The following is a 72,089-nucleotide window of genomic DNA, read 5'->3' as shown; positions in this document are numbered from 1 at the left end:
TATTGGTCCCACCTCAAGATCAATCACTTGCTCGATCCCATGCATATCTTCAAGAATGTGGCATCTACCATTTGGGAGCATTTGAATGGGACATGAGATTCGGCAGGCATAAGGGAGGATCTACGTATCACAGGGAGGATGCGTGAAGCTTGGCCTCAAGAGAGACCAAATGGGCGTGTTTTTTTACCTCGTGCACCGTGGATGTTATCAAAGCTAGAGATGGTGACGGTGAAGCGCGCTATTACTACAATTCGTACTCCCACTGGATGCATGAGGTGTTTGAAGGGAGCCTTTACAAAGAGCAAGAAAAGAGGTGTAGAGCAATTATATGGCTTGAAATCTCATGATTGGCACAAGATGCTCCAAGTAAGTATTTTATATGCATAATATCTTTTTCCTTTCAAATTTGTGAGTGAATAGCTATAAGCAACTAATCAACCACCTCCTCGCGGGTTCAGTTCATACTACCTACTAGCATTTCACGTAGTGCATCAAAGGACGTGAAAGATTGTATTTATAAGATGGGCGAGCTTGTGAGGTATGTGAGCTCAAAGGAAATAGATCCCACCACGCTTGAGAATGCTCGAGTTATGTCAGTGGAGGCGGTTTGTTTAGTGGAGGAGACATTTCCACGTTCTATTCTCACAAGCCAACTACATCTCATAGTACATTTGGTGGATGAGATTGCTTTATGCGGTACTATACATGCACGATGGTTGTTCTTCCTCGAGCGCTTCATGAAGATGTTGAAGGGCTTCGTGAGACAAAATGCAAGACCCGAAGGTAGCATGGCCAAGGGTTGGTTGGTACAAGAGTCACTTGTATATATTTCTGAGTTTCTTGTTGATGTGGATAGCTCTCTCCCACGACTATGGAGAGATGATGAAGACCTAAGGATGACCTCTATTGTGCCTCAAGGAAAAGGACGCAACAAAGTAATAGACTCGGAGTTGCGTAATAGTATCAACCTCTTTTGCGTGCTTAATAGTGATGTGATGAAAAGATGGGTGACAAGATACGAGGATGCAAAGGCAAGAAGACAAGAAAGGGCCCTCTTTCGTACACACCACGGATCTCGTGTGCCATACCCTCAGCGTCTAAGAGCACTTCCAAAGGATATTCATGTGGATTGGCTACTTGATGAAATGGAGAAAGCAGAGAAAGACGAGGGGATGCATATCACAATGGAAGAATGGGAGTATGCTAGGGGATGCATGAGCAAGGTCGGTATATAGAATGTTATGCATAAGTTAGGAGGTTTCTATAATTTAGATTGCTTATTTAATTGATTTTTTCTTGGTGTAGTGCACTATGTTCAATGCTATATGGTGTGAGGGCAAGCATTTTCGAACACAACGGATTGATGATAAGAGAAACACACAAGATTGTGGCGTCATTGCTAGCTTTGAGGGAGCCAATGGAGCCATGGATGATTATTGTGGCATAATCCAAGATATCATTATGCTTGACTTTCGACGCTTCTTTGTGTATGTTTTGGATGTAAAGTGGTTTAAGGACGTGGTGGAAAGAGGCCCTAATGCAACAATCAAACGCCATGCAAGTGGCTTTGTAACTATTGACTCCACAAAGTTTTGGCAAAGTAGGAAGGACACACTAATACTACCGCAACAATGTGAACAGGTAGTATTGTGCACACACATAAAAATACTCGCTTTTAAATATTTGATGCAAGAAAAGTAACATGATTGTATTTGTGTTTGAATTAGGTTGTCTATCAACCAATGGTGGATAATAATAGGTGGTGGCATGTCATACCTATTATGCCACGTTCCAAAGTGATGTATAGTACATTTACTAATATGGAGCGTATGGAGGATGATCATGGCCATGGACGTGATGATGACCGTGATATAAGAGAGGAGGATGATCATGAGATAGGAGATATAGATATTGAGGCCGGCATTACCCATGAGGACGAGCCTACCATTGGAGATCTTGATTTCGATGAGCACATGAGTGGCACAAGTAGTAGTGGGTTGAATGTATTTGTAGATCTAAACACTTGTTTGGATTTTGAAGTAGATAGTTTGGCAAGGGTTGATCTCATTGAGGATGAGATTGAACCGTAGCCCCACAATTGATATTGGCAAAACTATTTTACATATTGTCTCATTCTCCTCATTTCCCTTAATTCTTGTATATGTGGGCTTGCAAAAAATTATGTGCTTTGGTAATCATGGGCAATGTTTGGAAAGCAATGATGTACACCAAAATCTCTTTCTGTATTCTCTGGAGCGCGTCTATTTACGCGTCTAAATGCGCGTCTGAGTCTCAGTGTAAACGTGCAAATACACGCGCAAATAGACGCGCTAATATGTTGGAGGTGCAAATCTCTCATGGACAAAGGGGATAAGAAGAAGGAGAAAGGGTTGAATTATCCCACATACAAAGGTGTGTGGAAGATGAAGGGACATAAATAGTCCAAGTTGCCCCTCCTATCTTCAATTCCCCCAAGCTTGCCTTTTGTGGAGGTTGGAGGGCTGGCTAGGCAAGGGTGCCTTATGGCAGGGGTGGGGACCTACCATACACACATGCCAGAGCCTCCGTAGTGGCCATGAAGGTTGTGCACTTCCGTGAGGTGCTAGCGGTCTTGGCGGGGGGCACGCTAGGCACATGCTCTTGGATTCTAACATGGTATCAGAGCCCGGGTCTGATCCCCGGCCACCTCTCTCCATGATCGATTGGAGGGGGGTGTTGGAGGTGCAAATCTCTCATGGACAAAGGGGATAAGAAGAAGGAGAAAGGGTTGAATTATCCCACATACAAAGGTGTGTGGAAGATGAAGGGACATAAATAGTCCAAGTTGCCCCTCCTATCTTCAATTCCCCCAAGCTTGCCTTTTGTGGAGGTTGGAGGGCTGGCTAGGCAAGGGTGCCTTATGGCAGGGGTGGGGACCTACCATACACACATGCCAGAGCCTCCGTAGTGGCCATGAAGGTTGTGCACTTCCGTGAGGTGCTAGCGGTCTTGGCGGGGGGCACGCTAGGCACATGCTCTTGGATTCTAACATGGTATCAGAGCCCGGGTCTGATCCCCGGCCACCTCTCTCCATGATCGATTGGAGGGGGGTGTTGGAGGTGCAAATCTCTCATGGACAAAGGGGATAAGAAGAAGGAGAAAGGGTTGAATTATCCCACATACAAAGGTGTGTGGAAGATGAAGGGACATAAATAGTCCAAGTTGCCCCTCCTATCTTCAATTCCCCCAAGCTTGCCTTTTGTGGAGGTTGGAGGGCTGGCTAGGCAAGGGTGCCTTATGGCAGGGGTGGGGACCTACCATACACACATGCCAGAGCCTCCGTAGTGGCCATGAAGGTTGTGCACTTCCGTGAGGTGCTAGCGGTCTTGGCGGGGGGCACGCTAGGCACATGCTCTTGGATTCTAACATAATAAACGGGATGTTAGACGGGCCCGTATTTTCTCAGGTCTAACGCGCAAATAAACGCGGTGATTTACACGCAAATAGATGAGCGTTTAGCCGCGCCTATAGACGCGCCCGTAATTTCTCTACTAGAGCTCAATGCCTATAGATGCGCCTGCTATTTTGCGCGTCTACCAAGCGCATCTATAGTTGCTTTGTGTTGTTGTGAATCGTTGTAAAATGGGAAATCAACAATACTAGCCAATGTACAATTACCAATGATGCAAGAGTAAAGCTTTTGGAAGAATCATATAAAATGGGCAATCAACAGTACTAGCCAATGCACAACTACCAGTGATGCATGATTAAAGCTTAAAACTCCAAAGACTAAAAGGAGAGAGCTTATTAGTAATCATGCCCACAAACTAGAGTGGTTTATACAAGTGAGAGTAGAATCCAATGCCTAAAAAAACATTTAGAATATGAGACTTTATAAGTAGGAAAGATCAATAGTTTTCAGACTACCAGAATTACAAGGACAGAAGCTCAATGGCCTAATTTTACATTTAATGTCATCCGATACATTCACTTCATATAACAAAAAATTTGGTAGTGATGACAAATAGAATTCAAACAGGTTTTTGTAAGGAGGAAAGACATCAAATACTAGAGTCTTAAGTCGATATCAACTCAAAGTGGATAGTGCAATCACATTGACCCAAGTCCATTAATGAAAAAACTAGCCCTTGCTTATGTTTTTCATCATAATTATTAGCCCAGCAACATAAAGCCAATTGAATGTAGGGAATCCTCAATAATAATATTACATCTATGATAAAACCATTAAAGTCAGCACATAAGTTTTGTGGAAATTTGGCTTGGTTGCCAAACCAAAAATTGAGAAGGCCCACAAATCTATACCAAATGCAATGTTTCAAACGCTTTGAGATAATCCAAATTTTATCCTAGAGAGAAATTTGTTTTGAAAGTCCTTGGACACATAACAAAATATTCTAAATCTTACACACACTAAAAGATAAAATTCTAAAATATGATTGTATGAAGTTGTAGATAAAAAATGAAAATGAATAGCAAACATTATGTTTGTGACAAAAAATTTAGAAGATCCAACACTGAGTCTATGGAGCTGAAGACAATAAGGTTTGTTAAAATGTTTGTTGATATACACCCATATATCTAAATAGTTGAAGTTCTAAATATTCTAAAATGCAAGTGACATTGTAACACATGAATCGCATTTTTTGCCTTCACTATATTACTGTCAAGGGGGGCTGAGAACTTTCAAAAGATGGTAGAGAAACATGCTATCCAACACATAAATTTCTCTTTACTTCAAATTATGTATCAAATCAAGATGAGGGAAGTACTTGGAAGATCCATCTATATTAAAAATAAATGATAAGTAAACAAACTAAGAGAAAAGGATGAAAGAAAGAGGCCTAGAGAAATATGGAGCTTGGAATTTGATTCATTTTCCATCTCAAAATTGATAGTCTTACCGATTGCAACTTTAGAAGGGATGACACCACTCAAGTTGTTAGCATTCCCATTAGTAAAATGCACTAAACAAAGGTTGTCGTGTCTGGAAGGAATGGATCCTGCACTATGGTGAGATTAGCATGATGCTCTTTTGAGTGATATGTAAAGGCCAAGAGAAAAAAAACACAATTTGATAACATCCTAAAGACATGTGTCCCCCATGTAAAAGTAGTATTTAATAACATTAATCTACCAACTTGAAGGAAAACGCATTGCCTTGGAACAACTAATTGCATGAACAACGTATTAGTGTAGTGGAAACTGAATGAAAACGAGATACATAAACAATGAAAGGGGGGCAAGGGGGGATATATATAGCCTCACCCCTCCTCTAGTCGGCTACTGCCGCAAACAGCCAACCTACGTGTCTTGATTAGGTAGCATAGGTGGTCAACTAGTAGGTAGGTTCACCACTTCCTATAAATAGGCTCTTGGGATGGGTATGCTTCCCCAAAGGCCATATAGGCCCCTCATGCTTCCATACAACATGCACAACCAATCAGCTGCCACCAACGCGGCATAGAAATTGGCCCATGCAATCCCTAAACAACCCCAAAGAGGACATGATAAATCCACCTAGGTATGCAAACCCCCAAGGAACTGGAATAGCCAAGATCTATGCCAACCTATCCCAAAATAATTAGCCCTGGACAGTATCCCTCCTAGCCCATGTGCATGACCCTAGTGCTTCCTTTATGCCTAGCCTACACTATCCTCACAAGGGGCTAGCACACCTGCAAAGAAATCCTCACTCCTACTCTACACATGATACACGGGCAATAACACCCACAACAAAGGCCTTACTTCTAACCATGGCACATCAAAAGATGATCAACTCTAACACAATCTTCCCAATCATAGAGGCAACAGATCCCAATATATCATTTAGTAAGGGCCATCATTGTTGCACATGCACACTCATTCCAAAGCAATGCAAGACACATGTACAAAGACTTAAATGAGGGAACATTTGCATAATTCATTAGAGATATGATAATGAGTGCGACTAAAATACTTAGCAAGCATGAATAAATAGAGTAGCTAGACCCAATTTAGTTGGCACAACATAAAGTCTGTATAACAAAAGAAATTTTTCTTTGATCATGCAATCTAGATATATGCATTGTGCTTACAATGATTTTGGTGGATTGAGGGATCCCTAGCTTGCAAGAAGGAAAAGATAGTATATGCATTGTTTACAATGAATAAAATTGTAGAGGTGAGGAGTCATGGCCTTGCAAGAAGCCAAATAAGGTGGATTAAAGGGACCTAGAATTGCATGATACCAACACAAATTCAAATGGACAATAAAATATTAATGGAAAAAACAAAAGAAAAAATGCAATTGGGAGGAAAGGTCTTGCCACTTGTGAGGCTAGAAGTGGTGTAGAGAAGATGAACCAAAAATATGCATGCACGTGCTACCTTCCTTCTAGATTGACAAGACACAAGAAGATAGCACTTGAGGTTTCATCATCAAAATCCTCACAAAATATGAAACTAGTATTCTTCACTCCGGTGGTGTCCATGTCCCACATGCTTTGTTGGAAATAGGAGGTAAGACTCATTGGAACCTCACAATATCCATTGCATGACCTTCAGCTCTATCCACGAATGATGCAACTCATTGATGAAAACTTCACTCAAAGAATAGAGAATAGATAATACATGAATGTAGAAAGAGAGAACTCAGTTATATATTCTTCCACCAAGCAATGGGCAAGACAAGCTCAAAGGTGAACACAAAACAACCAGCAAGGGCTAGCCCAAAGATGAGAACTTTGTAGCTCTAAAACTCATTACCCATGTTACTTGAAGGCTTCAATGGTGGCTGATAGAATAGGAGGAGGAATGAGGGGATTTATATAGCCTAAGATTAGGCCAAAATGGGATGATTGGCCCTGCACCAGAATCAACTGCCCCACCGACTACTGGCCTTCGTCCACCGACTGCTGGCCTTTTGCTCTTACTAGTCATGGTAGATCTAGTGGTCCATTGCTTGGCTACTTTGCACAAGCATTTGCCCTAGGTGCCCACAATCCCCCTATAGCCTAAAGACCCCATAGCTCTCCTCATAATGGGGCTCACAAGTGGGGCCATTGATTTCTAACACCACTTGCACCCAGAAGTTCCAACTCTTAGAAAGCTTTCAATGGAATCTCAGTCACTCGAGCGTTGCTTTTATCACCTCTACTATAGTATATTGCCAATTGATGGCTTATCAAGCCACTAGGCATTTTCAAATATCTCCCCAAATTTCTTGAGTGACTCTCCAATATTGTATCTCTTATACTTTCAAGAATCCCTTTATTTTGTGAATTCATTGCCCACTCTAGCATGTTCAACTACTCTCTTAGGACTGTTGGGTGGATTGCAAGCCTTGCACACAACACCTCTAGAAGCACTAAAAGACATGGACAACTAAAAACTATTTGTGAGTATTTTGCATCTAATATTGCTAATCTGAGATGCAAATATTGGAAGGAACATTCTCATATGTGAACTTGATGATGCAAATATTGGAAGGAACATTCTCATATGTGAACTTAATGATGCAAATATTGGAAGGAACATTCTCATATGTGAACTTGATGCTAGATTGAGGATTATATGGCATCATCTAACTATGCAGAAAGTGTTTTGATTCTATGGAAACTCCCTTTGACCTTTTTGGAGAAGATTTGCAACACTCTAACATAAGCTAGTATTTTACATATGGGGGTTTATAGGAATGGAAAAAAAGCATTTTGGATGATTCTCTCCAAGTTCCAACAAGCGGCATAATGAAAATTATTATCTCAATGATTTTTGTATCGAGTCCTACATATGCAAACATCGTGCCCTACATTCTCATGTTGTTGCTACTATGAACATTTACAAAAGCAGTATCATGGGTAACCGAGACAATAGGTAATGATATACAAATTCAAATGAGACTTGAAAAACGTGGTTCTCCTCCAAGACACAGTGGGGTCAAAGATTTTTCCTTGATTTGCAAAGATTTGTACAAGATTTGCATCTACAAGGATAAAAAATTAGAGGACATTGGTACAAAATAGGGAATCACAACAAGGTAAAGAGAGGTCTAGGCAAGATGTATTGGGAAGAAAAAATCCTCAATATTGAAGGAATTTAATTTTGAAGGGTGAAATACTCCAAGAAATTCTTGAAAGATGGGTGAACGAATAGATTTTACTTCTTTTGAAATACAAAGGTTTCAATTACACTTCTTTGAAGGACCAAGATGAGAACTACTTTTCTTCTACATGGATGTATTTTGATCACCCTTCTCCACTACATGTATATAAATTCAATGTGACTCGCTATAGTGTACAAAACTCTCTATTGCATCACCAGGCTTTCCACTCTCACACTTCATGCTTATTTCTATTGATGTGATACTTGAATACTTTGAGGGATTAAAATTCAGTAATGCCCATCATGATGAATCATGATTATAATAAAGTTGTCCCCCTACAGTTGAGATTTTGTGATTTTGAGAATCTAGTCTATCAGCTTTATTCCATCATAGCAATGCTCAAGTATATAAGTGCACAAACCTTGACACTCCCAAGTGGATTTTCAGCATCAATTAGAGTTACAGCTGATGCATGAACTTCTATGATCGTTCTTACAAAATGGAAGAGGAGAGGAATCACAACTATATTGTGGCTAGTAAAGACTGCTTAATTAAATAGGTTCCATGGCTAGTAAAGAACGCTTAATTAAATAGGTTCCATGGCTCCCTCTTCTTCCTACCACTTCATATTACAAATATTGTAACTAAGAAATGGCTATGCCCACTCATCTAGTCTAGATTATCTAGTACTGAGTTTTCCTATCCCATATGGTCATGCCTAGTGAAGATGTTGCTCATCTACCAACAAAGAGACCATTTGTTAAAACCATAAATTATTCACCAGTCTTCTCCTGATGATATTGCAATCCAAACTTGAAACCACAATCTGAAGATTTTTCCCTTGCATGATCATCCACCACTGATTTGGTCCCTTCCCTTGCTTACGACTCACATCATTGTACCCTTTAAGAGTTAAGTGTAGTTCTAAGAGGAAAGTTGCACTTCAGGCTAGATTTTTAATACAAAATTTCTTGAAACAAAGAGGCTTCACTAGAATCAAGCATACAAGGTATTGACTCTTACCTCCAAGATGTGGAATCCATTAATGCATACTTGTCGATGAGAAACCACCTTCTGTGACTAGGTCCTTTTGCCAAACCAAAAAAATTGAATTGCATTGTCGATAGTTACCATGGTAGGAGGCAAGGCATGCTATGTAAGAGAAGTGTAGCATGTAGTGCCATCCTAGTGCCATCTCCCTTTCCAATCAAGATAGAAATTTTGGGGGCATTGCTTAGGTTGATGGCATCTTGACCCACGGATGCTATGATATATGCACATGATATAGTGCTACATCTACGAAATGATACGTGGATGTATGCATGATTAGGTGGTACACAAACTACCTCTTTTTGTGGGGGTTGCAAGGATGGCTTGCTACCACACTTAGTGGCTGGTAGGTTGTCTTAATTTGAACATGATACTCTAATTTGAATACTATTCCAGGATTCAATGTTGGTTGCCAGTTTTAGTTAGATACCCTACTGAACATCGTAATGTGGGGGCTACAAGAAGCTGCACATAGCCAAGGTAGAATGAAGACACGTGGGAAGGAGGTTTCCTCCCCCATCCACTCTACCTCTCCAAAGAAAGTAGGGAGAGGAAAATGGAAGCAAGAAACTCCCTCTTCATCTTCAGCTTCACTGTCACGTTCTCGTCCATAGGAAAAAAAGAAAGGAACACCATCGAGGTTGCCCAAGATTGATAGTCCAACATCACCTTCTCCTCTACACACAACAAAAATAATGGAACACCATCGAGAGTGCCCAAGGTTGATAGTCCAGTGACTCTGGTGAGGTTTCAAATTTACATTGCAAGTTTTTCGATTTTATTCATGCATGATATCATCTTTCTTTGAGAGAAAATGCATGCACCTTTTCACAGCATGCCTTCTTCTCCCACTATGTGTTTGAGCATATGAATCAATGGCATCCTCCGTATGTGGAATTTGAGAGGAAAAAAGTATTTTGCATGACTAAAACCCAAGCGCATGAGGTATACGACCTATGCAATAGTGACAAAATATGAAGAGGGGTGAGGAGAAGAGTGGAGATGAGGAGAGAGGGCACAGCTAGAGAGCACACCACAAATGACTAACTGTACACTAGATTTAGTTGAAAAAATAGAATATATACAAACCCTTTTAGGGTTAGGGTTAGGGGATTTAACCCTTTCCTTTATAGCACTCTATAAGGTTAGTGCTATGCACATATGATCACGTGATGGTGCTATGCACACATGATCACATGATGTTGAGCGTGAACTCTCAACACCTTCCCTCAAGATCAACATCATGAAGTAGGCCTTCCCTCAAGATGATGATTCTGGGGAATCGAACAAGGATTGAGCATTACATTCCATCACACCCCTTTAATGGGAATGTCTTTCCTCTGCGTCAAATCAAGAGCTAGTCGGTGTTTCTCGAATAGCTCTTTACCGAGTGGTTTGGTACAGATGTCTGCAACATTTTCTTTGCTATCACAATGCTGCAGTGTGATGTCACCAAGTAACACTCTTTCTCTGATGAAGTGCTCTCTGACATCAATGTGCTTTGTCCTGGAGTGATATACTGGATTTTTGGCCAATGCTTGAGCCGATTGATTATCACAGTATATTGTTGTTGGCTTTGAATCATCAAAGTAATCTGTTTCTGACAATAGTCTTCTGAGCCATATAGCCTCACATGCACCTATAGTGAGTGCTCTATATTGTACTTCAGTCGAAGACAAAGAAACAGTTGGCTGTTTGTTTGAGAACCATGATATAGCACTTTGACCAAGGAAAAATGCATATCCCTGTGTTGATCTCCTGGTCTCATGATCTTCGGCATAGTCACTGTCATAGTATCCATGCAACCGTGGATGACTTCCTCTGTATTCTATCCCAAACTGTCTTGTACCTCTGATGTATCTCAAGACTCTTTTGGCTGCATTCCAGTGAGACTGTTTTGGATTTGCCATAAACTGTGCTAGTGAGCTTACTGCATAACAAATATCTGGCCGTGTGATTGTCAGATATATAAGAGATCCGATGAGTTGCCTATAGTATGTGTCATTGACTATAGGCTTTTCTGAATCTTTAGTAAGTTTCAAACTCTGTTCCATGGGAGTGGCTGCAACCTTGCAATCTGCCATATGAAACTTCTTCAGGAGACTGTCAACATACTTGAGCTGACTCATGAATGTGCTATCTAAATCTCTCTAGAACTCAATTCCAAGACAATAGTGCATAAGTCCAAGATCTTTCATGTTGAACTCTGCAGATAAGTCTTGTTTTAATTTTCTGATGAAGCTATCCTTGCTTCCTGTCACAATCAGATCATCTACGTACAAAAGTGCAATAGTAATGTCTTCCCCTTAAACTTTGTAGTAGAGAATATGATCTGCATTGGACTTCATGTATCCCAGATCAGCAAAATACTTGTCAATTCTGCTATACCAACTTCTGGGTGCTTGCTTTAAGCCGTAGAGACTTTTCTTGAGATGGCAAACCTTTTTCTCCTTTTCTGGTTCAACATAACCTGCTGGTTGTTGCATGTAGACTTCCTCGTCTAAATAACCATTGAGAAATGCATTCTTGACATCGAGCTGATACACATTCCATTTGTTGAGTGTTGCTAGTGATATCAAGAACTGTATGGAATCCATCTTTGCTACTCGAGCATAAGTCTCATCATAATCTTGACCATATTGTTGTGCAAATCCTTTTGCAACTAATCTGGCTTTGTATCTTTGAATACTGCCATCGGGATTGTACTTCACTTTGTATACCCATTTGTTGGCTATGGCCTTCTATCCTGGTCGAAGGTCACATCATTCCCAAGTGTTATTTTTATACAAAGCATCCATTTCTTCATTCATAGCAGTTTGCCATTCTGGCTTGTCTACTACATCTTCGAAGTACACTGGCTCTTCTGTAGCCATGATGGTAGTCATAAGAGCATAGTTGGTAATTTCCACCTTAATTGCTTTGCCTTTCTGAGCATATGTCAATCTGGCTGGAGGTCTGCTTTCCCTAGTAGACCGTCTAAGCTGCTGTGGCACTGCTTGGGGTGTTGTTGGCAATTCTTGCTCTTCTTCATCAACCTGTTCTGTAGATGATTGTGAAGTCAATGCTTCTATCTCTTGTGTAGGTGAGGTTTTCCATTCTAATTCCTCATCAAAGATTACATCTCTGGAGATAATGACTTTGCGGTTGATGTGATCATATAATTTGTATGCTTTGCTTTCTTCACTGTAGCCATTCATGATGCATTTGCATGACTTCGCATCCAATTTCCTGCGATGATCATCATGTATGTGGGCATATGCTATGCAACCAAATATGCGAAGATGCCCAATGCGTGGCTTGTGTCCAGTGAATGCTTCATAAGGAGTCATACCCTGTATCGGTTCGGTAGGAAGCCGATTAAGCAAATAGTTAGCTGTAGCTATTGCTTCTGCCCAATACTGATTCGGAAGGTGCTTTTCACTAAGCATTGCTCTAGCACTGCCTGCTAAAGTCCCATTCTTCCTTTCAGCTCTTGCATTCTGCTGAGGAGTATCTGCATGCCGTGATTTTTGCAAAAGTTCATGAATGCTGAAGACATGTATTCACCTCCTTTGTCTGATCTCATGACCTTGATCTTTCTACCTGTCTGGTTTTCTACCATGGCTTTGAATTCTTGAAATCTGGAAAACACTTCAGATTTCTCTTTTAGAAAGTAGACCCAACAATATCTGCTGTAGTCATCGATGAAGGTCAAGTAATAAAGTGAACCATTGATGTTGCGGGTCTGGGCATAACCCCATACATTTGTATGAATCAAATCAAGAATACCTCGTGCATGAGAGGTACTTTTGACAAAGTTGGTTCGCTTTTGTTTGCCGAAGCAGCATGCTTCACAAACCTTTCCAAGAAACTGTAGCTTCGGAATCCCAATTGCCATATTCTGATTCCTGAGATCTAACAAGTACTTGAAGTTGACATGACCATATCTCTTGTGCCATTTTGCAGATAGTGGCATCTGTTGCATTTGAGCTGACATGGCATGCTTATCTGGTAATGTAGCTAGCATCTTGTATAAGCATCCTTCCTTGACACCTTTTGCTACTAGCTGACCTCTTGTGGATTTGTCTCTGATATTGCATTCATCACCATCGAAGATGACTTTGTAGTTGTGTTCCGTCATTTGACCTACTGACAAAAGGTTCTTGCTGAGCTTCGGAACATAGAGCACATCTTGACTAATCCTTTTGTACCAGTGAAATTGTTCATAGGGATAACACCTGTCCCTTGAACCGGATTCGGTGTATTGTCTGCTGTCTAGATGACATTCTTTTGACCTTCTAATGGCTTCATTTCTGTGAACCATTCCTGATGATTTGTCATATGAGATGATGCACCGCTGTCGATGTACCAAGGATCCTGTTCCACTTGGTCGACTTGATAGAAAAATCCTCTTTGGGATTGAAATCAGTGTCTAGGTGCATTGTATCAGTCTGATGCAATTCCTCACTTGCCATATTTCCATGTTCATTTGCAAAATGACTGTGACTAGAATGTCCACCACGATGATTTCCTCTTCCTCGGGAATTCCCTCGATTACTGCTGGATTGACTGCCTTGGTCATACTGCTTCTTGCGGCAATCTCTTTCATAGTGTCCAAACTTGTGACAGTAGTTGCACTGGATGTTTGACACATTTGTGGATGCATTCCCTCGTCCTTGAAATATTCCTCGGTTGGAATGATTTCCTCTTTGCTGATTTTGATGTTGTTGAGGATGTTGCTGATGCTGATGCTGATTTTGACTTTGATTTTGTTGATGATGACCACTTTTTTGGTATGATCTACCTTTGTTTCTACCTTTGCCTCTGCTTCTGTCTGAAGCTGTGAATGCCTGATCATTAGAATAACCTTTACATGCTTGAATGGCCTGAGTCCTGAGTTCTTCACCAAGTAGAACTGACTGAAGTTCTTCCAGTGTTGGAATTTGCCGTTGGATGGCAATACTCTGGACTAGATTCTCATATCCTTCTCCTAGTCCATTCAGGATTACTTGAACGATTCATAGTCTCTCCTGCTGCTGCAAGTTGATTGTTATAGTCTTTGATGCGGAGTACATAAGCATGACCGGTTTCACTGCTATTGTGGAAACTCTAGTTGATCTGGTTTCTCAGGGTGAGAATCCTGGATGTGTTCTTGGACTCGTAGAGAGCTGCGAACATATCCCATGCTTCTTTTGATGTCTTAACTGTGTTGAGCTGTCCTAGCATGACATCTTGCACATTTTGCTTGATCAGGTGATAGGCATACTTGTCTTTCTTATCCCATTCTGCTTGAGCGGGCAATGGCAGGATCTACTACTGGCGCGGAAACTGTTTGTGTAGATGTAGATCCCGATGTAGATCCCGTTGCTAGTGCTATGACAATAGATGGAGTAGAGCTACTGGTGGCTGGATCGACCAATGGGGTATAGATCCATCGACATACTCCCATTTGTCCTGAAGCACAAGAATGGTCTCCATTTGGTATTTCCATGTACCGTAATTGGAGTTGTCTAACTTAGCAGATGCCTCCAGATTGAGGTTGCTAGTTGACATGGTGCAAACAATGTACTCAAAAAATGTCTTGAAAAACTCTATATGAATCAACTGCAAATACACTGAAGATGCCAAGTGAAATCTCTGTACCATCGGTGAAGATAGAACTGCAGTATATAAAATATGATCTGTGTTACAAGGCTTATGGCAATGATGCCGGGAATAGCCAAGAGGCTTTACGAGGCTGAAAAATGATGTGCATGATGCCGTGAGATAGCCAAATAGGCTTTACAATGGTGGCATGTGTGTGTGAAATCAAGTGCTATCTGCCCACTGAATCAATCTGCAATGCCTCTGAACTCTAAAGTCTGCTCACTGAACTGATGAACGTAAGGTTTCAGGTAATGTAATGATGTGAAATCGGATGTGAGCATATGGACTGACTCCGAGTAGGTACTAGTCGGGAATTTCGGGCATGGCTTAGATTGGCAACTTGGGGAAATTCAAAGCATCCCCTCTATGACGATCTAGTCTACTCTGATCTAGATCTAAACCAACCGTCGATCGATGAAAGAACAGCAAATAATTCCTTTTCTTTTGTTCTTTTTAAGTGCTGAGTCAGATGCGTCGATGGAGAGGCAAATGTGCATGAAGGAAGTGGTTTTGACGACGAGGCTCAAATGTGAGTGTAACTTGCACCAAATTGTGCTGTGATGTGACGAGTGCGTAGAGCACGAAAAAACGAGCGACTTGCCTTTTTGGAGCACCCTCAAATTCTTCCTGGATCAAGAGATACGACTTGATATAGGTGGAGGGGCAAAATGAGTGCAAATGGTGCTCAATGATGATGTGTCACTATGAGTCACATGCAGTGATGATGTGGCACTGTGCTTAGCAAGAGGTGTGCCAGTGAAGCTCTGTGCTGAGGTGGCAGGAGTGTGCACATGCAGTGTGTGCACAGTGTGCCTGGCAAGGGACTGTGCCTGCAGAGGGTCAGTGCTGACTGGGCTGCTGCTGAGGTGGTAGTGCTGAGGTGGCACAGATGATGTCAGTAGGGTGACATGGCAATGTTGACATGGCACTGATGATGTGTATTTGATGATGTGGTAGGTGATGTGGCAGTCAGTGATGATGTGGCAGTTGATGATGATGTGACAGTCGATGATGACGTGGTAGATAGGATGCTGATGTGGCAGATAAGCTGCCATGTGTCAACTTACAACCACTCCTAGGGTGAGTGGTGCCCCTGAGGATAAGGTGAGCAAGGTGTGCCACGTGTCTTGCTAGACTGTGGTTAATTTAGCTAACGCGGGGTTTTTCTTATCCTCAAATCTACCACGTGTTGGCAAGAGATAGATCAGAATCTTTGTGGGATTCTAACAAAATCTTCAATGATTCTGTTTGCATTAGAGCAGCGTTCTTTCGGAGGTCACTTACTCGTGAACTATCTACTTGGAGCTGTTAGAGAGGTTGTGTTGCAGGTGGTTGCAGGCGATGTAGTTGCTAGGCTAGGCATCTGCTGGTTTGCAAGAGCGTTGGCTGTCAGTCGTTGAGGAGCTTGTGGGTTTGGAGAAGTCACGCTCGCTACTGGTTTGGTCATTGGAGAGGCATAGACTTATTGTGTTGGAATACTGAAAGGAAAGAGTAGAGTGGACACAAAATCAGAATACTTGCTTATAGAATGAAGAAGAAAGAGGTCCTTAAGTAGGCACCTCATACAAGGTCACTGACATCACTGATGACCTCAAAGCTCCACAATCATCTCCTCAATCTGCTCCTAGATTCACTCAATCATCCTATGTGGCTTTTCCACCACCTAACTGTGCTTGTGGGCACCTAACTGTGCCTCTAGCACTCACACATAGAAACATAAGGTGTGCCTGAGGCATACACCTTGAGATATCCCAACAAACCCCCCCTCAAGGAAATGCCTCAGGCTATGTCAAGGATACATCTAGTCTCATAGTTTCTCATGCCATCTCATGGTGGTCAAGGATTAATCTATGGCTAGGTTCTCATGCTAGCAAGGGTTCCCGTGGGTGTAAGGTAAACAGAAAGGGATACAAACAGACCTTCCAATGGTTATCTCCCCTGCATGTACATGCACACAATGTCTGCAGGAGGTACCATGGAACAAAACATACACATGGCCTACATCATAAGGTGACCAGAGGTGTTTACAAAACACACAAAACACAATAGTTTATTTTCATTCATTTTGGAGGACTATCCAGGCTGAGTACCTTGACATAAAAGAGAGATCTGGAGCATACATAGAGATGAGTTTAAAATGCATAATCTTCAAAGGATGCCTCATCTTGTGGAGGCTCATTCACTGTAAGTAGATTTGCATTTTCTGTCTTTGCTTTGGCTCTGCAAAACTTCTCACTATGGTTGTTTTTGCCACAGTGCTTGCATGGATTAACTTTGAAGCAGTCCTTTGAAAGGTGATTTGTCTTTCCACAGTGATTGCAAGGAGAATACTTGCCCTTCTGGAATTTCATAACATAAGCAGTGTCATTGCCTTTCCTTAACTCCATATGTCTTTCTTCTTCTTGGAGAGCTGAGATAATGCCTTCAAGGTTTGGATTGGGAAGATTCTTCAAAGTGCTTACAATGTGATCAAAACTTTCAGGCATACTCTTAAGTAGTACTGCCATAGCATCATCAGGGGTGATAGGAGAGTTGATAGAAGCTAACTGAGTCATAAGACTCTGCATATAGTTGACATGAGCAGCTAAAGTAGTATCACTTGCCATCTTTAATTCAAAGAAAGAGATTTTAAGTGATAGTTTAGATATGTGAGAGCTTGCACCAAAAATCAAATCTAGCTTCTGCCATGCTTCCGATGGAGACTCCAAGTCAGATATATGATGTATGTAATCATCACCCAAAGCTAAAGCAATTATACCATATGCTTTTTCTTCTCTTGCTGGATCCCTTGCCGGTCGTGTCAGAGCTGAAGATTCTCCAGCATTTGAGGCCGTAGAAGAAACGGTAGGAGTAGGTTTGACAAGTCCCCATAAGTTCTCCCGCATCAATGCAAATTTTACCTTCATTTGCCATGTATGGAAGCCCTTTCCATTGAACTTCTCAAGATTATATAAAGTAGCCATGAGAGGGTCTAACCCAGATATTGGGCAGTGTCTATCTCTCTTACAAGGCAAAAAGAACTGAAATACTTCCAAAGTATAGGCACTTGATGTAGCAAATAATAGTGACTAGTTTTCAAACAATGATGCTACTTTTGCATGCTTCATAGGAGTGAATGAAATAAACACTTTCCAATCACAACCAAGTCTAGCAAGTCAAAACAAAACTGAAGCAACACTTGTAGTGAAGTTATTAAAAACTTCAAAAGACCAGAAATGCTAGAGTAGCATTTTATGTAGCATCATTTTCAAAAGTATGTCAAAACTGTCAAAACTAGAGAGCTGAACTTGGAGGGCTCATATCACACTCTTCAAAGCAAAAGAAAGGGGGCAATCTGAGGCAAAAGAAAGCTGGTATACCACAGTAGATCCTCTGGGAAGAAGAGGCGAAAATATGCGTCAGGTCGCCTTCACCTTCTTGAACAAAGTCGATTGGTTTTTCTCTGTTTTCTCCTTCAATATGTAGCCATTGCTGCTCAAATTTCAGCACAAGGTAGCTCTAGGTATGGAGAAGCTTGCCCTGGAAGGAATTAGACAAAGACAGAGCAGGCGTAGAGAACTTGCAGCAGAGAACTTCGACGATTTTCGTCCAATGGCGACGAGCAGCGCGCATATTTCGTTAATTCCTTCCAGCCCAAAATTTGCCCCAACAAGAGGGATCTCTAGCAGAAAGGGCGTGGGAAATGGTTGAGGATTGAAGGAGAACAAGCTCAAGCAAATTTTTGGGAGAAGAGGGAGAGATGGTGAAGAAGAAGAGGAAGAAGAAGATGATGATGTGGCATAAATGGGCTCAAGGGGGATCAAATGGCTCTGATACCATGTTGGAATACTGAAAGGAAAGAGTAGAGTGGACACAAAATCAGAATACTTGCTTATAGAATGAAGAAGAAAGAGGTCCTTAAGTAGGCACCTCATACAAGGTCACTGACATCACTGATGACCTCAAAGCTCCACAATCATCTCCTCAATCTGCTCCTAGATTCACTCAATCATCCTATGTGGCTTTTCCACCACCTAACTGTGCTTGTGGGCACCTAACTGTGCCTCTAGCACTCACACATAGAAACATAAGGTGTGCTTGAGGCATACACCTTGAGATATCCCAACAATATGTGCTACTATTGCAAACAAACTCCACATTTCATTAAGTAGTACCATAAAAAGCAAGAGACATTAATCACAAAGATACATCATCCAACCATGAAGCCAACCTTGCCAAGACTAAAAGTATAATGTAGACTATGTGATTTTACTTTTCTTTATGTTTAAACAATCCTAAGTAAGTCCTTAGAAATCTCCTAATCAAAGAACAACCTATGTGGTATGGATGCTAAGTCAAGGTAGAGTGTTAAGAATTATTTGATCATAGCATCCAAATACCACATTAGAGCTATGTATACCTAAGTGAAGTGGGTGTCTAAGGTTTTAATCATGTGATAGACTTGAGTAACATGTGGTTTCTATGTGGCAATTGGTTGTAATCACTCCTTGCATGTGAGACACTTGGAGGTAGAGGGCTTAGTGTAGGATAAGTGGCAATTGGTTATAATCACCTCCTTATGTGCGGGACACTTGGAGGTAGAGAGCTTAGTGTATGACAAGTGGACTCTTCCATTTGCCTATTTATAACCTTATACATGAGTGTGTAAGACATCCTTGTGACTTGTATCCTCCTTGTGAACAATATATATATATATATATATATTTGGTCTTATTGACATCTTTTCTCTCATTCTCCCATATTTTCATCTCTCATTCACATTCCCCTTAAGCTCCCTTTCTAGATGATTAGTGTCTATATGCCCCATGCTAGTAAGAACATTAGAACTAACATCAAAGTCTTACATGATTCTCCCATCTTTTACCTCCACTCTAGTGAGAACATCTCACCCATTATTATTAATATTATCAATTGTTGTTATTGCATGACTTACCCATTGATTGCTTCATTTATTTTCTTTGTGATGCCATCTTGTCAATCTCAGCACAAGACAAGTCTTGTATAAGAGTGAACATGTTTGAGTCACTTGCAACACAATACAATTCTTCTATACTAGTGATCATGTTTGAGTCAATTGCCACACAAGCTCCACACAAGATGAGTCTTCGATACCAATGAGCATGTTCACTCGTCCCAACATAGGCAACCTTTTTTGTGCCAACATCACTTATTATAATGTCCTCAACCTATCATCATATTACTATGGTAGTCTTCAAAACTGCAACAATTTCTTAATTTGTAGCCCTTTTGTGTATTTCTTTTCTTATGATAATACTTTTTGTATCTTCCACCACTTTGAAGGAAACTATCTTAAGAAAATTTAATTTCAAGAAAGCTGACCCCCAATTGATAGCATTATGAACCTATGGATTTGATGTACTATCCATTGCATGAACTTATGGATTTGATCTACTATCCATTGCATTTTGAATGACACATTCACATGTTGACTTAATTACCTCCACCACACAAAGGAGGTTCTGCGCATAGCCCTTGAATCTAGCAACTACTGCTAATACTTCTTTGGGCAAGACAATATCTAAACTTTTTTCCATCAGAATAAGTTTTCTTGATATCTTGAAAGTATATCTTTGGAACAATTTCATCTTGATCCCAAAGAGTTCTATGTTCTTACATATAAAAAATGTCACATTGTAAGGTATCACCCAATGTTTCAAAGTTTCCATTTAAATATTTTAACTGTACTTTAAGACTGATTGCATTGGTGATTATTGAATGGCAATAAGCCAAGGGTGGCAAAGTATGATTAAGATGGACACAATGCAAACACCATTTATTCATGAGTAGAGAGCCTTAAGGTGACATGACATATGATATCAATCTAGAGCATCTTATACCCAATAATCACTTGACTCAGATCCAAGAATCTCTCAAGATCTACCTATGACCAAACCCAATCACACCTAACAATCACACATGGTCATTCACACACACAAGCACACATAGAAGTACACATGTAGTCACACATGAAGCTCCCACGCCTCCCCAAGATCCCCCCTTTAGAGCAAAGGTAGAAGTGGACTCAAACTATACCATATGTCTCTATACACATGTTCCCCAATGCCAACTCAAAGGCTAAATTAGAGCATGAATCAGAGGCTTAACTAGGAACACAAGACTTATGTCTGAGCATGGTCTAGAGGCTCCAAGTCCTAGCATGGGTTCTTGAGAGCTCAGAGGTCTAGGGGATCCTCGAGGGGGTTATTCATTGTATGGAACCCTATCACGTGAGTTCACAACATACTCAGTTGTTAGTTATTCCATTTCTTATAGATTTATGTATACATAAAGAATTAAATCAAGGCCTAAAGGCTAATATTTCATAATAAAAAAGTTTCAAAAGTTCCCAACATGCAACATGGAGATTGGTTAGATTGGTGCAACCTAAAATTTTAAAGGATGGGTCATGGTTTGAAATCCTAACCTTGGATAATTGTAGTCTTTATGTTGTGTGAAATGGGTGCAATTTGCCTTATGTGAATGAACAACTGATGATTCTAGGGTTTTTGCTTCAACTCCCTAGTTGGCAGCTAGTGGCAGTTATTTGCCACTAGTTGCTAGTGTGGAAACTTGCCTTGATGTGTTTGACTAGCAACCACATGCTCTCTCTTGTAATTAATGCTACACAACTGAAAATTCTACCCTTGAATAGGTTGTGATTAAAGTCAGTATTCATAGATCAACTGGTCGTGATGGTTTACTACTTGAAATTTAAAGCATTTTTGGGCCTTTATTAGAGATGATAAGGTTGAAATACCAAAGCTAGATGGACTAGTTTCATGAGTTCATGCAAAAAAAAATTGGGCTAGTCTTACAAAACATAACATAAAATGATCTCCAAGAACAAAAATAGCTTTTTATTGGTCTATGCATGGCATGTTGTGCAATAGCATGGATTTCAAAGCATCAAAGCAATGCAAACAATTTCCACAGGTTGTAAGGGAAATTGATGTTGAAATTGGTAGCTTTCTACATAATAGTAGCGTCTAAAGAGTGGAGAGTAGAGATTTTTTGACATACAAAGACAACTATGCACACAATGTAAACAAACACCTACACTACACACCATTGCAAAGAACTAGTGAAAACAACAAACCTCACATGTAGTTCCATTTTTGTTTAGCACACAAGAATAAATAAAACATTTTTCATATTCAAGATGTAGAAGTCACAAAGAGTGTGTGAGAATTAAAAACAACCAATGAATGCTCAAATAGAAAATTAAAAATTGAAGGGAAGTATGAAATCACCCTGCTAGGGGTAGAAGATCCTCATGAGTGATTAACAGATGGAAAATCCATAATAGAAGATATTGTATCTATCAAACAAAGTTCTCCATCAATCACCCCGCAAAAACCATCACTTACATCTCCCGAATTTGAACCACCAAGTGTCTTTGTCACATTGTCTCCCAACATCCCACACTATCGGTAGGAGACATTGGATTTGGTGCATCCGCTTCTACTTGCTCCATTTCACTAGAAGTATGAATGCCATCTGCCTTGTCTAGAGACTACCATCTGCCTTGTCTAGAGAATCTGGCTCAATTGAAGGGATGTCATTGCTCAAGTTTTTGAGAAAATCAAGCAAATCTCGATCAACAGTAGTGGTATTGAACAATTCACCCACCATTGCCAGACACCCAAAAACAAAAGATGTAAGGACTAGTTCAAGTAACATTTGTATATACTCAATCATGTTGTCAAAAATGAAGAAGGAATAACCAGTCATATCTTATACCATTTTGAGGACCCTCATCAACAACAGCTGGTTTCGGCTCATAGCTTTCTTTTTTAGGTGTTTGTAGTTCTGCAATCATCAAGATAGTTGTGAGATATGGAATGACAAAGTATCACACAAGATACTAGTCAAACACAAATCTGATGTGATGCCAAAAATTGATATTTTTTAATTTTCGTGCAATGGCGACGAGCAGCACACATATTTCGTTAATTCCTTCTAGCCCAAAATTTGCCCCAACAAGAGGGATGTCCAGCAGAAAGGGCGTGGGAAATGGTTGAGGATTGAAGGAGAACAAGCTCAAGCAAATTTTTGGGAGAAGAGGGAGAGATGGTGAAGAAGAAGAGGAAGAAGAAGATGATGATGTGGCAGAAATGGGCTCAAGGGGGATCAAATGGCTCTGATACCATGTTGGAATACTGAAACGAAAGAGTAGAGTGGACACAAAATCAGAATACTTGCTTATAGAATGAAGAAGAAAGAGGTACTTAAGTAGGCACCTCATACAAGGTCACTGACCTCACTGATGACCTCAAAGCTCCGCAATCATCTCCTCAATCTACTCCTAGATTCACTCAATCATCCTATGTGGCTTTTCCACCACCTAACTGTGCTTGTGGGCACCTAACTGTGCCTCTAGCACTCACACATAGAAACATAAGGTGTGCCTGAGGCATACACCTTGAGATATCCCAACATATTGCAGGGCGTTGAGTCGGACGTAGATGGCTCCTTAGCATCTTGTAGAGGCAACTTATGGAGGACCTTTGGAAGTCCCGTTTGGGAGGCCGGTCAGTAGCGCACAGCCAGCCCTCTGGCTGTAGAGAAGCGGGCTGTGTGCGGTGGTTGAGCATAGATCGTTGGGCTACCTTTGCAATCAGGAGACGATGCAGACGAGACACTGATGGAGCTGACTATGGAGCAGAAGGCCTGTCATTGGTGATGTCGTGAGCCGGTAAAGTGTTGTTGCTTCGGGACTACCCATAGCTCTGTTGCAGAAAGGAGCACGGTAGGACGGTCTGTTGTCAGAGGGTCGCCCGTGAAGCTATTGTCGGGGGGTCATCCATGGAGCCATTGATGCTGAGAAGCCGCCTTTGCTGGGGAGCCATCATTTTGCGAGTCGAGAGCGCGGAGTAGAGGCCTTGCAGATAGTCGTTGAGGCGGTTAAGGAGCTAGCTATCCATCTGGCTTTCCAAACTACGAGAACTGCGAGTGCTGCTTGCCTTGTGCTGCTTGCCTTGTAGTAGGCCGTGCTTGGTGTTGTAGCAAGAGTTGGAGGGTTGCTCATGCATTGCTAGCTCTCTCAATGAAGCATGTCTCTCAATATGTCTCCCTCTCACAGCAGAAATCTCTATACCTATTTTTCTCACATACACTTGAAGAAGATCACTCTCTGTCACTTTCAATCAAAGAACTCTCATAGTGGAGTTGAATGGACGGAAATCTTTCCAATGAACAAAAATTCTCTACGGAAGTGAACTCTCACAAGAACACTTGAGAACTCTCAATCTCATAATCTCTCTCACACTCTTGATCTCTACCGCAAGGATCTCAATGCCTCAGCGAAAGGCAAGGGAGCTCTGATACCATGATAAAATATGAAGAGGGGAGAGGAGAAGAGTGGAGATAAGGAGAGAGGGCATAGCTAGAGAGCACACCACAAATGACTAACTGTACACTAGATTTAGTTGAAAAAATAGAATATATACAAACCCTTTTAGGGTTAGGGTTAGGGGATCTAATCCTTTTCTTTATAACACTCTATAAGGCTAGTGCTATGCACATATGATCACGTGATGGTGCTATGCACACATGATCACATGATGTTGAGTGTGAACTCTCAACAAATAGTGGCCAAGATGCATGACTCCTTGGCCAGGATGATTTCATTGCACAAGATTGGTTGGTTTGTTTTGACATTGTGCCTAAGAGAGGTTCCAAGGTTAAGTGCAGGACCGTGAGGCCAGAGTTTTGGGCAAAATTCTATACTTTATTTACAACTGTGTACCAAGAATCTCTTGGGAATTATGGTTTGGAGGTCACGAAATCATTTGCAAGGGGGTTTCTCTTTGAACATCTAAAGGGGTCAGTTGATTGGTCATAGTTGCAAATATGGAACCCCACAAGCTGATGCTGAAGTGACAGAGGTGGGAACCTTTCCACTCTGTGAAGGCACCTAACTCTAATCAAATGAAGGGTATGCCTATTGAGGTAGGGGATACACCCACCTCATCAGATTTCCAAAGGTCGAAGAAGAAAATTTTTGCTGCCCTCCCTCTTCCAGACTTGGATAGTGTGCTGGTCCAAGTTTCCAAAATGCATTCCTCAACACTATTAGAGGCTACCTTGCAAGCGGAGGAGAGTGCTATGACAATTGATGTAATCAAGATGGACCAACTGAAGCACACAATTGAGTGGTTGATTAAGACACTTGACAGTTCTTTGGTAGACACAAAATCTATTGATGCTGTGGCCATGGATCAAGCAAAGTTTGACCTGAAAGACATGACAGTAATGTGTGCAGAAGCCTAGATGGAGTTTGTAGAAAACATGTGGGGGAACAAATGTCCTATTTTGTTTAGTGTTCCACCACCTAAGGTGCCATCTATTGATGTTACACATCTAATTCATGTTATATTCATACAGCGTACATAGATAGCTACAACGTGACTTAACATCCAGTACCTTCCATATGGTGCATAGATAGCTACGACTTAAGGAGTAGTGGCCACCATGGTCGCTACCTCATGGTGGCTACAATGCCATGGTAGGTACTACATAGTGCATAGATAGCTATGAGAGTGAAATAGGTAGCTGCCTCCTATCCACCACATGGTGGATACAAGGCTACAACATAGTGATAGCTACCTCATGGTGGATACATAGCTATGACTTGACGTATGGTACCTTCCACATGGTGCATAGATAGCTACGACTTAAGGAGTAATTGTCGCCATGGTAGCTACCTCTTGGTGGCTACAACACCATGGTAGGTACTACATGGTGGATAGATAGCTACAACACAATGGTAGCTACCTATTGTCCACCACATGGTGGATAGATGGCTACAACACAATGGTAGCTACCTCATGGTGGATACATAGCTATGACTTGACATCTGGTACCTTCCACATGGTGCATAGATAGCTATGACATAAGGAGTAGTGGTCACCATGGTAGCTACCTCATGGTGGCTACAACACCATGGTAGGTGGATAGATAGCTATGACACAATGTTAGCTACTCCATGGAATAGATAGCTACCTACTATCCACCACATGGTGGATCGATGGTTACAACACAGTCATAGCTACCTCATGGTGGATAAATAGCTATGACTTGATGTCTGATACCTTCCACATGGTGCATGGATAGCCACGACTTAAGGAGTAGTGGTCACCATGATAGCTACCTCATGGTGACTACAACACCATGGTAGGTACTACATGGTGGATAGATAGCTATGACACAGTGGTAGCTAATCCATGGAATAGGTAGCTACCTACTATCCACCACATTGTGGATAGATGGCTAGAACAGAGTGGTAGCTAAAATTCCTTTTGTCGGTACCTCTTCATGGTGTTTGATTCTGTATATAGCTGTATTTGCCTATAATGACATTGTTACATTCATACTTTTGATTTGGTTGGCAATTAGATTTGTGTTTGACTGGTATCTTGTGTGATACTTTGTCATTCCATATCTCACAACTATCTTGATGATTGCAGAACTACAAACACCTAAAAAAGAAAGCTATGAGCCAAAACCACCTTTTGACAATATGATTGAGTATATACAGATGTTACTTGAAGTAGTCCTTACATCTTTTACTTTTGGGTGTCTGGCAATGGTGGGTGAATCATTCAATACCACTACTGTTGATCAAGATTTGCTTGATTTTCTCAAAAACTTGAGAAATGACATCCCTTCAATTGAGCCAGATTCTCTGGACAAGGCAGATGGTAGTCTCTAGACAAGGCCGATGGCATTCATACTTCTAGTGAAATGGAGCGAGTAGAAGCGGATGCACCAAATCCAATGTCTCCTATCGATAGTGTGGGGGTGTTGGGAGACAATGTGACAAAGACACTTGGTGGTTCAAATTCGGAAGATATAAGTGATGGGGTCCCTTAGCTTTCGAAGAAGACACCTGCTGGTTCAAAATAAAAAATGGAAGCAAGGGGAGCCCTACACTTGCAGAGACCTTGACCTCTTGCGAAAAACAACGAAACAAAAGTTTGGAAGAGGTGAATTAAGTTACCCTTTTCCTTTCTTTGGTAATGATGGATGCATCTTGTGTCCATTTACTAATTGATTGTTCTTGCAGGAGAAACTACCATGACAATTGAACCTACCACAAAGAATGACACTGGTCAAGATGCAAGGGAAGGTGCTACTACTTCCAAGGCCAAAAAACGCTTGCCTTCCTAGTTGTTTTTATCGGAAGCCAGTGTTCTAAAAAATATATATATATCAAAATACTATGGCTACTTTTGGCTTTGTAATATCCCACCAACAATCATTTTCAATGGAATTTTCTATTCTTCAATGTCTTCTCTTCTAGCCCATTATCCAATAAAGTTGTTTTGTGCATTGTAATGTAGCACTTTGACATATGTTCCTTGTACTCCCTATCCTGTACATCATGAATATGTAACCTTGGTTGTACAAGTAGTTGTAAAATAAGGTCATGTGTCTTGATATAGAGATTTATGTTACAGACTATTGCTGGAAATTGCCATGGGGAGTGAAGGGCATGGCAGCTCCTAGATGCTTGCAAGGACAATGGTTTGACTTGGACTTGCATCATGCAGCCGGAGATGTACTATGTGCCATAAAAGCTGCGGCAGTGGGGTGTGATACACATGGCTCACGAGAGAAAGGCAGGGATGCATATTAGCAAAGCAATGAACAAGAAGGGAGTATTGAGGATTCCTCAGAAGGCACATAGTTTTTTGCACGAGAGTTTTCCTGGAAGTTGCCACGGGGACTGAGGCATGGCAATGGTCCTAGACTCTTACAAGGACCAAGGTTTTAGCTTACACATGTTGCCTGAATGCGGAGATGTACTTAGTGCCATAAAATCTATGGCTATTGGGTGTGATCCACCATGCACATGAGAGGGAGGCATGGCCGCATATCGTCCAAAGAATGAACTTGAAGCAATTATTGTGGATTCCCTAGAAATCTCACCAAAGAGTAAATGAGAAGTAAGTGATCAGGATTCCCCACAAGGCACACTTGCAGTTGTGGAAAGGAGACTTGCTCATATTGCGAATGTCGATGAAATTCAGGAGTAGAGTGTGGCAGCACTTGTTGAACTCTCAAAAAGACTATTCACATTATAGCCCCTAAAGTTCTAGTTCTGGATATGAATGGTTTACTTTTGCTAAGGTACGGACAAATTCGAGGCGTGAAGGAGAAGTTGATTTCACGGAAGGTGCATTAAATACAAGGTTCACGATCTAAAGAAGCAATTCCACAAAAGCCATGCCATCACTTACATCATCCGGCCTGCTATGGAGTAGTTTGTTCATTCTTACTCTAGCGAGTTTATTCTATGCTTATGGTCATCTTGCATGAAAAATAATATTCAATGCACATTAAAAGATTGCTTTGAGAACTTGCGTCCAAGTATTTGGAGCGATATCTTATCACACAGGATAATTGCATGGAGGCATCTTTCACACTCGCACAAGTGTCGAGCTTTCCTCAAAGGGACCACGACAAGCCATTCATCATGAAACGTGTGTAGGACTTGATTGTGAGGCATCATGAGTGGAGAACATACGTGGTGTTACTAGTTGATGACACCAAGTACAAGAACATGATGAATTTATCTTGGTCAATGATTTGTCCGACATCGCTCGACCCAATGGATGATGAGTAGGACCCTTTCCTCCTCACCAATGCTCTATTGTGATGGCTGCTTAAATGGAAAGAAGTAGAAGATCCAAGAGAATATGTACAACAGAATATGCTATGTAATGAAAAGGATATGGAGTCCATGTATGTAACGAAGCATTGGCAAGACTTGGAGTCATGTCACAATGTAACGAAAAAGATTACAATCTGTTGATACATTTTGTAATTAATTTTTGATACACCCTTCTGGGGACTATGTGATCCAAGGCAATGTATTTCACTTATGCATGAATAAATGGTGTTTTTTTAGTATTCTATCAACATGTGGTATTTAATATTCTCTTGAAAAAGTGTGTGTTGCATGGTTATGCACAACTGATTGAAAGATTGAGAATTCTAGAATCTTTGGATTGTTTGTGTACATGCTTTTTTTGGAAGGGGTTTGAGTTAGTCAATCAGTTAATTAGCTAGTAGATACCATCATAAAAGAGAGATGAATTTATGCCAGGTGGTTCCTAGCAGTCGAGTTGTAGGTAGCTACCATCACTTAATGTTTGCCAGGTGGTAGCTACCACCTTAATAGAGAGCATAATGTTTTCTAGGTGGTAACTACCAACATAACAGGTGGTAGCACCACCACAATAATTTTACCCAAGTGGTAGCAAGGCATAAAATAGTTGGTAGCTAGCATCATGAGAGAGATAACCTACTCTGGGGTAAATTAATAGCAACCACATACAATGACATTGCTCACAATATTGACCCTCTTTTTTGACACTAGGGTAGCATGAGGCACATTGACTCCTTGCACCTAAATGTGGATGCCTAGTCATCATAAATGTGTAAACCTATTATGCATTAAGTGCCCCATTTTCACGTCTTGCAAATGAGATCAATGTCATGAAAAGAACCAACCAAAATAGAGAACAAAATGTATTTCATTTAATGGAAGTTAATAAGCAAGTAAGCGATAGCCTACACTTGTTCCTATTTCTAATCTCTGCTAACTTCTTGGATTATGTGATAGCATTGTATTACATGATGCTTGTTCTACATATCAAATGGAATGTTGTTATAAATAGCTTCATACACTTTAGAGGACAATACATATCTTCTCACACATCCTTCCTGCTCATTTGGAAACATGATAGCTCTAACAAGGTGGGACTCGATGAAGACTTCAAGCTCCAACCTTAGAAGCTTGTACTCATGTGGATTTCCTTGAGTTTGCTTGTAGCAAAATCCCCTGATCACAAATGAGCCTCGACCACAAACATTCCCCCATGCATCTTTAAGTGGAATGTTTGTCTTTTCCTTCCCGTGTGTGCATGTTAGAATATATAAATCCACAAGCTCATCATTGTGAACAAGAGGAGCTATAATAGCAAAATTATCACCAACACAAAGTGTATCACTCAAGGCATCATGGTGTCCTTCAAATGTTGGATCATCAGTTTCGTCCTCATCTTCAATGATATTCTCTGAGGGTTGTAGGGTAACATACTCCCAAAAGGGCACGTGTGATGTATTGGAACACCTCCTCCATTTGCCCTATATGCAGGCACTATAAAAACACAAAAATTGCTTGCACCTTAAAGCTGTTCCATTTGTTAAAGAATAGCCCAACACACAATGCAACTCACGCAAATCAGGCACATCTTTACAATCCCAATTCCTGCTTCTGTCCACATCACCTTCCTTGATTTCCCAAAACACTCAGGTAATGGGTCGAGCCTTTGAGGGGTATGTGGCATCAGCCCCTTTGGACAATGTCTCTCTCTTAGAAATAACACCACTTCCTTTGCACATTGGAGCTTTGCACCATTTGGCTTTAGTTGCTCATGAGTGAGATGCCTTTTAAGAGTAGCCCCTGCACCATCATGTTCACCCTTTTGATGTCCTAAACCAAAAAAATTATGTGACATTTTCGTTGCTGTTATGGTGCCATATCGAGCAACAATTGTGAGGTTGCTCCATCTGACCACACCCAATGTTCATTGACCTGAATGCCTTGATCTTTCAACCATTTATAATGGAGCATAAAGCAATGCTGAACAAAAAGAGTGTCATGCATCCTATCATCAGATATATAAAAGTGATAGTATTTGTGGACAATGCCTACAACACGCACATACGTAATTTGGACAAAGATTGTAACTTGGTTGGAGTGCCAATGCATGGATTGGATCTCATTTTGTTCTTCAAAAGTGTAGTTTTCTGCAAAATCCATGACAAATACCACCACTTCTTCGAGGAAGCAAACAAGACACTCCTTGAGTTGCTCTGCCTACCATTTGTAGACAAAGTTATGCTTTATAAACTTGTTTAAGTGGTCCTTAAACATTACAAAAGCTCCCTGCATTGCATCTCTTTGAATGAAAGAACTTTCCTTTTTAAAATTTTCCCATCAACCGTGGTTCCAACTTGGACATCCTCAAATATCTTTATAGAGACTGTACAAGTAGTAAATGATTCCTCCCTTGGGCAACATGCCATTTTTTTGCTCCACATGAAGAGCATTGTGCCATCATGCACTTAAGAGCATGGTAGCTAGCACAGATTGCTTTCGAGAAATGGACAGATTCCCAAAGCATAGTTGTGCTTGCAAAATCTGCTCCATGCACACCAAAAGAGACCTGTCGTCGTAAGTGGTTTACAACATCCTTCAAAAAAGACATCTACACATGTGTGATGCAGCAGCAAGTGTACTGATCCTTAAGCTTACGTACAAAGTAAGGCTTCAACTTCTCAAAGGCCCTTTGGTGAATTTGTACCTCCAGGTGGCTCTGCTTGAAGGTAGGAAAGAACTCGACCTACATTAAACATATTAGTTTGTTATTACTCGTTAAACATATTAGTTTGTTGGTAATTGTTAAATTTATTGGGAAACATTAATAGATAGGGAGTTTCAAGTTTTTATGTGACAACCAAAAGGAAAAAAGGGATACTTCTCTTGTTGTTGTATGTACTGGCCATTGTTCTGCTAGTGGCAAGAAGTTGTTTGTAGATAGGGAAGTACCACTATGCTAGTGCCACCAACAAGCACAAGAGTAGCTACTGTTCTATCATGCAAATTGAATATTTGTAACCTGAATTAAGTGCCATGTATTGAGTGAAAATACGTACTCAATCAATGTAGCTGATGAAAGCATATCCTACATTACATTTTTTAATAAGCATTGAATCTTGAGTGTAGCATGTTCCATCCAAAAATGTTCAATCTGGTCACCTTTGGAGATGTCCAGATAAACCCTTTAGTCACCATACTTCACAGCTGACTTTGTTTCTGATTACCAACTAAATTGTATTCCTAAGTTATGGTTACTCTCGCTCTATGGCAACAAGTGGTGACTTCCACTCAAAAAATTACCTTGCTTAGTGGCATCAAGTGGTAGCTTCCACTCAAATAATTGCCTCTCTTAGAGGAAACAAGTGGTAGCTTCCACTAAAATAATTGCCTTGCTTAGTGGCAGCAAGTGGTAGCTTCAACTCAAATAATTACCTACTACATGGTAGCTACCGCACAATCATTCGGTAGCTACCACATATGGATTTAATGGATTGGTAGCTCTCTTGGCATTGTCTCCAGTGGTAGAAATTGATAGCTACTAGTGGCAATTGGTAGCAAGTGCTAGCAAGGGCTACATTTCTGTTGCTCTAGCTTAGTGGCAGCAAGTGGTAGAAAGTGCTACATTTCTATTGCTCTCACTTAGTGGTAGCAAGTGGTAGCTTCCACTCAAGTAATTGCCTGCTCTTGGTTAATGGTAGCAAATGGTATCTTCCACTCTATCAATTGGCCACCACCCATGGTAATGGCAGCAATGGGTGCCTAATGACATCTATCATGCCAATTAGTGGTGGCTATCATTTGCTACAAGAACAAGAGCACTCATACTTTTTAACATATGTGGTAGCTACTACTCAATTATTTCTTAACCACTTATAGAGATCCTACTTGAGTACTACTGATAGCACTCGGTAGCTAAGTGCCAGTAATGGATGCCTAATGATAGATACCAATTCATTTAGTGGTGTCTATGATTTGCTACAACAATCATATCACTCATAGTTAATAGACATGGTAGTTAGTAGGTAGTTATTACATAACCACCACTTAATTAACTGTAACTTGAGTGCTACTGGCAGCACTTGGTAGCTAATCACATCATTCAGTAACTAGTCATATTAAGTCCTAGCAATTGAAGCAATGGTAGCCACATGTAGCTACCCAAAGTCAGAGCAGTGATTGACTTATAACACAATAGTAATGAATAGATACTTATTCTCAGAAAGTTGCAATAGTGAGGAGAAGTCATTTTTTCTTTTGCAGAGAAATGACGGTATTTGTATTTATAATTCCTCAATGGTCATAACATTCAGTACACATTGCATACAGGGTACTCTTCCAAGAGAACCAAAAAACCAAAATAGTAGAAGCAACCTGAAGTGTAGCAATTTTGAGTCGCATGGTCTAATATCTTCAGATGAGCACAAGCCAAGCCACATCTAGCTTGAGGTTCCTAGCAATCTTGTTGATGGACTCATCATACTCTGATAATTTTCACAGTTTATTGAGCCACCATTCTCTTAAGTTTTGCAATCTTTGTGCCTACAATCAGAAGCTTTTACTATGCACCCAAATTTGTTTGGCATCGAAAGCACAGTGCTACATTAGAAAGAGCCAAATACAAACAACGATTCCAAGAAATTATTGTCACTTGTCGATAAGCTAAACAATCTCTTACCACATTTTTTGCATGCCTACATTTTCAATGTTTTTGGCCAAAATGCCTTCGAAGCTCGTGTCTCTAGCATGGAGTTTCACTACACAAGGAAATAATGGTAAGTTTTACAAAATGAACTAGCTGAATAGAAATGTGCAAACCTCTCATTTTGATGTTGTCCCAAGAGAATGCTACTAATGATGTTGCCGTGGACACCAATTCGTAGTGGAGAGGTCTTGGAGAGGGAACATTGTGTTGAGAGGGAATAGTGTGCGGTGGATGTGTAGAGAGAACAGATAAATCCGAGAGACAAATCACGTCTAAGAGAGAGCTCATGTGTGTGAGAGAGAGATCTAAGCTGTAAATGCAGATGCAGGGAGAGAATCCCCAACTGAGAACAATTTAAACCACGAGGCAGAGAATTCATACCTTGCTGGTAGCTTTCCACGTGGTCAAAGCTATACATAATAGATTCCCTTTTCCAATTGCATGGCTTTCCCTGTACCAAGTAGCAATGCGGTGACCACCACTTTGCTTGTGATGTTCGAGACACAGCTACTCTCAAGTCAACATAATCGTGCATACACCCACATCAATTGCCCAAGCTTTCTTTGGGTCCAATCTTAACTGTTATACCAAGCCCAAAGTTAAGCATGATTGACACATCTATCCATTACATAAACAAGCGGATCACAAACACTCTAGCAACAAATGCAACTCACTTGAACTTGACAATCATGGAAAGTAATACACACAAGCACTACAAGAGCTAGAGAATCAGTTATAAGAGGTTGGAAACACTAAGAATTCCCCTCATGTCTGCATCCACTGATGAAAGAAGGCATGCTTCTCTAGCCCTTTTGCCTCCTCCTCCATGGAGTTCTAAAATTTTGATCTCACAGAAGGACTCAGCAGGAACTTGTTTAAAGATAGTATTAAAAGCCCAAGATGTGATTCCTTTATTCTTGGACCCTTAGTATGGGTTCACTTGCCACACACCATCTAGGTTTTAAAATCTTAGGGAGGTCTATAATAAGTTCACCCTTCTTTTGAAATGTTAGAAATTCTTAGTCATGAAAACCTTTAAATTTCATTTAAATATGTAAGAAAATTGTATCTTCATAAGTTGAGTAGTGATTCCAAATACCAAAATTTTGATTTCTACTTTACAAAATTTTACCATTCTTTAGAAGAGAAAAATGCCTTCTGTAGCCTTCAAAATTTGAGTATTGGGTGAGAAGGCAAATTAAATTAAAAATTTAGGTTTTCTTAGGCTTTTAGCAAGGTTAGGGATACTTAGGTAGGCGATATTATAACAATTATGCAGTATATTCTCAATAGAATTATCAGGTCTTCATTATTCAACGTTGTTATTTATAAATTGAACAACTCCATTATTTACAAAGTTGAATGACACATTGCATATTCAAAAAAATCTTTACATAATTGTTGGTATACTTCATGCAATGCAAGTAATCAAAATAGATCTTGTAATGGGAGAGCTTTGCACTCTTGTACCAATTTTTCCATAGCAATGAAACATGGATGGAATATTACATGTGTGTGCATGCCACTTGCCATCCAATGACATCTTTTCCCATATTTAAAGTATTTTGCAAGAAGTTTTCATTCTAGATCACTTGAAGGGGCAATTTATCATTACTCACTTTGTGATAAAAAAAGAGCAAATCGTTGTAGAATTGAACCTGTGTTCTTAGTTGACTAAGATTTTATATGTTCCATTGGAAGGAATATTCCTTCACATTTGCGGGGTGATTGATGGAGAACTTTTTTTAATGGATACAATATCTTCTATTATGGATTTTCCATCTGTTAATCACTCATGAGGATCTTCTACCCCTAGCAGGGTGATTTCATACTTCCCTTCAATTTTTAATTTTTTATTTGAGCATTCATTGGTTGTTTTTAATTCTCACACACTCTTTGTGACTTCTACATCTTGAATATGAAAAATTTTTTATCTATTCTTGTGTGCTAAACAAAAATGGAACTGCATGTGAGGTTTGTTGTTTTCACTAGTTCTTTGCAATGGTGTGCAGTGTAGGTGTTTGTTTACATCGTGTGCATAGTTGTCTTTGTATGTCAAAAAATCTCTACTCTCCACTCTTTAGATGCTACTATTAATGTAGAAAGCTACCAATTTCAACATCAATTTCCCTTACAACTTGTGGAAATTGTTTGCATTGCTTTGATGCTTTGAAATCCATGCTATTGCACAACATGCCATGCATAGACCAATAAAAAGCTATTTTTGTTCTTGGAGATCATTTTATGTTATGTTTTGTAAGACTAGCCCAATTTTTTTTTTGCATGAACTCATGAAACTAGTCCATCTAGCTTTGGTATTTCAACCTTATCATCTCTAATAAAGGCTCAAAAATGCTTTAAATTTCAAGTAGTAAACCATCACGACCAGTTGATCTATGAATACTCACTTTAATCACTTCAAGGGTAGAATTTTCAGTTGTGCAGCATTAATTACAAGAGAGAGCATGTGGTTGCTAGTCAAACACATCAAGGCAAGTTTCCACACTAGCAACTAGTGGCAAACAATTGCCACTAGCTGCCAACTAGGGAGTTGAAGCAAAAACCCTAGAATTATCAGTTGTTCATTCACATAATGCAAATTGCACCCATTTTACACAACATAAAGACTACAATTATCCAAGGTTAGGATTTGAAACCATGACCCATACTTTAAAATCTCCATGTTGCATGTTGGGAACTTTTGAAACTTTTTTATTATGAAATATTAGCCTTTAGGCCTTGATTTAATTCCTTATGTATACATAAATCTATAAGAAATGGAATAACTAACAACTGAGTCTGTTGTGAACTCATGTGGTAGGGTTCTATATAATGAACAACCCCCTCGAGGATCCCCTAGACCTAAGCTCTCAAGCACCCATGCTAGGACTTGGAGCCTCTAGACCATGCTCAGACATAAGTCTTGTGTTCCTAGTTAAGCCTCTGATTCATGCTCTAATTTAGCCTTTGAGTTGGCATTGGGGAACATGTGTATAGAGACATATGGTATAGTTTGAGTCCACTTCCACCTTTGCTCTAAAGGGGGGATCTTCAAGATGTGTGGGAGCTTCATGTGTGACTACATGTGTACTTCTATGTGTGCTTGTGTGTGTGAATGACCATGTGTGATCATTAGGTGTGATTGGGTTTGGTCATAGGTAGATCTTAAGAGATTCTTGGATCTGAGTCAAGTGATTATAGGGTATAAGATACTCTAGATTGATATCATATGTCATGTCACCAGATCTTTGTACTCAAGCCTACTTAAGGCTCTCTACTCATGAATAAATGGTGTTTGCATTGTGTCCATCTTAATCATACTTTGCCACCCTTGGCTTATTGCCATTCAATAATCACCAATGCAATCAGTCTTGAAGTATACTTAAAATATTTAAATGGAAACTTTGAAACATTGGGTGATACCTTACAATGTGACATTTTTTATATGCAAGAACATAGAACTCTTTGGGATCAAGATGAAATTGTTCCAAAGATATACTTTCAAGATATCAAGAAAACTTATTCTGATGGAAAAAAGTTTAGATATTGTCTTGCCCAAAGAAGTATTAGTAGCAGTTGCTAGATTCAAGGGCTATGCGCAGAACCTTCTTTGTATGGTGGAGGTAATTAAGTTGACATGTGAATGTGTCATTCAAAATGCAATAGATAGTATATCAAATCCATAAGTTCATGCAATGGATAGTACATCAAATCCATAGGTTCATAATGCTATCAATTGGGGGTCAGCTTTCTTGAAATTAAATGTTCCTAAGATAGCTTCCTTCAAAGTGGTGGAAGATACAAAAAGTATTATCATACGAAAAGAAATACACAAAAGGGCTCCAAATTAAGAAATTGTTGCAGTTTGGAAGACTACCATAGTAATATGATGATAGGTTGAGGACATTATAATAAGTGATGTTCACACAAAAAAGGTTGCCTATGTTGGGACAAGTGAACATGCTCATTGGTATCGAAGACTCATCTTGTGTGGAGCTTGTGTGGCAATTGACTCAAGCATGATCACTGGTATAGAAGAATTATATTGTGTTGCAAGTGACTCAAACATGTTCACTCTTATATAAGACGGGGGAAATCTTTTGGTGAGCTTTTTAATGTGAGCTTTTTTACCATTTCCTTTGTTTTTGCGAGCTTTTTTTAGAAATCCATACATGTTTTTGTTATAAGAAAGATGGGGAGGTTAGAAAGAGGGGGAGAGAATATAGGATATGTTCATTTTCATAGCATGTGGGAGGGGTGGAAAAGTGTATACTATGCACAAGGGGGGGGAGGATATGAGTGGCAGTAGGAGGCAAAAAATTATGGAAGATATGTCCATATTCAAAGTAGAAGGGAGGAACTATGGGAGATATGTACATTTTAAAAGTGTATAATTTGAAACTTTTGACCTCATATTTGGATTCCTCGTCGAATTCCGGTCATTTTGAGTACCAACATGACCATATTCTGATAAAAATTGGAAAAATGGTGTTTTTGTCATTTTGGCCTGTTTGGGGCCTGTTTTGAGTCTGCACTTGTTTGGGGCCTGTTTTGAGTCTGCGCTAGCGCAGACTCAAAACAGGCCCCAAACAGGCCAAAATGACAAAAACACCATTTTTTCAATTTTTATCAGAATATGGTCATGTTGGTACTCAAAATGACCGGAATTCGACGAGGAATCCAAATAGAGGTCAAATCTATCAAATTATACACTTTGAAAATAAACAAATTTCCCACATGCTCTCCCTTCCCCTTTACATTTAGTACATGAACATAACTTTCACATTCCTCATCCTCTCTCTCCTCCTTGCACTCCTCTTTGCATACCTTATAAGTTCCCCCTCTACGTTCTCCACTATGATAATGAATATATGTTCCAACTCCCCTCCCCTCCCTTCTCCATGCCACCTTACCCATGTGCCCGTGCCTCCCCCTTTCCTTTATCTCCCCTCCCCCCCCTCTCTCCTCTTAACTGCAACCACAACCCAAACTTTCAACCCACCCCACTCCATGACCCCCCCCCCTCTCTCTCTCTCAGGTGAATGAAAAGCTCGCAATATTCATGAAAATTGAAAAAAAGCTCATGACAAAAAGCTCACCAAAAAATCACACCAAGACAAGACTTGTCTTGTGCTGAGATTGACAAGATGGCACCACAAAAGAAAATAAATGAAGCGATTAATGGGTAAGTCATGCAATAACAACAATTGATAATATTAATAATAATGGGTGAGATGTTCTCACTAGAGTGGGGGTAAAAGATTGGAGAATCATGTAAGACTTTGATGTTAGTTCTAATGTTCTTACTAGCATGGGGCATATAGACACTAAACGTCTAGAAAGGGAGCGTAAGGGGAATGTGAATGAGAGATGAAAATATGGGAGAATGAGAGAAAAGATGTCAATAAGACCATATATATATATATATATATATATATATATATAGTTCACAAGGAGGATACAAGTCACAAGGATGTCTTACACACTCATGTATAAGGTTATAAATAGGAAAATGGAAGAGTCCACTTGTCATACACTAAGCTCTCTACTTCCAAGTGTCCCGCACATAAGGAGGTGATTATAACCAATTGCCACTTATCCTACACTAAGCCCTCTACCTCCAAGTGTCTCACATGCAAGGAGTGATTACAACCAATTGCCACATAGAAACCACATGTTACTTAGGTCTATCACATGATTAAAACCTTAGACACCCACTCCACCTAGGTCTACATAGCTCTAATGTGGTATTTGGATGCTATGATCAAATAATTCTTAACACTCTGCCTTGACTTAGAATCCATACCATATAGGTTGTTCTTTGATCAGGAGATTTCTAAGGACTCACTTAGGATTGTTTAAACATAAAGAAAAGTAAAATCACATAGTTTACATTATACTTTTAGCCTTGGCAAGGTTGGATTCATGGTTGGATGATGTATCTTTGTGATTAATGTCTCGTTGCTTTTTATGGTACTACTTAATGAAATGTGGAATTTGTTCGCAATAGTAGCACATATGAGGATTCTTCACAAAGGGTGCATGCTCACCTTGATGCTTACTTTCTTCATCTTCCAAAGAGCTTGCATATTTCTATTTTTCTTTCCATTCTTCTTACTTGAAGGTCTCCTCCAAATAAGAGCGATAGCATCACTGTGTTAAAGTAGATTGATTTGAAAGTGAAAATACACTTGGCTCATAAGAATTAGGCATGCTTGCAAGAAGACTAAACACAACTTTGTTGTCACTTATAGTCACCTAGCACCAACAAGTCGATCCACCAAGGCACATATACTTTTGAATATGTTTAGCTATTTTCACACCGCAAACCACATAGATTTCAAATATGTTTAGCCACTTTCACACCTTTATTCATCTTGCGGCAATATAGGTTCTTCCTAAGAAAAGATCATGAGACAGCATCTACTTAACCAAAAACACTCAAAGTTTTTCAAAAGCTTCATGTGAAGAATGTTAGAGTTAGCTCAAATGTCCACCTCTCATGTAACCCACCAATATTCTGTGTACCCAATGTTGTAAGGCCCCCATATGAGGAGAAGCCATGATGGGTATCGGATATTGGGAGGGATCCCCAGTTTAGACACTGGAAGGGGTCTTAGAGTAGACCAGATGGTTATGAGACGGCTTAGGAGCCAAGAGTAGATACCCGTTCTGCAAAAAGGGGGGGTTCGGGGGGGCGATAGCCCCCCCGATAGCAGGGGGTCCGAGGGACGCAGGCCCCCGGTGGGGGTCTGGGGGCAAAGCCCCCCAGCGGCAGGGTTCAGGGGCTGCCGGTAGCCCCAGGCCCGACGGTATGACCTATGCGCGATCCTTCATCTGCCCGCCGGCATGTTTTCTGAAGGGTCGGCTGGTCTTCCAGGCCGACTGTCTATTAGGCCGACTGCCTATTACAAGGCCGACCGTCAACCACTTACACTATATAAGTGGCCACCCCCTATCATCATATCACCAGTTCTTCACGCTCATAGTCCTCCGTCCAGCATCTGTCTAGATCACCATCGAAGCTCTGTCTGTAGAGCGCACGGGTGGACAGCCAACCATCAGTTGTATCAGCAGTTTGGTATATCAAAATTTTTGTATTCTCTCCAGCTTTCCATCGTGTACTTGCGTTTTGTTGTTATCTTCCGCTGCGTACTATTTTCTTACAAAGAACTTGTCAAAGCTACTTGATCTATTTGGGAATCTGCCAATCTAGAGATAACAAAGTCGAGTGCCTTCACATACATCATCATACAAGTCACCGAGTCTTTAGGGCAATGAGCATATGACTTCTTGTCACCTCTAGATACTATCGCACATATGTCCACATGATTAAGCCCATCTTTATCTTCATAGACCAAGTATGGTACTTAATTCTGTCAAATCAATCCTTCTTGTCAAAGTATTGTCCTTTGAGAGACATGAACCTTGACCCACTCATCACCAAGATGATGATTGTAATCAATTGCACAAGGATCTTCACTTAGGAGAGTGATATTTTTTATGATATTGAGAAAATACAAGGAACTTAGAGGTCTTCCACCAAGAAGGTCTCACAAAGAAATATTCTTCACAAAACTTTTGGATGACTTTAAAAACATGAACAAAAGATCCAATTAGCTATATAGATGACTATGCAATTGAGCCTTGGAAGGGGACTTAAGAGGGGCAAAAATTCAATTGTTGCATGTAGAGAAAACAAGCCTCCTCTTCACGATCTATTGCACTATGCCTATTCTTGGCTCTTCTCCTTTGTCGAACACAAATCTTGTTCTCACAACTTTGTTTCAGCTCATGCTCTAAAGTTGCCCGACCATCTCTCGCAATTGCTAGTTGAATTTATGTAGTTACAGCAGACAGTTGGACATTTTATCTATATGATTGTTTTGCTCCCAAGCCCTTGTTTCTTGTCATATAGCTACTTCAATAGCCCCTTGATGATGTCTACAAGCTACTACATAGTCCTCCATGGTCACTTCAGTCGTAGGTGTTTATCTATAGAAGCTTAGTCCTCCATGGTCACTTCAGTCGTAGGTGTTTATGTATAGAAGCTTTATGATATTAACTCTTTGTCCATCGTTAATTTGATTCAGTAGATTGCGAGATATCTAGGTAGCTCTATTTGAATAGGTGGTTGTAACTTCACCTCTTCTCAACCATTTGTTAACCATTTGTTTAGTAGTGCATGTCACTCATTTCTATTGCAAGTCATTGCACTACTGCTATTTGGTTATTGCAAATGATTTCTAGGCTATGTTCGTTGTCTTACAATCATCATTTCTTCTTGCCTTTTTTGTGTTGTTATTGATGGTTTCCTTTCTTTAAGGCCTTTTTTCTATCTGTATGGCTATTCATAGTTGTCTATTTTGGTGCACCTTTGCAAGGTCATCCATCATAGGACTTCTACTATCCTTGTTTCTTTGACCTAGTTGTGTCTCAACACTATTCCCTACAACATTTTGGGAGCTTATTCTAAGTTGCTACAAAGATTCTGGATGTAGCTGGTCATGGCAGTGGTTTTTAGTCATGGCAACTTCTAGTTTGGAATGTCTACTTGCTTCTTGATAGCCTGAGCTTCTTATTGAAGTTTTTTTACAGCCTCCTCTGCTCAGGTCTATAGAGTTCCTTTGTTGTCACTAGAGGACTTGTTATCATATATCCTTTGGAGTTGCTTCTCAACTACCTTCCTCATACCCAATATCTCCTTCTAACAACCATGCTTCTCTTTGTCTAAGATCAGTCCTATATCTCTCTCTCTCACTCCCTTATTCAAAAAATATATTTTCCATGGAAGAAAAGCTAAATAAATATGCATGAAATAGATAGATAGGAGGACACCTCTCTCTCCCTAAGGAGAAGAAATTCTCATAAGAATCTCACAACTGTAAGTGATTGGAAAATCCTTCAAAGGAATGGATACCAATTTGCACACCACTAGAATGAAAAAATGTCTCAATCTCTCTCAAGTCTCACATAGAGATCTTATCCCTCAATCTAGGAAAATAAGTTCTGATACCATGTGAAACACCTAGAAAAAGAGCTTAAGGGGGTGTGAATGAGAAATGAAAATATGATAGACAAGATGTCATAAAGAAAATAGTTTCATTGTCTACAAAGGGAATACAAGTCACAAAGATATCTCATAGACTTGTGTAAAAAGCCTTAAATAGGAAAATGGAAGAATTATGTTGTCTTACACTAAGCCCTCTACCTTCAAGTGTCTCACATTCAAGGAGGTGATTAAAACCAATTGCCACATAGCACCCACATGTGTCTCAAGCCTAGCACATGACTAGAGCCCTAGAAACCCACTCCATTTAGGTACACATAGCTCCAATGTAGTATTAGATGCCATGATTAACTAAATCGCAATAGCCTATGAACATAAATATTGATTATGAAGGAGAAACAACTCAACCACACAATTGAAGATGTAAATTGGCAACGTATTGATTGCAATGTACTTGTCTACGAGGTTTCCATTTTCAAGATATTATAAAACATCAATTAGATGAAGATTCAAGGGAAATGTGCTCAATGGATAATGGTCTACAATTGGAAAACACAAGACGCTATTCTCAAAAGGAAAGTATGCGAGGGTCAAGTGGCGATGAATCAATGGCACCAATTTGAGAACCCCATAGACATGTAATATTATTTGAGGAGAGTATGGAAACAGGACTCTTATGTGACTTTGTTGTAAGAAAATATGCATTAGAATAGTTGGAAAATATGATTGTAAGGCCATGAGCCTAGGTATTTAGAGTAAGACAAGGCCTAATTGACATAACCATCTTCTTCAATAGTTATATTGCTTCCTTCAACAAGGTCATGAGGACTTGAAGACAAGACATTGTAGCCTCAATTGAAACCCATGCTTAATGGGATAGCCATTTGCAATCATGGATATCAATTCTTAGCTGGACTATCACATGATCCATGGTGTATATTGGAGCATTTGGACAAAGGAAAGACAAAGTGGTTCAAAAAATTCATGGAAATGCCTACAGGATTAGACGCCATGGAAGCACTAGAAATGCAACTACCACCATCATCTTCCTTCAGAAATGAGAAAGAAGTTATATACTAGAAATGATTAATAAAGCCTTACAAATAGATAAGAAAGAATGATTTCAAGGTCAACATATTTGCCATGCACATATTAAATATCATTAGGGTGGACTTGACCCATTTTTAAAAAAAATGCAATATCAAATTTTGATGTCTCTAAACAAGATTCATAAGCATTGTGTATTCACACATCTTGTTTTTAACAAATGGTATATCTTTATACCACCTATATGTTGAATTTAACAAACTCTTTCTATATGTGATCATGTCTTCACAAATTTACCTATAATGTATTGATGAGTAGAGGTCACCAGTTACAACTTTGGTGAAATTTTAGCTTCATTAGGCCATATTTTTGTGGATTTCACCCATGTATTGTTGCCAAATTTCCCAATTGTGGAGTTCACCAAGTGATATTGAGTGGAGGTGACCATTTTAAAAAAAGCATCCAACCAAAGCAAGAAATCCCAAACAAACCGAGAAAGTTTGAACAAAGTGGGAATTTGTCATTCGTGTTTTATTTTTGGTTAAAAGGGAGGACAATAGAGAGTTTGAAGGCTTCACTACATGGAAACTCTATATATTGTGTGTGTTCAAGGGGTATTGTTAAACCCCTTATCCATAAACCTTTACCCCTAAAAATAGCCTCATTTCTATACAAGTTTATGGATTTATTTCAAAAACCCATTGAAAAGATCCTTATATATGTGAAATTCTATAAAATTTGGAGATTCTTTCCAGTTTAAAAACTCGGGGGTCCATTTAAAAATGTGATTATCATGTGAGTTCAAAAGAAGGTATAACTAAATTCACTTTTTGGATGTGATTTATAGAAATATGATTACATAAGGGGGTTTTTAATGTATGTTGAAAAAAATTTATAAGTTTGTGTAGTAAAGGGGCCATTTTTAAAACTAAAATTTAATTATTAAATTCACTTTTTAAATGTAAATTTATAGAACAATGATTATAAAATGAGGTTTTAAATAGATGTTCAAAGGGGGAAATTTTTAAAAAATAAAAGTCACAAATAAGGTATGTCTAATATACCCCTTGAATGCATGTGATAATCTAGTTTTCTATAGTGAACTCCTCATGTTAAAAGAACCCCTTCTCTTGGACACATGTGCTATGTTCACATATAACTAAGTGAACTGAGAGAGAGAGAGAGAGAGAGAGAGAGAGAGAGAGAGAGAGAGAGAGAGAGAGAGGAGGAGGAGGAGGAGGAGGAGGAGGAGATAAGTGATCAGGTGGGATATGAGAGGGATGAATGGTATGGGGGAGAGGAGTGAAAAGAGAGGATATATGTAAAATGAGAAAAATGGAGAGGAGAGGAGAGAGGGGAAAAGAGAGGACTAGAAACTTTTCATGCTAGATTTTTAATATGAAATTTCTTGAAACAAAGAGGTTTGACTAGAAACAAGCATACAAGGTATTGACTTTTACCTCCAGGATCCAAGAACTCCTGGCGTAGAACGCTATAGCTAGCCCAAAAAAAGTTAAATTGCATTGTCAATAGTTACCATGGTAGGAGGCAAGGTGTGCTATGCAAGAGAAGTGTAACCTGTAGTGCCATCGTAGTGCCATCTCCCTTTCCAAGCAGGATGGAAATTTTGGGGCCATTGCTTAGGTTGATGGCACCTTGACCCACGGATGCTATGATATATGCACATGATACAGTGCCATATCTATGAAATGATACGTGGGTGTATGCATGATTAGGTGATACACTAGCTACCACTTTTTGTGGGGGTTACAAGGATGGCTTGCTACCACACTTAGTAATTGGTAGTTCGTCTTAATTTGAACATGATACTCTTATTTGAAAACTACTCTAGGATTCAATGTTGGTTGCCAGTTTTAGTTAGAAACCCTATTGAACATCCTATTGTGGGGGCTGGCAAAAGCTGCACACAACCAAGGTGGAATGAAGACACGCGGGAAGGAGGTTTTATCCCCCATCCACTCTACCTCTCCAGAGAAAGCAGAGAGAAGAAAACGGAAGGTAGCAACTCCCTCTTCATCTTCAGCTTTACCGTCACCTTGTCTTCCATAGGAAAAAAGGAAAGGAACACCATCAAGGTTGCCCAAGGTTGATAGTCCAGCATCACCTTCTCCTTTGCACAACAAAAATAAAGAAACACCATTGAGAGTGCCCGAGGTTGACAGTCCAACGACTCTGGTGAGGTTTCAAATTTAGGTTGCAAGTTTGCCGATTTTCTTTGTGAATGATAGCATCTTTCTTTCATAGAAAATGCATGCACCTTCTCACAGCATGCCTTCTTCTCCCACAGTGTGTTTGAGCAGATGAATCAGTGGCATCCTTCGTACGTGGAATTTGAGAGGAAAAAAGTATTGTGAATGACTAAAACCAAAGCGCATGAGGTATACAACCTCTGCGACAACAGCCAAGATGCATGACTCCTTGGCGAGGATGATTTCAATGTGCAAGATTGGTTGGTTTGTTTTGACGTTGTGCCTAAGAGAGGTTCCAAGTCTAAGTGCAGAACCGTGAGGCCAGAGTTTTGGGCAAAACTTTATACTTTATTTGTGTCTATGTACCAAGAACCTCCTGGGAATTATGGTTTGGAGGTCACAAAATTATTTGCAAGGGTGTTTCTCTTTGAACATCTAAAGGGGCTAGTTGATTGGGCATGTTTCTCTGAGAGCGTAATGCAAATATGGAACCCGACAAGCTAATGCTGAAGCGACAGAGGTGGGAAGCTTTCCAGTCTATGGAGGCATCTCCTAACTCTCATCAAATGAAGGGTATGCCTATTGAGGTAGGGGATACACCCACCTCGTCATATTTCCAAAGGTTGAAGAAGAAAATTTTTGCTGCCCTCCCTCTTGCAGACTTGGAGAGTGTGCTGGTCCAAGTTTCCAAAATTCATTCCTCAACACTATTAGAACAAAATGAGGCAGTGAAGGCACTTTAGGCACTTCAGGCACACAAGGCGATGAAGGCACTTCAAGCACACAAGCCGGATATGCATCGTGAGGAGGGTGCGAGAGCACTGGTGGATACTTTTATGGCAAAACTGGAGACTACTAAGGTTTCCTTGCAAGTAGAGGAGAGTGCTATGACAATTGACGTAATCAAGATGGACCAACTGACACAATTGGGTGGTTGCTATTCACCATTGAGACACTTGATGGTTCTTTTGGTAGACACAAAATTCGTTGATGCTGTGAGGGCTTAAGTAGAGTTTAACTTGAAAGGCATGAAACTAATGTGTGCAGAAGCCCAGATGCAGTTTGTAAAAAACATGCGGGGGAACAAAAGTCCTATTTTGTTGAGTATTCTAGCACCTAAGGTGCCATCTATTGATGCTTACACATCTGATCCATGTCATATTGAAACATCTTGTGGGTTGTTGATGTATGATGCTGAAGCATTAGGCATGTTCTTGCCTCCATGCAAGCATGCACACCACATGTATTGTTTTGCACACCTTGCTCCCAGCTCGGACCAAACAATGCAAGTAGATAATTACACCAAAGATATGCTAATTGGTGCTCTTCGATAGTTGTGATGCATTGTACAAAAGAGTTCATTAGGGTATGTTCACAAGTCATCCAACTTGAATTTGTGTTTTGTATCTTGCATGCTCTAATTATGTATGTGATACCTATCTACCTATGAGGTGCAAGGTGCATGCCCGTGAAGTTATAGCTATCTAATTATCTGGCATGTGCTACCTTATAGGCCTGTCCATTGTATAGTAGCTGCCAAGAATTGGAGGATCCTACCCACCAAATGATACCTACCAGGCCATACCACAAATTTTGAATTCCACATACTAGGTGGCAGGTACTTAGCAATCTGCTACTAGTAGTTGCCAAACAAGATTTGGTAGCTACAACATAGCTACCGCTAGTACATAGATAGCTACAACGTGACTTAATGTCTGGTACCTTCCACGTGGTGCATAGATAGCTACGACTTAAGGAGTAGTGGCCACCATGGTAGCTACCTCATGGTGGCTACAACACCATGGTAGTGCATAGATAGCTATGACAATGGGATACCTACTACATGGAATAGGTAGCTACCTGCTACTATCCACCACATGGTTCATGGTGGATACATAGCTATGACTTGACGTCTGGTACCTTCCACATGGTGCATAGATAGCTACAACTTAAGGAGTAGTGGTCGCCATGGTAGCTACCTCATGGTGGCTACAACACCATGGTAGGTACTACATGGTGGATAGACAGCTATAACATAGTGGTAGATACCTATTGTCCACCACATGGTGGAAAGATGGCTACAACACAGTGGTAGCTACCATACATAGCTATGACTTGGTCTGGTACCTTCCACTTGGTGCATAGATAGCTACAACTTAAGGAGTAGTAGTCCCAATGGTAGCTACCTCATGGTGGCTACAACACCATGGTAGGTACTACATGGTGGATAGATAGCTATGACACAGTGGTAGCTACTCCATGGAATAGGTAGCTACCTACTATCGACCACATGGTGGATAGATGGCTACAACACAGTGGTAGCTATGGAGACATAGCAATGACTTGACGTATGGTACCTTCCACATGGTGCATAAATAGCTACGGGAGTAGTGGTCACCTCATGGTGGCTACAACACCATGGTAGGTACTACATGGTGGATAGATAGCTATGACAAAATGGTAGCTACTCCATGGAATAGGTAGCTACCTACTATCCACCACCTGGTGGATAGATAGCTACAACACAGTGGTAGCTCAAATTCCTTTTGTCGATACCTCTTCATGGTGTTGGATTTTGTATATAGCTATACTTGCCTATAATGATAGTGTTACATTCATACTTTTGATTTTGTGGGCAAGTAGTTTGTGTGTGACTATTGCTGGTACCTTGTGTGATACTTTGTCATTCCATATCTCACAACTATCTTCATGATTGTAGAACTGTAGACACCTAAAAAAGAAAGCTATGAGCCAACACCAGTTGTTGTTAATGAAGGCCCTCAAAATGGTATAAGACATGACTGGTTATTCCTTCTTCTTTTTTGACAACATGATTGAGTATATACAGATGTTACTTGAAGTAGTCCTTACATCTTTTGTTTTTGGGTGTCTAGAAGTGGGTGAACCGGTCAATACCGCTACTGTTGATCGAGATTTGCTTGATTTTCTCAAAAATTTGAGAAGTGACATCCCTTCAATTGAGTTGGATTCTCTGGACAAGGCAGATCGCAATCATTCTTTAGTGAAATGGAGCGAGCAGAAGCGGATGCACCAAATCCAATCTCTCCTATCGACAACGTGGGGGTCTTGGGAGATAATGTGACAAAGACACTTGGTGGTTCAAATTTAGGATATATAAGTGAGAGGTCCCTCAGCTTTTGGAGAAGAAACCTATTGGTGCAAAATCAGGAAATGGAAGCGAGGGGAGCCCTACACTTGCAAAGACCTTGACCTCTTGTGAAAAACAACGAAACAAAATTTTGGAAGAGGTGAATTAAGTTGGCCTTTTCCTTTCTTTGGTAATATTGGACGTGTCTTGTGTCCATTTACTAAGTGATTGTTCTTGCAGGAGAAACTACCATGACAATTGAACCTACCACGAAGAATGACACTGGTCAAGATGCAAGGGAAGGTGATGCTACTTCCACGACCAAAAAATGCTTGCCTTCCTAGTTGTTTCTATCGGAAGGTAGGGTTGTAAAAAAAATAAATTATCAAAATACTATGGCTTCTCTTGGCTTTGTAATATCCCACCAACAATCATTTTCAATGGAATTCTATGTTCTTCAATGTCTTCTCTTCTAGCCCATTATCCAATAAAGTTATCTTGTGCATTGTAATGTAGCACTTTGACACATGTTTCTCGGACTCCCTATTCTGTACATCATGAATACGTAACCTTGATTGTACAAGTAGTTGTAAAATAATGTCATGTGTCCTGATATAGAGATTTATGTTACATACTATTGCTGGAAATTACCATGGGGAGTGAAGCGTGGTAGTGCTCTTGGACGCTTGCAAGGACAATGGTTTTGACTTGGACTTGCATCATGCAGTCGGAGATTACTATGTGCCATAAAAGATGCGGCAGTGGGGTGTGATACACATGGCTCATGAGAGAAAGGCAGGGATGCATATCAGCAAAGCAATGAACAAGAGGGGAGTATTGAGGATTCCTCAGAAGGCACAAAGTTTTTTGTGCCAGTCTTTTCTTGGAAGTTGCCACAGGGACTGAGAGGCATGGCAATGGTCCTAGACTCTTGCAAGGATTAAGGTTTTAGCTTACACATGCTGCGTGAATGCGGAGATGTACTTAGTGCCATAAATTAAATTTCACCAAAGAGTAAATGAGAAGCAAGTGATCAGGATTCCCCACAAGGCTCACTTGCAATTGTGGAAAGGAGACTTGCTCATATCACAAATGTCGATGAAATTTAGGAGTAGAGTGTGGCACCACTTGCTGAACTCTCAAAAAGACTATTCACATTGTAGCCCCTAAAGTTCTAGTTCTGGATATGAATGGTTTACTTTTGCTAAGGTATGGACAAATTCGGGGCATGAAGGAGAATGTTGATTTCATGGCAGCTGCATTAATACAAGGTTCATGATGTAAAGAAGCAATTCTACACAAGCCATGCCATCACTTATAGCATCCGGCCTGATGTGGAGCAGTTTGTTCGTTCTTACTCTAGCGAGTTTATTCTATGCTTATGGTCATACTCAACGCACACTAAAAGATTGCTTTGAGAACTTGCATCCAAGTATTTGGTGCGGTATGGGGACGAGCATTTTCCGAGCAAAATCTTTCGAGCGTCCGAGCGAAGGAAAAAAAAAGCTTCCAACTATGCAAAAATATGACAAAAATGGATCAGAAGAAAACATAGTTTCACTTAGAAATATGAAAAGTATTATAGGAATGCCTATTTTATACACGAATATTTATGTGAATCTTTGGGAATGGTGAGAACATAATGGGATGGCTTTTGAAGAAACCCACATGTAGAGTAGACTTCTCTATGAAAATTCCCTTATGATCCTTCTTACAACTTTTTACTTAATAGGGGGTGACATTGAAAAACCTCTCTCACCCTATCTTCATGAAAGGGTTTCTCCAAAGAAAACTCATTGAAGCAAGCCATCAAGGTAGTTTCGCTAGCGAAACCCCTTTGAACAAGGTCTTTTAAGGTAGTTTCGCTGGCGAAACTACCTTGGACAGCACTTTTAAAAGTGACATAACTTTCACATCCAATGTCCAAATATAGTGATTCAGCCACTCAAATTGATCAAAAAACCCCATTTGAGCACATCTATGGGGTTATATTTTGCAAAACCTTGCATATATAGTATTAAATATTACATGTATTTTATGAGAGTGACATATAAGCCCAAGTTAATACTTATTTACAGTAATTTAAACTTTTGTAAAAACATGTCCATAAATATATTGTTATTAATACTATAAAAACACTTGAAAGATATTGCCATATGATATAAATGTGTTTAATAAGTAATTATTTATGTATAATATTATTATGTTGAGAGTGATTATGAGGGACGTTTCTTAAATGAATTATTTTTCAATACCTTTTTAAGGTAATAACAAGGGTACAAAGGGATGTCTATGAATAAGAAGATTTATGTTATGTAAAAATGAATGAGTGACTAGTTTGTATATTTTTATGATAAAGGGATCTAGTTCTAATGAAAATAAAAGTGTAAAAACCATGTTTCCTAAAGAAATACTATTTTTAAAATCTCATGAAAAACACGCTCGTATAAACTTGCTCGTAGGTTTTTGCTCGTAAAATTGACGCATCCGTGCGGTATCCTGTCACACAAGATAATTGCATGGAGGCATCTTTCACACTCACGCAAGTGCCGGGCTTGGATCAAAAGGACCACAATAAGCCAGTCATCATGAAACATGTGAAGGACTCGATTGTGAGGCATCTTGAGTGGAGAACATATGAGGTGTTTCTAGTTGATGACACCAAGTACAAGAACATGTTGAATTCATCTTGGTCAATGATTTGTCCGACATCGCTTGACCCAACAGATGATGAGTAGGACCCTTTCTTCCTCACCAATGCTCTATTGTGATGGCTACTTAAATGGAAAGAAGTAGAAGATCCAAGAGCATATGTGCAACATAATATGCTATGTAATGAAAATGATATGGAGTCCATGTATGTAATGAAGCATTGGCAGGACTTGGAGTCATGTTGCAATGTAACAAAAAAGATTACAATCTGTTGATACTTTTTGTAATTAATTTTTGATACACCCTTCTGGGGACTATGTGATCCAAGGCAATGTATTTCACTCATGCATGAATAAATGGTGCTTTTTTAGTATTCTATCAACATGTTGTATTTAATATTCTCTTGAAGAAAGTGTGTGTTGCGTGGTTATGCACAATTGATTGAAAGATTAAGAATTCTAGAATCTTTGGATTGTTTTTGTACATGCTTTTTTTGGAAGGGGTTTGAGTTAATCAATTAGTTAATTAGCTAGTAGATACCATCATAAATAAGAGCTGAATTTATGCTAGGTGGTTGCTAGAGGTCGAGTTGTAGGTAGCTACCATCACATAATTTTTGCCAAGTGGTAGATACCACCACAACAGAGAGCATAATGTTTGCCAAGTGGTAACTACCAATGTAACAGGTGGTAGCTACCAGCACATATAATTTGACTACAAATAATAAAAGAAGAGGAAGGACAAGCCACATCCATGTTGGTGCAGTCTGTCAAAGGCAAACAAAGATGATGCAAAATGAAAAGGTTAGTACTGCAAGGGCCACAACTCCAAAGGCTACCTTAAAAAAAAGACAATGTTCCTTTGTCAAGAAAATATAGGCGAAAGAGGAATAGGAAAGAGAAGATAATGATAAAGAAGAGACAGAACAAGAAATCGAAGAAGATAAAGATGAGCTCATGTCAATAAAGAACCTCAATCTGGGTCTTAATGTGACAATCATGGAAAATGATGTGGGATATATATGGCCCTATGCTATGAATGCTCCAGATGTGGAGGCAACAAGCATTTTCACCAACAGGTGGAATGTTGATATAATATCTTATGTGATGCAAGCTTTTCTAAGAAAGATATAACTTCTAGCATGGTAGTGGGAATCATGATGGAGCCAAAAAAACCATTCTTAGATATTTTCATGAAATGTTCACAACCTGACATTGGGGGGAATCATTTTATCTTACCAAGATCTATAAAGAGGTTCACAATGCCATTTCCTCCACCATTGACTTTTACAGAATTACAGGCTACATTAGAGGCTCTCATGGATGAATGGATAAAATTTTAGAGTGCAGAGGAAAGTAGGTTGTGTCAAAATATTATGGTGGAGTACTTTAAGAGATATCCATCCGAGATGGAATAGGAATTCAATCAGGACCATGGAGGAAACAAGAAGGATCCCGAAGGGATGCTCTTTTGGTTTAGAAGTAGCTTAGACAAGGGGACCCACACCAAGGGTCTATATGCAAACTCTTTGAGATAGAAATAAAAGGAGACGCTGCAATTGAAGAGAAAAATGAAGAGGCAACACAACCAGTGAGTGCGAGAGAACTACAAAAAATAAAAGAAGAGGAAGGACAAGCCACGGTTATGTTGGTGCAGTCTGTCAAAGCCAAAGAACGATGCAAAATGCAAAATGTTAGTACTACAAGGGCCATAGTTCCAAAGGCTACCTCCAAAAAAATACAACATTCCTCCGTCAAGAAACTATAGGTGAAAGAGGGATAAGGAAGAGAAGAGAAAGAAGAAGAAGAGTCAGATCAAAAAGTCGAAGAAGAATAAAGATGAGCTCATGTCAATAAAGAACCTCAATCTGCATCTTAATGAGACAATCATAAAAGATGATGTGGGATATATATGCCCCTATGGTTTGAATCCTTAGGATGTAGAGCCAACAAGCATTTTAACCAATAGCAGGAATCTTGATATATCTTATCTTAACTTATGCTATGTAAGCTTCCTTAAGAAAGATATAACTTCTTGCATGGTAGTGGGAAGCATGATGGATCCAAAGAAACCATTCTTAGATATTTTTGTGAACTGTTCACAACCTGACATTGGGGAGTATCATTTTATCTTATCAAGAGCTATAAAGAGGTTTGTAATGCTATTTCCTCCACCATCAAATTTTATAGAATTAGGGGATGCATTAGAGGCTCTCATGGATGAATGGAGAAAATTTATGAGTGCAAAGGAAAGTAGGCTACATCAAAAGATTATGATTGAGTACTTTAAGAGATCTCCATGCAAGATAGAACATGAATTCAGTTATAGCAGTAGGAAGGGAACAAGCAAGATTAGAGGGATGTTATTTTAGTTCAAAAGTAGCCTAGACAAGGATCCCCACATCAAGGGTCTGCACGCAAACTCTTTGAGATAGAAACAAAAGCAGATGTTGTAATTGAAGAGAAAAATGAAGAAGCAACACAACTGGTGAGTGCGAGAGAACTACAAAAGATAAGAGAAGAGGAAGGATGAGCCTCACGTCAAAGAAGAGGAAGAGGAAGTCGAAAAAGATCTAAGTAGAAAAATTCAAATTTGTGATTCAAAAAAATCGAGGAAATCGCTTGAATGATTCAAATGGAAGAAAAAATCAGTTAAAAAAGCAGCGACACGTCACATTTTTCAGATAAATCGCCACATCATCCCCACATATTTGTACGAATAAATGTTATTCATATGAATAAGTATTCATGTAGGAACACAATGGAGATCATGGTAGAGGTAGAGAGTACATGAGATAGAAGCAAAGGCAAGAGCATTGTATTCATGAATAGAGGGCCATTATATAGGCACCATGTTGTATCCAGTGTACATCATATGTGATGTCACAACAGAAGCCACCAAGATCCTATAATCAAGCTACCACCTCCATGAATCTCTCAATCACACATCACACACCTAGATTCACTCAATCACAACTACTGACACCTAACCAGGCACACCATGTGTTCACACACTCACAACTATAGACCTTAGGACCCTAGGTATGATCCCATTACATTAAATTTTCCTTCATTCGCCCCCACAAATTGATGACCTCAACCCTAGCAGTAGTCCTTGGGAAACTTCATGGCTTGCCCACCTCTAATAGCAACACACATGATCCACAACCTGGTACTCACTCTAGTTGCATCAGCAGTAGTCTCATTTGGTCATCCTAGTGGTCTTTGAACATAGCACCAATTCTATCCAACCTTTTTTGGAAGCCCCTCATTAAGATCATTTCCCTTGGCTTCCCATCTTGCAACTCCCTTGGTCATGGTTATGGCTAGTGGAGTATTTGTAGAATCCGGTAGGATAGAATAGATGCATCTTACAAGAGGTGTGAGAGCACAATGAAAGAAAGATGGTAGTTCTCTATTATGATTGTGAGAGAGATGACTCTCTCTTATAGAAAGGGGGAGAAGGTAATACCTTCCCTACATAGTGGCAATCAACCCCTACATCAGTGGGAATCAATCCCTACATCAGTGGGATTGCCTTTGTCTTACATCATCACTTAGGTCACACACTAGACACATCATAGCACTTGATGTGCCTTTACAACACACACAAACACACATGTGACTCCCCTAGATGCACACATGCACCATAGAGGAAGCCCTTGATCATACTTACCCCAACAAACCCCCCCTCAAGGGGTTGCCTCTTGCAGTGTCAAGGATACATCTAGTCTCATAGTTTCTCATGCCATCTCATGGTGGTCAAGGATAAATCTATGGCTAGGATCTCATGCTAGCAAGGGTTCCCAAGGGTGTGAGGTTCATAGAAATGGGATAGTCAAAACACATATCACATGGTCTACATCATATGGTGACCAGAGGTGATTTACAAAAGACATAACATATGATATTATTCTTGGAGTACTACTCCAGGTAGAGAACCTCAAAATTTGACCAAGTGATGATAAACAAAAAATTCAAAAGACAAAGTGCCTAAAAAGCATAGTATTCATTTTCTTCATTTATTGATGGAGTTCTTCCTTCAGCCAAATTTGCTTTGTTGTTGAAGTAGTCCTTCTTCATAAGAAATGCTTGATTCTCTTTGTTGTTCTTCATGGAATAACACATTCCCTTTTCCAATTGTAGGCAAAGGAACAAGATATATTTGAAGCACTTCCCTCCATCAATGTGGTGAATGTATGAGCCACTTAATCCCAAAGCTATGATAGCAAGAGCCTTCTTGTCTTTGATCAACCAATTAGTTTTTTCTTTTGTAGACTTCTTTCCATTCACAACATTCCATATCTTCTTTTTCATAAGCATAAACTTGGCTTTTGTTTGCCAAATATGGAAACTAGTTCCATCCAACTTCTCTTGTTGCTTGGGTTTAGTCATGTTTATAGTTCAAGTACTCATAAAAGAGAATGACATAGTCATCATTCTAAATGCAAAGTATAAGGACACTTATGAGCTCCATGGCTGAGTTCTACTACTCAAGTACAATCAAAGCAATGAAAGTCTGCAGTAAATAATGAAAGCCCCAACCTTAAAGTGATTACTCAACACCTTTTGACCAAAATATGCAGAATTCTATCAACAGAGAACAGAGTAGATTGGAGGGTGCAATTCTCATAGCTCATAGCTCTTTTCAAGGGGATTTTTATGCAAGAAGAAAGGCCTTATACCAGAGAAGGGCTACCAGCAAGAAAGGGTGAAATGTTGCGCCAGGTCGCCCTGTAGATGCTTGAGAAAACTAACTGGTTTTTTGTCTATTGCGCCTCCATCTCTTGACCAAATGAGCTCAGATTTCAAGAGTAGCTTGCCTTCAGTGTCGTGTAGCTCAGGCTCAGAGGAATTTGCAAAAGGATAAGCACAGAGGTGGCATTGTGCGAAAGTTTGTCGAAGAGTCTGAGTGTTGGCGATGCGCATACAATCAAAATTTCCTTAAATGCTTGCAGATGGAAGTTCACCCATATGTGAGGAGTCTATAGCTCAAAGGGTTTGAGAAATGGTCATTTGTAGGTAGAGAACATAGCTCTCAAAGATTTGGGGAAGAAGGAGGAAAATGGAGAAGATGAAGAAGCTTTGAGAAACTAGTAGTTTATGCTAGAGAAAGCATCTAATGCTAGGCTAGGCTAGATCTTAGAACCTAAAGCTCTAATACTAAGTGTAGAATCCCATAGGATAGAATAGATGCATCTTGCAAGAGGTGTGAGAGCACAATGAAAGAAAGATGGTAGTTCTCTATTATGATTGTGAGAGAGAGGATTCTCTCTTATAGAAAGGGGGAGAAGGTAATACCTTCCCTACATAGTGGTAATCAGCCCCTACATCAATGGGAATCAATCCCTACATCAGTGGGATTGCCTTTGTCTTACATCATCACTTAGGTCACACACTAGACACATCATAGCACTTGATGTGCCTTTACAACACACACAAACACACATGTGACTCCCCTAGATGCACACATGCACCATAGAGCAAGCCCTTGATCATACTTACCCCAACAATGATTGTAGGATGGAGAGACAAGGCAAACAATGGATCCCATGAATTGGGTAGCATTATGCATAAGGGGCATCTAGGTTGTACAAGAAGATTCATCATAGAGCATGGAAGGGGGTAGGAGAGGGATTTTCTTGGGTGTGGAAATTTTTTTCTCTCCCTTTAAGGCCTTTATATAGTAGGGTTGTAGGGCTTCCCATCCTCCCACTCTTTTTTCCTTTGTTTCTCATGTCAGCTCATGCGACTATGGGTGCTAGGAGGGAGGGGGGAATGGGTGGGTGGGGGAGGGTGCACATGGGTGCAAGAGGGGATGAGGAGGGGGTGAGGGGGGGAGGAGTTGCACATGCGTACAAGTGGGATGCGGGAAGGGGGGGGATGAGGAGGGGGGGGCCACATGTGCACAAGTGGGATGAGGGAAGGGGGAGGATGTGCATGCGCACAAGGGGGGTGGGGCGCAATGGGGGATTTTGATTTTCCAAGATAAGTGGAATACAATTTCTTTGCGATGAGAGTACATTTTCCTTGTACTGTCTTAGCTGTCCTCGTTTACTACTCTTAGACACCCCATGATGTGCTCATGCATGCCTATATCCATTTTGAAGACACTCTTGCCCTTCTTTCATATAGGCATAGCTTGCAACTAGAACTTAATAGCTCATACTAGATGAGAGTACACAAACTTTTGGGGACTCTTATTTTATAAATTCTTATTGTGGCTAAATGTACTGAGACAAATAGCAGTATATGTAAAGCTAATGCCAGGAGTACTTCCAAGTTCCTTTATGAAAATGTGATCACATGGTATGGTTGCCCCTTCGAAATAGTCTCTGATCAAGGCACACACTTTGTCAATAAATTAATTCAAGAACCTCTCTTATGTGGTTGGACACTATAAAAGTTCATGCACCTCTTAGCTTCCTACTACTTCCAAACTTAGTGTGATAAAGATCTTTGTCACTTGGAAAGGGGAAATAGAATAGAAACCTTCACGCTAAGAGACCACACCACACATTCTCTCCTTTCTTCCCTTAGATGAGAATGAAGATGGTAACATCCCAATGGTAACATCCCAAGTGATGTTGTAGTTGAGCATCGGGAGAAGGAAAGGATTAGTGGAGGCCATAATCTCACCAAGCCGATTTGTACCAAAGAGGAGCAATACATTGGAAGATAAGGCTACTTGAGTCTATAAAATGAGGCTTGTACTTTGCTATCATGTCAATGAACTAAGCATCATATGTCTCCACATCAGTTTAGTGTTTTCTTGTATTGTTCTTCTATCAAAGAAAATGTATTGAAAAAAAAAAACAATTAAGCAACTTGTTAAAAAATTTATATGTGAATATGTCAAAACTCTATTAACAAGTGAATAAGGGAGGAGAAAAAGGGTGGTAAAGGTAGGGATGAGGAGATGGTACGTGTAATTCTCATTTACAAAAAGTGAAATTTTGGTATTTTAAAACTAAAGAAATAGAATTCAAGAAGCAATAGGACACCTCACTTCAAAAGTGCTTGAAAAAACTTTAAAAAGATCTAGAAGCAATAGAGCATGATTATTATTAGTCCTTACAATGTATTGTTAATCAAAGAAGGACCCATATGTAAAGTAGCTATTCAAATATTCTCCCTTGAAAACTACATTGTATACAAGTTTTCTACTTGTACATAAAACAAAATGTGCATTTGTTTGGAAGTTGCAATGCTTTAACCTTTTGTTCAAATGAAAGCCTCTTGAAAGTGCATTTTCTTGGAAGTTGCAATGCTTTAACCTTTTGCTCAAACGAAAGCCTCTTGAAGGCCTCACAATCTAGTATTGCCACTTGGCAAGATGAGACACATGCATGTACACTTCCTTGCCCAAGCTACACAAAGGCACACTTTTTAACAAGCATCTTTGGGATATTAAACATACATTCCAGGCAACTTTATCCATTATTCTAAACAAGCGTGCTTACAAGGCCATGTGAGGCAATATATGTGCCAAAGCTTGGCAAAGAGATTGATTGATTAATGCTCATATTGTGATTGGCTTAAGTAATGAAGAACTTCTACTAGATCCACCCATTAAATAAAGATAGTATTGCACATTCAATTATACAGAAATTGCCAAATAAAATTGAATATAGATCGTGTGCTCTCCTCATCCTTGAAGCTTCTTCTTACACTTCAAGTCGTCGTCGTCGTCTTCTGCTTCTGCATCAAAGCTTCTCTCTCGAGTCTCATTTGAACTGGTTCACTTCGGCGCTCCATATACACAATTAGCATGCATTTATAGCTATCTCCCTGAGTCCCCCCTTGCACAATCTCTCTCTCTCTCTCTCTCTCTCTCTCTCTCATTCAATATATTCTTGCATCACCATGATCTCTAGTCTCACCTTAGGCGCTCTCGGTGTAGCTTTAGGAACAAGTAACCCCGTCGAAGCAGCCATGGACGTACTTATGCAGGCGTACAGCACCCACATGGAAGAAGAGGTTAACGGGAAGGATGCACACGATTTTGAGGAACACTTGCGACAACAGCCCCGGCATCTCAAGGATTCGGACTCGCAGGTGATTGCCTACGTTAAACGCCAAGGCTCCTACTCTCGCAACAAATCTTGGTATGCAATACGCTACCGACACCCCTCGTTAGTCGCCGAGCATGTGCCGACGACTAGAGTAGAGTGGGAGAAATGGGCCGGGCAGGGACGCAACATGAAAACAGCCTGGGTGAAACTGCAAACAGGCGCATATCCAAAGATGGCGACGAAGGAACCCAAGGGCGATCGTCAGTGGGTAAAGGTACCCATATTGGCGGGTGGATCAGGACGCCCGGACGGAACCTCGGCCGAGAGTTGCAGGCAAGTTGCGCGGATGCTGGGAATCGATCTCTTGCATATCGAGCGATTACCTGTGCATGTGCCTGTGCCGGTGCCTATGGCAGTGCTGATATCTCTGATGATCGTTGGTGAGCACGACTGTATAATTCCCGACTTGATCCATCTTAGCGAGGACTGCAGCACGATGCGCATAAAGGAAATCAATGACGACGGCATCGCTGTCAAATTTAGCAGAGAGCTCAACAAAGGCATGGTGTTTGTTGTAAAATCAAGCTGGACGTTCGCAGCTATGATCGACTAGTTGTCTGTTTTGGCTTGCAGGAGGTAGCGTGTCTTCATTAAGGTAGCCAGAAGGCCGCTAATTTCTGCAGGCAATGCAGGCTCTAGCATAGTGTCTTGCTTGGAAAAAGAATTTTATGCCCAATATACTGAGTGAGTTCTAATCTCTTAGAGACATGACCAGCAGTTAGAGGAGCACCCCTTCTCAACAGTCTAGTAATTAGAAGGGGTCTCCTTCCCAAGTTGCTTAATGATGCATTTTAGGCCTTTGAAAATCAGTGACGGATTGCAAATCTTAAAACTTGGCATTGTTCAATGATGGAGTTGATAATCTCCAAACGTGGAGTGATTCTTTACAACAGCATTTAGCATTTACGGTCAATGCATTCTTGCAAATATGATATACATATAATACATCATTTGAGAATTTCTCTCCTCAAATTCAAAACTTCTTATTCTTTACAATAACATTAATGGTCAATGAAAATATCATTTTTAAAGGTGATATGGTAATAAGCACCATTAACTATGAACCAAGACTTTTCAACTCTTGTGACCAAAGCATTAATGGTCAATGAAAATTTCATTTTTAAAGGTGATATGGCAATAAGCACCATTAACTATAAACGAAGACTTTTCAACTCTTGTGACCAAAGTTAAATAGCAAAGCACCTCAATGTTTCAGAGGACTTCTTCATATGAATCATTTGCCATGTTCCTTAACCTCCTTATTACCATTTTTGTCTTTGTTGTCAACGACCTGTTGCCCTCTAAAAGTTTGGCTTCTTTTTTTACAAGAATCCTTTGAAAAATGTGATTTCTTGTGACAATAGAAGTAGACCTTGCATTTCTTGTTGTTAGAGCAATCATTTCTTGTTGTTAGAGCCATAATTTGACACCCATCCTACCTACAAATCTCCTAAGGACTTATTGGACCTAGCTCAATGTTAGAGAACTTGTCTCCCTTGTTTGCAAGAAATGTCTTCTCAATCCCATCATACCTTCCTCTTGCAATACCAAGCACACAATTCTTCAAATGTAAAAAGGATGGTTGTAATTGAATAAAAATAAAGGTCACAAGGCTCTTATAGCTCCTAGGATTTTACTAAAGGGCTTAATACAAGTGACTTGGTATCAAAATCTTCCTCACTGCTATTTGACAATATCTAAACTCCTATATTTTGACTAAAAGATTTGACACAAGACCTCCTTCCTTAGACTTGAGAATAAATCACTAATCCTCCAAGTTTGAGATGTGAGCTTGTGTACTCGACTCATACAAGTTCTTGAACAAGATATTTCACTCTTGCAATTGAAACGGTTGTTGCTTATTGTGCTAGAGAGGAGAATCCGATGCACTCATCACCAAGACATCGAGTTCTCTTACATCCTTAATCTTCCAAAGCTTGGATTGTGTTTGCCTATGAATATTGAAGGAGGCATGGGTCACACCAAAAACAATATCCCACAAGGCATGGATTGCCAAAAGATTTTTCGATTTGACCTTCCATTGAGTGTATTACTTTCATCAAGGTTGCAAAAATTGCCAAGGTAAAAAGAGGATGAGAAGAAACCATGTGCACACACTTTATCGAACCAATTTAAATAGAGAAGATTGGGACACTTGTTGTCCTGACATAGATCTACTAACTGATGGTAGACAAAGATAACCAATCTCTTCTTTACTATCCTAAAAAGAGCTGAACCAACCACTCACTTGGGTCCTTATCCTACTCTACACTCTAATAGAAATACCAAAAAAAATCCACATTCTATATTCTATAGAATTCTTAACATAATCCCAACATGGGAAGACCTGGCAATCTCTACCCTTTTTATAAAACCTAGTCTACCTTCTATTGCTATTGTTGATTATGGGTCAGGGTCATTGTTTGCCATGTGGGTGTCTTATTTTGGAGGCCTTATGGCTGGGGCCCTTTACCACTATATGCACCCCTCCCTCCCTCCCCCTTTTGGAAGATATTATATATTTGGAGGATAGTGGAGGTTAATCAAACTATTCAAACCCATTGTATATAGCGCAATAGCTTCTCCTCCAGTTTGTACCTCCATCCATCTAAATGATGATATGATTTCAAAGTAGCTGAAGTTTTAAGTAAAATAAGAGGAAACCATTTTGCTTTTGGGGTCAAAGGATAGAAAGGATCACGTCACAGAGGCAATAGGAGAATGCTAGAGAAAAGGCACTATGCACTCAACTACATAGCCGAAGCAAAATCCAATACACTTAAATATGCTTCCAAAGAAATTCCCATATGGAAACAGCTTAAGCATTTGTTTGAACCAAAGAGATACTCCATTTGTCAGCTAAACAGATCTCCATGACTCATTTGTACCACCACCCTAATGAAATGATAAAGTAAATTGCATTTGCATTAGTCTCCAAGGAGAGATCAAGTCACAAAGTTTACCTAAAATTTTTACCAAAAAACACCACCTCACATTGAAAAAACTATCTTGAGTTTAAAATTCTTGAAGTCAACATGTTGCTTTGGGTGCATACTAAAGCATTATGTTGCATGCAAAGCTTTTTTTCCTTCTCACCAATTTTCATGTTCATATCTAGCAATACCATTTTTTGCGAATGCCAACACACCCTTTGAGTCAAGTATATGTTAAGGGAGTGTGAAGGGGGGGCATACAATTCTTTAACTACATGACATTGAAAATAATCTTCAGCCCAAAATCAACCCAAAATCAAAAGGCCTAGCTGAATCTCCTAAATCCACCTTTTGATCGTCAAGTTTTGTGTATGTAGAATGGAAGTGAGGGACTACATGGATTACTCATTATTTGGTGTCATCACACCTTTTTGATCCTAGCATTCCTATCAATGATGCAATTCATGTAAATTCAATGGTGGATCCACAAATTTTCACAGTAAGTGAAATGAATGTATAAGGCAATTAGTAGTTCCTCACACTAACTAAATGAGTAGAGGACCTCATTATAATTTTCTAACTTGAAATTCCATTTAGCTTTCCTTACACTATTTACATGATGTTAATTTACGTACAAATTAAGCCTATATAATACTTGATGGAGTTTTCTCCTCCTCTTGCTGGCAAGGCTTGTCCGCTTTGCATGCATTTCATAATAGTCAGCACCAAGCATAATAGTATCCTAGAACCACCCAACATTTATGCTTTTTAGTCTTATATTACATAGTTTAAATCACACCAAGATATAAATCATATTGAGAGCATGTACACAGATGCTATCCATTAAAGGAAATCCTTACCTATACCTAATTACAATACTGAGAGCTCCAAAAGAAGTCACCAAAATAGCTGGAGCAAAAACATATGCGATGAAGTTTTCCACTTCTGAAATAATCGCTGTAAAATGGGAAATCAACAATACTAGCCAATGCACAATTACCAATGATGCAGGAGTAAAGCTTCTAGAAGAATCTCTATAAAATGGGCAATCAATAGTACTAGCCAATACACAACTACCAGTGATGCATGAGTAAAGCTTAAAACTCCAAAGATTAAAAGGAGAGAGCTTATTAGTAATCATGCCCACAGACTAGAGTGGTTTATACAAGTAAGAGTAGAATCCAATGCCTAAAAAAACATTTAGAATATGAGACTTTATAAGTAGGAAAGATAAATAGTTTTCAGACTACCAGAATTACAAGGACAGAAGCTCAATGGCCTAATTTTACATTTAATGTCATCTGATATATTCACTTCATATAACAAAAAATTTGGTAGTGATGACAAATAGAATTCAAACATGTTTTTGTAAGGAGGAAAGACATCAAATACTAGAGTCTTAAATCAATATCAACTCAAAGTGGATAGTGCAATCACATTGACCCAAGTCCATTAATGAAAAAACTAGCCCTATGTTTTTCATCATAATTATTAGCCCAGCAACATAAAGCCAATTGAATGTAGGGAATCCTCAATAATAATATTACATCTATGATAAAACCATTAAAGTTAACACATAAGTTTTGTGGAAATTTGGCTTGGTTGCCAAACCAAAAATTGAGAAGGCCCACAAATCTATATCAAATGCAATGTTTCAAACGCTTTGAGATAATCCAAATTTGATCCTAGAGAGAAATTTGTTTTGAAAGTCCTTGCACACATAACAAAATATTCTAAATCTTACACACACTAAAAGATAAAATTCTAAAATATGATTGTATGAAGTTGTAGATAAAAAATGAAAATGAATAGCAAACATTATGTTTGTGACAAAAACTTTAGAAGATCCAACACTGAGTCTATGGAGCTGAAGACAACAAGGTTTGTTAAAATGTTTGTTGATATACACCCATATATCTAAATATTTGAACTTCTAAATATTCTACAATGCAAGTGACATTGTAACACATGAATCACGTTTTTTGCCTTCACTATATTACTGTCAAGGGGGGCTGAGAACTTTCAAAAGATGGTAGAGAAACATGCTATCCAATACATAAATTTCTCTTTACTTCAAATTATGTATCAAATCAAGATGAGGGAAGTACTTGGAAGATCCATCTATATTAAAAATAAATGATAAGTAAAAAACTAAGAGAAAAGGATGAAAGAAAGAGGCCTAGAGAAATATGGAGCTCGGAACTTGATTCATTTTCCACCTCAAAATTGATAGTCTTACCAATTGCAACTTTAGAAGGGATGACACCACTCAAGTTGTTAGCATTCCCATTAGTAGAATGCACTAAACAGAGGTTGTCATGTTTGGAAGGAATGGATCCTACACTATGGTGAGATTAGCATGATGCTCTTTTGAGTGATATGTAAAGGCCAAGAGAAAAAAACACAATTTGATAACATCCTAAAGACATGTGTCCCCCATGTAAAAGTAGTATTTAATAACATTAATCTACCAACTTGAAGGAAAAGGCATTGTCTTGGAACAACTAATTGCATGAACAACGTATGAGTGTAGTGGAAACTGAATGAAAATGAGATACATAAACAATGAAAGGGGGGAAAGGGGGGCTATATATAGCCTCACCCCTCCTCTAGTCGGCTATTGCCGCAAATAGCCAACCTACCTACCTTAATTAGGTAGCATAGGTGGTCGACCAGTAGGTAGGTTCACCACTTCCTATAAATACGCTCTTGGGATGGGTATGCTTCCCCAAAGGCCATATAGGCCCCTCATTCTTCCATACAACATGCACAACCAATTAGTTGCCACCAACGCGGCATAGAAATTGGCCCGTGCAATCCCTAAACAACCCCAAAGAGGACATGATAAATCCACCTAGGTATGCAAATCCCCAAGGAACTGGAATAGCCAAGATCTATGCCAACCTATCCCAAACTAATTAGTCGTGGACAGTATCCCTCCTGGCCCATGTGCATGACCCTAGTGCTTCCTTTATGCCTAGCCTACACTATCCTCACAAGGGGCTCGCACACCTGCAAAGAAACCCTTACTCCTACTCTACACATGATACACGGGCGATAACACCCACAACAAAGGCCTTACTTCTAACCATGGCACATCAGAAGATGATCAACTCTAACAAAATCTTCCCTCTCATAGAGGCAACAGATCCCAATATATCATTTAGTAAGGGCCATCGTTGTTGCACATGCACACTCATTCCAAAGCAATGCAAGACACATGTACAAAGACTTAAATGAGGGAACATTTGCATAATTCATTAGAGATATGATAATGAGTGCCACTAAAATACTTAGCAAGCATGAATAAATAGAGTAGCTAGACCCAACTAATTTAGTTGGCACGACATAAAGTCTATATAACAAAAGAAATTTTTTTTTGATCATGCAATCTAGATATATGCATTGTGCTTACAATGAATAAAATGGTGGAGGTGAGACTAGACTTGAGGAGTCCTTGCCTTGCAAGAAGCCAAAATTTGGTGGATTGAGGGATCCCTGGCTTGCAAGAAGGCAAAGATAGTATATGCATTGTTTACAATGAATAAAATTGTAGAGGTGAGAGTGGACTTGAGGAGTCCTTGCCTTGAAAGAAGCCAAATAAGGTGGATTAAAGGGACCTAGAATTGCATGATACCAACACAAATTCAAATGGACAATAAAATATTAATGGACAAAACAAAAGAAAAAATGCAATTGGGAGGAAAGGTCTTGCCACTTGTGAGGCTAGAAGTGGTGTAGAGAAGATGAACCAAAAATATGCATGCACGTGCTATCGTCCTTCTAGATTGACAAGACACAAGAAGATAGCACTTGAGGCTTCATCATCAAAATCCTCACAAAATATGAAACTAGTATTCTTCACTCCGGTGGTGTCCATGTCCCACATGCTTTGTTGGAAATAGGAGGTAAGACTCATTGGAACCTCATAATATCCATTGCATGACCTTCAGCTCTATCCATGAATGATGCAACTCATTGATGAAAACTTCACTCAAAGAATAGAGAATAGATAATACATGAAGGTAGAGAGAGAGAAATCAGTTATATATTCTTCCACCAAGCAATGGGCAAGACAAGCTCAAAGGTGAACACAAAACAACCAGTAAGGGCTAGCCCAAAGATGAGAACTTTGTAGCTCTAAAACTCATTATCCATGTTGCTTGAAGGCTTCAACGGTGGCTGATAGAATAGGAGGAGGAATGAGGGGATTTATATAGCCTAAGATTAGGCCAAAATGGGACGATTGGCCCTGCAACTGCTCCACCGACTGCTGGCCTTGGTCCACCGACTGCTGGCCTTTTGCTCTTGCTATTCATGGTAGATCTAGTGGTCCATTGCTTGGCTACTTTGCACAAGCATTTGCCCTAGGTGCCCACAATCCCCCTATAGCCTAATGACCCCATAGCTCTCCTCATAAGGGGGCTCACAAGTGGGGCCATTGATTTCTAACACCACTTGCACCCAGAAGTTCCAACTCTTAGAAAGCTTTCAATGGAATCTCAATCACTCGAGTGTTGCTTTTATCACCTCTACCATAGTATATTGCCAATTGACGGCTTATCAAGCCACTAGGCATTTCTCAACTATTCCCCAAATTTCTTGAGTGACTCTCCAATATTGTATCTCTTATACTTTCAAGAATCCCTTTATTTTGTGAATTCATTGCCCACTCTAGCATGTTCAACTACTCTCTCAAGACTATCGGGTGGATTGCAAGCCTACACACAACACCTCTAGAGGCACTAAAAGACATGGACAACTAAAAACTATTTGTGAGTATTTTGCATCTAATATTGCTAATGTGAGATGCAAATATTGGAAGGAAAGTTCTCATATGTGAACTTGATGATGCAAATATTGGAAGGAACATTCTCATATGTGAACTTGATGATGCAAATATTGGAAGGAACATTCTCATATGTGAACTTAATGATGCAAATATTGGAAGGAACATTCTCATATGTGAGCTTGATGCTAGATTGAGGATTATATGGCATCATCTAACTGTGCAGAAAGTGTTTTGATTCTATGGAAACTCCCTTTGAGCTTTTTGGAGAAGATTTGCAACACTCTAACATAAGCTAGTATTTTACATATGGGGGTTTATAGGAATCGAAAAAAAGCATTTTGGATGATTCTCTCCAAGTTCCAACAAGCGGCACAATAAAGATTATTATCTCAATGATTTTTGTATCGAGTCCTACATATGCAAACATCGTGCCCTACATTCTCATGTTGTTGCTACTATGAACATTTACAAAAGCAGTATCACGGGTAACCCAGACAATAGGTAATGATATACAAATTCGAATGAGACTTGAAAAACATGGTTCTCCTCCAAGACACAATGGGGTCAAAGATTTTTCCTTGATTTGCAAAGATTTGTACAAGATTTGCATCTACAAGGATAAAAAATTAGACGACATTGGTACAAAATAGGGAATCACAACAAGGTAAAGAGAGGTCTAGGCAAGATGTATTGGGAAGAAAGAATCCTCAATATTGAAGGAATTTAATTTTGAAGGGTGAAATACTCTAGGAAATTCTTGAAAGATGGGTGAACGAATAGATTTTACTTCTTTTGAAATACAAAGGGTTCAATTACACTTCTTTGAAGGACCAAGATGAGAACTACTTTTCAAAAGTGTAGTTTTCTGCAAAATCCATGATAAATACCACCACTTCTTCGAGGAAGCAAACAAGACACTCCTTGAATTGCTTTGCCTACCATCTGTAGACAAAGTTATGCTTTATAAACTTGTTTAAGTGGTCCTTAAACATTACCAAAAGCTCCCTGAATTGCATCTCTTTGAATGAAAGAACTTTCCTTTTTTAATTTTTCCCATCAACTGTGGTTCCAACTTAGACATCCTCAAATATCTTTATAGAGACTGTACAAGTAGTAAATGATTTCTCCCTTGGGCAATATGCCATTTTTTTGCTCCACATGAAGAGCATTGTCCCATCAAGCACTTAAGGGCATGGTAGCTAGCACAGATTGCTTTCGGGCAAAGGACAGATTCCCAAAGCATAGTTGTGCTTGCAAAAATTTGCTCCATGCACACCAAAAGAGACCTATCATCGTAAGTGGTTTACAACATCCTTCAAAAAAGACATCTACACATGTGTGATGCAACAAAAAGTGTACCGATCCTTAAGCTTATGCACAAAGTAAAGCTTCAACTTCTCAAAAGCCCTTTGGTGAATTTGTACCTCCAGGTGGCTCTGCTTGAAGGTAGGAAAGAACTCCACCTATATTAAACATATTAGTTTGTTGGTAATTGTTAAAGTTATTGGGAAACATTAATAGATAGGGAGTTTCAAGTTTTTATGTGACAAGCAAAAGGAAAAAAGTGATACTTCTCTTGTTGTTGTATGTACTGGCCATTGTTCTGCTAGTGGCAAGAAGTTCTTTGCAGATAGGGAAGTACTACTATGCTAGTGCCACCAACAAGCACAAGAGTAGCTACTATTCTATCATGCAAATTGAATATCTGTAACTTGAATTAAGTGCCATGTATTGAGTGAAAATACGTACTCAATCAATGTAGCTGATGAAAGCATATCCTACGTTACATTTTTTAATAAGCATTGAATCTTGAGTGTAGTGTGTTCCATCCAAAAATGTTCAATTTGGTCACCTTTGGAGATGTCCAAAAAAACCCTTTGGTCACCATACTTCATAGCTGACTTTGTTTCTGATTGCCAACTAAATTGTATTCCTGAGTTATGGCTACTCTCGCTCTATGGCAACAAGTGGTGACTTCCACTCAAAAAATTACCTTGCTTAGTGGCAGCAAGTGGTAGCTTCCACTCAAATAATTGCCTCTCTTAGAGGAAACAAGTGGTAGCTTCCACTAAAATAATTGCCTTGCTTAGTGGCAGCAAGTGGTAGCTTCAACTCAAATAATTACCTACTACATGGTAGCTACCGCACAATCATTCGGTAGCTACCACGTATGGATTTAATGGATTGGTAGCTCTCTTGGCATTGTTGCTAGTGGTAGAAATTGATAGCTACTGGTGGCAATTGGTAGCAAGTGCTAGCAAGGGCTGCATTTCTGTTGCTCTAGCTTAGTGGCAGCAAGTGGTAGAAAGTGCTACATTTCTATTGCTCTTGCTTAGTGGCAGCACGTGGTAGCTTCCACTCAAGTAATTGCCTACTCTTGATTAATGGTAGCAAATGGTATCTTCCACTCAAGCAATTGGCCACCACCCATGGTAATGGCAGCAATGGGTGCCTAATGACATCTATCATGCCAATTAGTGGTGGCTATCATTTGCTACAAGAACAAGAGCACTCAATTGCCCAAGCTTTCTTTGGGTCCAATCTTAACTATTATACCATGCCCAAAGTTAAGCATGATTGACACATCTATCCATTACATAAACAAGCGGATCACAAACACTCTAGCAACAAATGCAACTCACTTGAACTTGATAATCATGGAAAGTGATACACACAAGCACTACAAGAGCCAGAGAATCAGTTATAAGAGGTTGGAAACACTAAGAATTCCCCTCATGTCTGCATCCACTGATGAAAGAAGGCATGCTTCTCTAGCCCTTTTGCATCCTCCTCCATGGAGTTCTAAAATTTTGATCTCACAGAAGGACTCAGCACGAACTTGTTTAAAGATAGTCTCAAAAGCCCAAGGTCTGATTCCTTTATTCTTGGACCCTTAGTATGGGTTCACTTGACACACACCATCTAGGTTTTAAAATCTTAGGGAGGTCTATAATAAGTTCACCCTTCTTTTGAAATGTTAGAAATTCTTAGTCATGAAAACCTTGAAATTTCATTTGAATATGTAAGAAAATTGTATCTTCATAAGTTGAGCAGTGATTCCAAATACCAAATTTTTGTTTTCTACTTTACAAAATTTTACCATTCTTTAGAAGAGAAAAATGCATTCTGTAGCGTTCAAAATTTGAGTATTGGATGAGAAGGCAAATTAAATTAAAATTTAGGTTTTCTTAGGCTTTTAGCAAGGTTAGGGATACTCAGGTAGGCGATATTATAACAATTATGTAGTATATTCTCAACAGAATTATTAGGTCTTCATTATTCACCATTATTATTTATAAATTGAACAACTCCATTATTTACAAAGTTGAATGACACATTGCATATTCAAAAAAATCTTTACATAATTGTTGGTATACTTCATGCAATGCAAGTAATCAAAATAGATCTTGTAATGGGAGAGCTTTGCACTCTTGTACCAAATTTTCCATAGCAATGAAACATGGATGGAATATTACATGTGTGTGCATGCCACTTGCCATCCAATGACATCTTTTCCCATATTTAAAGTATTTTGCAAGAAGTTTTCATTCTAGATCACTTGAAGGGGCAATTTGTCATCACTCACTTTGTGATAAAAAAAGAGCAAATCATTGTAGAATTGACCCTGTGTTCTTAGTTGACTAAGAATATATGTTCCATTGGAAGGAATATTCCTTCACATTTGAGGGTTGATTGATGGAGAACTTTGTTTGATGGATACAATATCTTCTATTATGGATTTTCCATCTGTTAATCACTCATGAGGATCTTCTACCCCTAGCAGGGTGATTTCATACTTCCTTTCAATTTTTAACTTTTTATTTGAGCATTCATTGGTTGTTTCTAATTCTCACACACTCTTTGTGACTTCTACATCTTGAATATGAAAAATGTTTTATTTATTCTTGTGTGCTAAACAAAAACGGAACTGCATGTGAGGTTTGTTGTTTTAACTAGTTCTTTGCAATGGTGTGCAGTGTAGGTGTTTGTTTACATTGTGTGCATAGTTGTCTTTGTATGTCAAAAAATCTCTACTCTCCACTCTTTAGATGCTACTATCATGTAGAAAGCTACCAATTTCAACATCAATTTCCCTTACAACTTGTGGAAATTGTTTGCATTGCTTTGATGCTTTGAAATCCATGCTATTGCACAACATGCCATGCATAGACCAATAAAAAGCTATTTTTGTTCTTCGAGATCATTTTATGTTATGTTTTATAAGACTTGCCCAATTTTTTTTTGCATGAACTCATGAAACTAGTCCATCTAGCTTTGGTATTTCAACCTTATCATCTCTAATAAAGGCCCAAAAATGCTTTAAATTTCAAGCAGTAAACCATCACGGCCAGTTGATCTATGAATACTCACTTTAATCACAACCTATTCAAGGGTAGAATTTTCAGTTGTGCAACATTAATTACAAGAGAGAGCATGTGGTTGCTAGTCAAACACATCAAGGCAAGTTTCCACACTAGCAACTAGTGGCAAACAACTGCCACTAGCTGCCAACTAGGGAGTTGAAGCAAAAACCCTAGAATTATCAGTTGTTCATTCACATAAGTCAAATTTCACCCATTTTACACAACATAAAGACTACAATTATCCAAGGTTAGGATTTGAAACCATGACCCATCTTTAAAATTTTAGGTTGCACCAATCTAACCAATCTCCATGTTGCATGTTGGGAACTTTTGAAACTTTTTATTATGAAATATTAGCCTTTAGGCCTTGATTGAATTCCTTATGTATACATAAATCTATAAGAAATGGAATAACTAACAACTGAGTCTGTTGTGAACTCATGTGATAGGGTTCCATACAATGAATAACCCCCTCGAGGATCCCCTAGATCTCTGAGCTCTCAAGCACCCATGCTAGGACTTGGAGCCTCTAGACCATGCTTAGACATAAGTCTTGTGTTCCTAGTTAAGCCTCTGATTCATGCTCTAATTTAGCCTTTGAGTTGGCATTGGGGAAAATGTGTATAAAGACATATGGCATAGTTTGAGTCCACTTCCACCTTTGCTCTAAAGGGGGGATCTTGGGGATGCATGGGAGCTTCATGTGTGACTACATGTGTACTTCTATGTGTGCTTGTGTGTGTGA

The 72,089-nt window shown here is 39.6% G+C and overlaps 1 pseudogene; it reads right to left on the bottom strand.

Annotated features, from left to right (window-relative positions):
* Positions 1-21,633: 21,633 nt before the first annotated feature.
* Positions 21,634-59,117, bottom strand: LOC147894521 (uncharacterized; annotated as a pseudogene).
* Positions 59,118-72,089: the final 12,972 nt, after the last annotated feature.

The sequence above is a fragment of the Dipteris shenzhenensis genome, chromosome 14 (assembly GCF_047967505.1).
Source record: "Dipteris shenzhenensis isolate YYH24624 ecotype China chromosome 14, Dip_SZ_1.0, whole genome shotgun sequence".
NCBI lineage: Eukaryota > Viridiplantae > Streptophyta > Polypodiopsida > Gleicheniales > Dipteridaceae > Dipteris > Dipteris shenzhenensis.
This window is presented reverse-complemented; position numbering and strand designations above follow the sequence as displayed.